At 38.1% G+C, this 60,540-nt stretch overlaps 3 protein-coding genes and 1 long non-coding RNA gene across 4 annotated transcripts; 2 read left to right on the forward strand and 2 right to left on the reverse strand.

Moving 5' to 3' along the window:
* The first annotated feature begins 3,555 nt into the window (after positions 1–3,555).
* Positions 3,556–6,167, forward strand: LOC112182891 (proline transporter 2). The gene is made up of 7 exons (XM_024321448.2): positions 3,556–3,924; positions 4,120–4,344; positions 4,450–4,544; positions 4,688–4,877; positions 5,033–5,157; positions 5,364–5,579; positions 5,679–6,167. Exons 1-7 carry the CDS (start codon positions 3,825–3,827, stop codon positions 6,054–6,056), a joined length of 1,329 nt encoding a protein of 442 aa, XP_024177216.1. The 5' UTR covers positions 3,556–3,824; the 3' UTR covers positions 6,057–6,167.
* A 184-nt stretch (positions 6,168–6,351) lies between these two features.
* Positions 6,352–8,933, reverse strand: LOC112182892 (immediate early response 3-interacting protein 1). Its single transcript, XM_024321449.2, has 3 exons — positions 8,808–8,933; positions 7,571–7,819; positions 6,352–6,826 (listed from the first exon to the last, which is right to left on the reverse strand). The coding sequence occupies exon 2, from the start codon at positions 7,813–7,815 to the stop codon at positions 7,582–7,584; it is 234 nt and encodes a 77-aa protein (XP_024177217.1). The 5' UTR covers positions 7,816–7,819; positions 8,808–8,933; the 3' UTR covers positions 6,352–6,826; positions 7,571–7,581.
* A 12,791-nt stretch (positions 8,934–21,724) lies between these two features.
* Positions 21,725–26,348, reverse strand: LOC112185063 (cucumisin). Its single transcript, XM_024323272.2, has 9 exons — positions 26,074–26,348; positions 25,728–25,926; positions 24,261–24,504; positions 23,644–24,160; positions 23,442–23,545; positions 23,000–23,227; positions 22,814–22,925; positions 22,495–22,687; positions 21,725–22,358 (listed from the first exon to the last, which is right to left on the reverse strand). The coding sequence occupies exons 1-9, from the start codon at positions 26,167–26,169 to the stop codon at positions 21,829–21,831; spliced, it is 2,223 nt and encodes a 740-aa protein (XP_024179040.1). The 5' UTR covers positions 26,170–26,348; the 3' UTR covers positions 21,725–21,828.
* A 19,153-nt stretch (positions 26,349–45,501) lies between these two features.
* Positions 45,502–46,580, forward strand: LOC121050872. Its single transcript, XR_005804269.1, has 2 exons — positions 45,502–45,912; positions 46,074–46,580. It is a non-coding gene; the product is annotated as an uncharacterized LOC121050872 (long non-coding RNA).
* The last annotated feature ends 13,960 nt before the right edge of the window (positions 46,581–60,540 follow it).

Consider the following 60,540-nt stretch of genomic DNA (forward strand, 5'->3'; position numbering starts at 1 on the left):
AGTTTGAGCATCCTGGGGAGAGTTTGATCTCCTTTGACGCTAATTTCGGTATAGCTATCACATGCGTAGTGGCATGGAGACTTAAAACGATAAGAACTGAGCACTTATTATAGATGTTCACTTTCTTTCTTTCTTTCTTATCTAATACGAGGATTCTCTATGAGTTTCAGTCCAATTCTGTTTAGAACGATTGCTCAAAATGAGTGTTGTTGTTATGAGTTTCAATCGATCCTTTGCTCTCTGGATGCATGTTATCGTTAGTAAGTTGATAATGGAATTAGCATCAGCGCACTTGATAATTGATATGATGCTACCGACTTTACTTTTACAAAGCTTTAAGAAAAAAATGTTGGAGTAGACAGCAAAGTAGAACAACACCATCTATAATTTCTTGTAACAATTCAAAAATTTGATGGCCTGCAAGCAATGGAATCATCACCGTATCAAACTATCAATCATCGAAACCTAAATAAATGGAAAATGAAAGGAGCCGGATCAATGCAAACAAATTGTTGTGGGATCGAGCACATGATAAAGATCAAAGATTGATGCCCTATATTGTTTCTTTCACTATCAAAAGCAGCCTAGTGGGTTTTAGTGCGAGAGCTCTTTACGTTTCCCAATCCTATTCAGGTTCTGGGAATCCATGATTGTTGATTTGTTATGAAAAATATTCTTATGTATGCCACACTTCTTCTTAATAAAGAAATCCGATGAAGAAACCCACCATTGTTTTCAGTCAAAAAGAAGATTGATAAAGAAACGCACCATTGTTTTGGTTTTTGATATTATAAGAAACGGTATAGAATTTATTATCAGTCAATCATTGCTCTAATATTGCTGCGAATATATGTGACGACTTGATTCGGGACTTGACCTTGATCAGTTACTTTTTCTCTTGTGTTCATCTTGAAATATTAATTGCAACTCTGCATAAAGATGCACAAGTGTAAGGTTTGCAAAAGATCATTGAAATGTGATTTCCATATCAATATTGTAACTCAGACGATTCTTCAATGAAGTAATATTCTATCAATTGAAATGGTCAATCACAGGAATACCTCTTCAATTAGTATAAGTGATTTAACACTTTATAAGATTCCATATGTAAAATGAGTGAATAAGTTATCTTTTATAAAATTAGTCGCATGTGAAATGCAAGATGCTATTTCAAATTCAAGGACATGAGATCTTAGATAAAGACCTCGGACTTTCAATATTTTTCATAAAATTCAAAAGAATGACAAGCAGTCACGTTAAGCTATTTTCTTCTCTTTGACGAGAATAGTCGGACATCAGATCCTGTGAAAGAGTTTCTTACTTCACTTGCTTGCCCCCCTATAGGCCAGTCATACAATTATTGGTAGGTGCTTTGAATTATGGCTCTATTTTTTTTTCTTATTATAACTCATGTTTCTTAACGCAGCACAAGACTTTACTGCATTCTCACGGTGAAAACGATGTTCAACCATTCCATTTCACATGGAAACAAACTTGAATTAGTGGGCTGGTGACCCATCAATTTTGAAAGATAAATAACAATAATACTAAGATCTCTCTCTCTCTCTCTCTCTCTCTCTCTGTTTTTTTTTTCTTTCCTTTAAAAAATCTTTAATTTTAACTTAAATTATTATTAGCCTCTAATCACTGTGTCAATTGGTCTTTTAAAAAAAATTATAATTCTGCTATCGGTTTTTTTCTTTCTTTTTCATTTTATAAACATATTCGTTGTTTACTTTTTAAATTGATTGGTTATCTATTTATTTATTTTTTTTGAAATTGGTTATCTATTTTTTTTGTTGAAATTATCTATTTATTTTTTATACCATATTTAGATACTCTGGCGGATCCAATCATAGACTAGGACGGGCCCGAGATTTTGAAGCCAAAAAAAAAAAAAAATAGATGTATGTTTTTTTTTTTTTTTTTAAATTGGGGTTTGTCTAGAGTCTCCACACAATAGAAGCCCAGACTCAAGTAGGCCAGTCTGCCAGTAGCCGACCCGAAGTCGCGAACTAACTCCCCACTCCCAAGTCCCGACTCCACTCATCGACTACGGACTCTCACTCAGTCACTCTCTCCCACTTCTCTCCTCCTCTCACCACCTCCGGCTCAGCCGGCTGTCCCGACTCTACTAGTCCACTCATCGACTACGGATCTACCGATCTACGGCCTATTCGAAGTTTCGAGCTGGTCAACTGGAGAATCGTCTCTCCCAGTCTCACTCTCTCCCACTTCCTCCTCCTCTCGCCGACTGTGGCTCAGCCGGTTCTCCCTTCTCCACTTCTCTCAGAGAGTCAAAGATCAACTGATGAACTGATCAAGTTCAATTTTGTTTAATTTTTTAAGTTCAATTTTGCTTAATTGAATCAATCCAATTTGGGGCAATTTATAGGGTTAAGGATTGATGTGAAATTCAATTTCGTAGGTTGTATTGGATATTTGGATTGAAGCTTTCGTGGATTGAAGAATGATTGAATGAAGGTTGCAGACTGGAAATCAGGTAGGCTGTAGGCATTTGAGTTAGATTTGTGATTCGTCTTCGATTTCAATTTCTTGGAATTTGCGTTAGATTTGTGGGCTGATTCGGTGACTTGAAGATTTGCACCTTTTCTACTTCAAGATTCGCTGCTTTCTTGGGGTTTCTTTGTTTTAATTTCTTGTTCATGTGTGCATCTATGTTCAAAGAAAGCTCATCTTGTTATTCTTGCTGTTAATGTATGGTTTTCAAAAGACTTCGTTAGAAAGAAGAAAACCCAGAAGTGAGTATCCAACTTCATTAGCCCTCTGTAGAATTTGACATACAACACTCTATAAGTTAGTTATTTCTAGCTGAATTTGAGAAAGTCAAAGACCCTAGAATTTTGATCTGGGTTTGTGTTTGGTGCTTTTATGAAAGATAGGAATTGGGTTTTGATCAGAAGAGAATGAGCTGGTGGAATTGGTGTTGTTTGGTGAATGGAAAAATGGATTTTTGGCCGGAATTTCTTGTAAGCAGTTGGGGCAAAGAATTAATGGTAGGAGGATGTGGAGGCATTGCTAGTATATATATATATATATATATATATATATATTTGTTTTTTTGTTTAAGAAATCCTAGCCTGCCCAAGACTTCAATCATGAATCCGCCACTGTTTAGATATCTGAATATAATTATCATTTTACTTTTCGCTCTTGGAAGTATAATAACATATTATAAGTTGAAGCAATTTAATAAACGAATGGTAGTTATGGAATTAATTAAAATTTTAATCATAAACTTTATTTGACTTAATTAATAGTGATGATAAAAAAAATAAAAAAACCTCGCGAGATTTCTGAAGTTAGTTACTACCGATCAGGAACCGCGCCAATTATTACGAGGTAAACGGATCCAATTCGGTGCCGCCAACGTGGCGCGTCCCTATTCGTCACCCTAATCAATGCCCAAAATCGTCACGTAATTCCAAAAAGGTAAATCTGAAAAACCAATCACACGGGGGCAGAGAATTTAAAGAATTTTATTTATCGAACTCGGAACTCGCGCTAGTGACGGCCACGCGCCTCCAGCGATTCAAATTCTCATTCTCATACGGGTGGTATAGAAAAGAAAAGAAAAGAAAAGGTTGAAACTTGAGGGACCAAAAGTTATAATCTTTATTGTTGGTTTAAATTGAATGGTCTTCCTTTTCCGGGTGGTATGAGATTCCATGCTTGGATTCAGCTGAGTCGGGTATATAACAGAGAGCAGAGCATTGCTTAGGGCTACGCTGGCTTTTTCTTCACATATTTCTGAAGAGGAGGAGGAAGGTACGACTCATTGCCTCTTGCACAATCATCCCGAGATGAACACCATTGAAGTCGATTCTGGGCCCAATACCAAAGTTTTCGATGAAGAGACATTGGGCCTGGACGTCCCAGAAACCGCCCATCAGATTAGCACAGGTTCGATTTGCTGATAATTCATTTAAGATTGTAGTCATTGTATGTACTTACTGAATTTGGAAGAGAATGGTAACAATATTTATTGAATTGGGAAATTGGGTTCATTGGTTTTTTTGGGTTTCGAATGGCAAAGTGAGAATGTTGATATTGCTCTATTTATGAGTTGATTGCATTTGTTTTTTTGGTGTGTAATAGATTCATGGTTTCAAGCGGGGTTTGTGCTGACAACTGGAATCAACAGTGCATATGTGCTGGGATATTCTGGAACTGTGATGGTTCCTCTGAGTTGGATAGGCGGTGTAATCGGTTTGCTTTTAGCCACTGCAATATCACTCTATGCGAATACTCTGATTGCCAAGCTTCATTTATTTGGGGGGAAGAGGCATATCAGATACAGGGATCTTGCAGGGTTTATATACGGTACGAGGAAATCTTGAAGAATTGATTGAATTCATTCATTCTTGAATTTATCATTTTTAGTTACTGTTGGGCGGTTCTAGTTCTAATGGGGATATTGGATTGCAGGAAAGAAAGCTTATGCTCTTACATGGGGATTGCAGTATGTTAATCTTTTCATGATCAACACTGGATATATCATTTTGGCTGGCCAGGCCCTCAAGGTGAGACTAAATTATGAAATAGTTATATGTTAAAATTTGAGTCCAAGTCTAAGCGTTGTTCGTCAGCTTTAAGTTCTCTACAAATATGAATTGGCGTTTGAATTATGTTCCTAAACTTTGTAGCCATAATGTTTGTCATGCAGGCTGCCTATGTTCTGTTCAGGGATGATGATGTTATGAAGCTACCTTACTTTATTGCTATTGGTGGTTTTGTTTGTGCATTATTTGCCATTGGGATACCACACTTGTCAGCTCTAAGGGTTTGGCTGGGGGTTTCAACAGTCCTGAGCTTGGTCTATATTATTGTAGCACTGGTCCTGTCGCTTAAAGATGGTAAGGATCATACAATTTCTCTTTTGCTAGGGTACGGGTCATCTTAACAGAAAATGTTTTATTTTCTTTGCTGGAAGTTCTTTTCAAGTGTCATCTTCTTATCTAGCTAATTCGGATTAAGAATGTATCCAGTAACAGTAGTTATGTTGTTGTAGGAATCAAAGCACCACCCAGGGATTATAGTATCCCAGGGACACATATAAGCAAAATATTTACAACAATTGGAGCAGCTGCTAACCTTGTTTTCGCATTCAATACCGGAATGCTTCCAGAGATACAGGTACCTTGAGTTTTCAATTCACATCACATTGTCTACATCAATTTGAACAAAAACAAAGTAGTGCAGAAGTTGAATACATGGATGCTATGTATTGTAGTGACAGTCATTGGACCCTTTTAAGTTTAAGCACTTTTTGTTCCTATCCTCAGCTGGATCTGCCTGTTTGTGTCTTATTCACTCTATTTTTCGCTGTGTTTATGTGCCAGGCTACAGTGAGGAAGCCAGTGGTTGAAAACATGTTAAAAGCTCTGTACTTTCAGTTCACAGCTGGTGTTTTGCCAATGTATGCAGTAACTTTTGTAGGGTATTGGGCATATGGAAACTCAACATCAGCTTACTTGCTCAACAATGTAAACGGACCGGTTTGGGTGAAGGCATTTGCCAATATCTGTGCCTTCCTGCAATCAGTCATTGCTTTGCATGTATATCTTTTGTATCCCACTTTTACTCTCTGAATTCTCATTTATTGTGAATACTGCCGCACCTTTAATGACCCAATATTCATTCACTGATTCTTGTAGATATTTGCAAGTCCAATGTATGAGTATCTGGACACAAGGTTTGGGATTAAAGGAAGTGCATTCAAAATCCAGAACTTGACATTCAGAATTACGGTTAGAGGCGGCTATCTAGCTGTAAACACATTGGTTGCAGCTCTTTTGCCATTCCTAGGAGATTTCATGAGTCTCACAGGAGCCATCAGCACATTCCCTCTTACATTCATTCTCGCAAACCACATGTACCTGGTGGCGAAGAAGGACAAGCTCACTTCATCACAAAAGCTCTGGCATTGGCTAAATATTTGCGTCTTTGGCTTTTTGGCAGTTGCAGCCCTAATATCAGCCTTGAGGCTCATTGCAGTAGATTCCAAAACTTACCATGTCTTTGCTGATCTATGATACTTTTTTTTTTTTTTTTCCTTTTCCTTTTCAATATTGATCCCTCAATTGTATTTAGTATGCATTTAGGCTGTACTTCGTTTATAGCTTAAGCATCAAATAATATCAGATCAAAAAACAAAAAAATAAATATAAATAATAGCATAGATTCTCTACATATTTGGTTCCTCAGGTTTATCACTTTATGGCCAGAGTAGCAGAAGACCATCTGTTGGGTTCGGAATGTCTACACATCCAAAGCAAATCTGAATTCCAGTGACATATGCTCAATTACCCAAAATAATGTGAACAAAACTAATAAAAGTACAGGGTGATAAATACAACCTTTCATGTACTTGACATTCACAATCATAGACAAATTTAATCATTATTCCTTGAATAACATTTGAATACTGAATTGTTTTGGGTAAACATTGTCAAATTGTACTAGATTTATGGGGTCACAAGTTCTTATAGGTGCCAGTAGAGCTGATCTTCACCAAGCCCAGACCCTGCCAATGTACCCAATCTTCATTTACAAGAATAAGGATCGCATAGACGCTTAAAACCAAGCAAGAAGACAGCTTTGTCATGATCATCAGAGACAGATATTTCCAAACAATTTACTATCTAAAGTCAAATAGTTTTCGAACAGTGATGTGAAAATCTACTTAGAGAAGGCAAAAGGCAAACACTATCTAACAACCTAATGCTTCTGCTTTCCAAGAAACAGAAGATGCAAGTGGCACTTGGCAGACTCCCCATAGAAATTTGATGAATCTGCACAAAACCTGCATTAAGAAACAGAAAGATTCAACAGCCAGCAGTAGCACAGAAAAGAACTAACCCAGGCTCAGGTGAAGACCACCATAAGCAAAAGACAGCATGACATATCCTACTATCATGGAATTCACAGCTAACATATCCTACTATCATGAACATGACATCTATGGTATTAACAATTTTCTGTGCAGCCAGATGGTAAACAAATTTAACAAGTTGTTCCTTACTTTGTAGGATACTTGAAATGAGTTGCAAACATTTTCAACCAACAAAACTCTCTTCCTCCATTACATTTTATTATTGTATAGTGAAGCTGCGTATGGCATTTTGATTTATTGTCAAAACACTATGGATTCACAAACTGCATACTACTCTGAACCAGCAGATATTAGATTAAAAGTCAGGGTTGTGCTAATAAAAGTGCTCAACCACATGCACCACCAGAGTCCAAACAAGAGATCAATATCCAAGAGTAAGTTTGTTTGGAACATATGATGCAAGGGAGAAAAGGAAGGGGAAGAAACAAAAAGTTCCGACTTTGAAATGCATTGAATCTCAACAACCTATTTACAATTTTAATCCACAAACCCCCTCTCTTCCAAATACCAGAAAATCCTAGGTGGTTAAATTTTACCCCAATGTCCAATTATAGAAACTCGTACTAATCTTATATTATTCAACAAAACATATCCAAACCAGTAAGGAAGAGATCATTGTCCCTTAGACATAGAAATCTAAATCTTAATTCTTACCTCATTTGGCATCATCCAGATATCAATTTTACAACAATGCAGATGGAATTGAGTAGCACAAGAGGAACTCTCAGGTACTGTGTTGCATAAATGAGACCTATAATCTGTCCCTTCAATGACTTTGTCCTGCCCACAGAGAATTCTGAGAAGCTCCATCCCCTAGGCGCAAGGAACCGGTCCTCATTTAATATTGCTAGAGCATTTGCAAGAAGCAGGAAGCCTTCAAGTAGCGTCCACAAACCCATTTACCTGTAAAATGAAAAATTCAATATATAATACATCACACTTTGAATTTGAGGCACTAGATCTCCCTTTACCTATCCCCTCTACAATATACAGAAAGAAGAGCTTCTCTGCAAGAATTCAAGATAGAATAGCATAAAATAAAAGCCAAGACTGTTTCTCTGAGAAAATTGACTTCACACTAATGAAGTTGCCATAGTCTCAAAGACACGCAATCTTATTTCGAAATGTGGAGACATAGAAATCCCACATCTGCAACTTCAGCAAAAACATGCACCACATTATCAAAGGAGCATCATTTCGATGCAACTAGCAAGAATAATCCCCTGGGAGCAATGCAAGACTATACCTTTATTTGTAAATAAAAATCCACACATTTTACAAACTAGATCTAGACCAAGAACCACATGGTGCACTCAGCAGAAGTATTAGCTGTGTGCTTGCTCAGTTCCCCACACTCGATGCAAGAAGTATATGAAAAATCTGGCGATAATCGCTTCCTAGTAGCTAAAACTAAACTAACATGAACTCTGCCCAATGTATGGAAGGAAAAAGTATTGCCATGAATAATCAATCTATACAAAGGTCGATCATTAATTAGATCTTAGATCGATCAGTTACATGAGTGCAGTTTGTGTACAAGATTGAACTATCTTTAGCTCCAGTGACCAGCCTAATAAGCCAAAACACAACACCGTCTTCTACAACAGCTCTAACATTTACAGTAAACCGAAATCTTCACTATTTCCACCACAGAAAAAATAAAAGCAACTAAGAGATGTAATGCATGAGAAATAGGTCGAAAAACAAGAAACCCATGTGATGTGAAAGCGTATATAGAACCCCAATAAGCTTAATCTCCAAGAACAGTCCCATTTTCCAGGTAATTTCACAGTGGAAGTCACAGAATTGTAAACGATGTGGGAAATTTGATAAAACCGAGGAGCTAAATGTAAGGGGTAGGGAAGAAAGATGAAAACCCACTGTTACTGACCTGACGGTAGCTCCTGATCTCGGAGAAAGAGAGAGACTTTGAAGATGCGAAAGGCTTCAAAGAAGGACGAAAGACGACGAGTCCTTGCTTGTAATTTCTTTCATTCCTTTTGTTGTTTTTTATTTTGTGTTGCAGGCAAAAGAAGAAAGAGACGTGGCACACCCATGGTCATGGGTGTAGAATATTGGGCTAAAAAGTCCACCAGGGAAAGTTAGCCCAAAACAGAACAGGCCTAGAAGATAAAAAAAAAAAATGCAAACAGTACCTGACATTTGGCCCATTAATAACTTTAGTACCTGACAAAAAAAAAACATCACTTTAGTACCTGGAGCCGTTAACTCAATAACGGCGTTAGTCAACTGTCAAACTTTGAGGGTATTCTCATCCTTTCACTAAATTTCTTCTTCTTCCTTAAGCTCTCTTCGTCTTCTTCTTCCTCCATACTCTCCCATCATCTTCTCCAGACCATTGCCAAAAGAATGAAACCCAGAATTGAGGCAAATTAACTTCATTTCTTGGATGCCTGAATAATGGCCTTGTTGCTATTATGTTTCAAATTCCCGCGAGAATTCGGAAATGGCTTCGAATACGAATCAATCTCTGTTGCAGGCATGAGTATATAAATTCATCATCATCTACTAGAGCTAGTGCTGCATCACCCATGTACGTGATCCAATCAGGCATCACTCACGCCGTTATTGAGTTAACGGCTCCAGGTACTAAAGTTGGGCAGGGGTCTGAATTTCAGGTACTAAAGTGATATTTTTTTTTGTCAGGTACTAAGTTACTAATGGGTCAAATGTCAGGTACTGTTTGCATCATTTTCCCAGAAGATAACGACCCAGAAAGGGAGAGCAGATTAGGAAGATAGTAGCAAATCATGGAGGCAAGGGAACACATTCTCAAAAAAAAAAAAAAAAAAAGAAGAAGGAAGGAGGCTAAGGGAACATTTCATACTTTTGTTTGTATTTCCGAGTAGCAACTAGTAATTTCATACTTTTGTTTGTATTTCCTAGTAGCAACTAGTAAGATTCAACTAGGTCTCATGCAATAAGCGCACTTTTTATATTATCGACTTATTACTCAAGTGTTAATATCATCAGTAGTATTCTTGAATTTAAAAATATGAAAAATTTAAATATCGAATGCAACGACATTACAACAGTATGCCTATAAAAATTGCATCAAACTTGAAGCTTTTTCCTATCATATCACATCATGTCTCCGCCCATGCATTTTTTGTGAGTTTCATGTATTTAAAAACTATACTACTATCAAGATGGGATCATTCTACGTTCAGTTTGCTTTCTGCATGATTTATGCTTATATTGCAATTAAGATAGGCAAATGTAGCAAGTTTGATAGATAGAGTCAATGATACAACATCTAAGGGCTGCAAAGTGCAAACGATAAACGTTAAAGTTGATTATAATGAGAAGCACCAAAAATTGGAAGAAATCAACAGTGTTTGGGATTTGGCTTTGGATGAGGCAATGAGAGGAAAATGGATGAGCATACCAACACTGCCACTGGTTTCATGTTGCCTCATACCGGAATGTTTTGATACCACTGGCTACAGTCTCTGACAATCTTCTTCTCTACACTAAACAGCCGCCGCATCGTCTCTTGCAACAATGGAGGAGAAAATAAAATAACCGCCTCAGTCCAGTGCTGTTAACAAAAGACTGGTGAGAGAATGCTCCTAAGACTGACAATAGGTGTATATACCTGTCTAGACTCTAATGTGAGATTTTGTGAACCGAACACAATCGGATGCGCTTATTTTCTATTAAAAAGTTTCTGATAATTTTGTTTTGATTTTGTTCTGATAATCCTGTTTGGTAGTTCTATTCAAGTCAAAATGTGTTTTCTGCACTTTGCTCCTGCACTGGCTTTAGTTTTTATTCATTTATCCATAATTGAAAACACATCAATAATAAAAAGATCCAGAGCAACGCGCCAACAATATTTCTTGGATTGTAACTGCTACTTTATTACGTATAAACGTAAGAAGAAAAAATCTGCAATATTATCGGGTATAAGCACTAGTAATAATAATAAGCAGAAGGCCAGAAAAGCTGATATTGCTGGGTTCATTCAAATGAGAGCAGCAGAAGTTGCTAGACACAACTTCCAGGTTATTTAATAATAATATTTAGGGTACTTGAGGAAGCATTGGCAAATAGTTCATACTTTTTTTTTGAGAAGAAATAGAATCCATTAATAACCAAAAAAATTACAAAGTATTGGAATAACCGGTTATGGTATCAACACCACGACACATAATCCTACCAAGATCCGTAGTTATAGGTCGGTCACTAATTAATAGTAACATCTATGAACCGAAAAGGTCCAACCCCTAACCAATTTTTACGCCTATCACCCCAGGCTACAAAGAAAGATAACCAATCCCGAGTGTCACGATACGACCTCGTCACCAACATCTAGACGAACCACTCCACCCTCTTCCACACCGTGTCCATAAACTGCCAAACCACGTGCAAGGAAAATCCACCTTTCCGTTGATAACCAAACAGCATCGAAATTCTAACATATTGTTCCCAGGAGTAACACCATATAGATGGCTCCACAACACGACCAAAACCTCCAAACCCTAGCTCAATTGAGTAGGGACGTTTTATTTGACATAACCAAAAACCTGAAACTAAAACCGTAATAAAAAACTAACCAAACACAACGGCCCGGCCCAACCTCCACTTCTCGCAAGGAACCATCGCCGCCCTCCTCCAAACTTGCTGCCAGCGCTCTCCATCGTCACCACACCGCCGCCTTGCACCACCACGTTGCAGCAACGCATTTCTACGCCACCTCACCGCCGCACTACAAAGCCGGCCACCCCCAAACCTGGTCGATGTTCGAGATTGAAACCCAGAAAGGGGCGAACCATCTCAGAGCTCGTCCCTGCCCTGGGATCTAAGACCCAGACATCGCCGTACACCCTGAACCATCCATGACGCCAGGAACTGCAGCCGGCAATCACCCCTTCGCTGTTCCTTGTCAGATCTCACCCATGACCCAAGAGGAGGAGATCTCACCCGATCTGCCCCATCTGGCGTCAAACCACCTTTCACCATCCGTGAACCAAGCCTCTCCCAGAGATCCATGCAGCTAGCCCGGGAAAACTTCCTCTCCCGGACCGGAACGCAGCGGTAGGGAGCCGGAGGCGTTTGTCCTAGAGTGGTCGCACTCGAAGACTCTCTCTCTCTCTCTCTCTCTCTCTCTCTCCTTTTTCTCCACGCGTGAGGCGCGTTCTATTCTCTCTCCCCTTTTTCTCCACGCGTGAAGCGCGTTCTGTTCTCCTCTGTTATGGTTGGAAACTTGGAATATATTTAAAAGGCACACCGCAAATTCATACTTAATACAAGTCACTTAGCAAAATAATTTTGTTTGGATCCAAGTCCATCAAAACGTTAAAAAACCTCAACACTTATGCTTATGCGTTATTGTAGACTTCGCACTTCTGAACTGATATACCCTTTGGCAAGCGCTTGCTATGGATCTGTCACAGTCAATAACAAAATGAGTTTAGCAAATGCTTAGAAATCGTTACACAGCATCACTCAAATGTAAAATAAACGAAACACCACTAGTACAAAATTTGCATTACACAACGGTGGTTAACCGTTGTCCAAAGAGGAAAGTTCTGTCGTTTATCTCGGTGTTGTGTGATCACAGCACTCAGACAACTATGAAACACCGTTGTGTGTCGATCATAGGGTCGACGGCTATCTTAGAACCGTTGTACCAATTTTGGCCATGCTAATGCCAGAAGTTGGATGGCAGGCACATATGCCGCATGTATTTGTTGTTTCAATGGCTGCTCACACAACAGACTTAAGAAACAAGATGATGCTGGTTACCTAATCAGACAACAGAAATACTCTAAACTGTTCTTGGACTATCTTTACCACTACAGATATTTCAAAATATCTGTAGTGTGATAGTTGTAATCGTATTTGTGAGCAAGCTATGACTGTTGTATGTGGGAGAGATTATTTGCATTTGTACAACACATCTTTTCAATATCGTTGTGTGATTTAGCAATTGGACAACTGGTTTTTGTTTCTTATGTTGTGTGAATTCAAATCTGAGGACAAAGTGCTTTTGCAACCGTTATGTGATTTATACCAAATTTGTTGTGTGATTCACAAACATACAACTACTCATACAACGTAATTTATGAACTGTTGTTTCTTTATTATCTAATTCATAAATCCAACAATGAATGCATTATATTCTAGCAAAAGCTGACCATATATATATTGAAAACAGCATGCAAAAGCTTAAACTTGTCCCAAAAATATACATATATATATATATATATATATATATATCCAGCTGCATGCTGCAAGTAAAGAAACCACATTCTAGCTGCACCATTGAAAACAGCAGAAGACAATATACTTGTTCCAAAACCATCTATATGCATCTATGTGCATGCACCTACTGCTAGCAACATTCATATATATGCATCTATCAGCAGAAGCACTAAACAAAATGATCTGCAGTTTCCTTCAGCCTACCACTAAATGGCTCCTACATATATGACTTGACGAAAAACTTTGCCCACTCGCACCGCATCACATCAATGTCCTCTTGGCTATACATAAGGTTGCTTCTCCTTTCCCACTGAAATGATTTCAAGTAACAAAGCGAAGTTATATAAAGTGTCGGTCAACAGTTCCAAACATATCATCATTCAAACACATATAGCTAGAAGACCAAACAGATCTTAATTATGAGTGTATACCTTGTTGGCAAATGTTAAATCCTTATCCTCAATTATATCTCTCATGTAGCGCATCACAAAGTACCCACAGTCCTTAGCATTAGGTTGGGGAGAAATACCCTAAGAATTGAACATTAATGATAAATTCAACAACAAACAGAACCTAGTCAAAATATGCACCATGTAAACAGAAGCATAATTTCAAGTTCCAAACTAGTGTAGACATGCATGCGTACCGATAAATTTTTCCACAAAACTAAACTCTGGCTTTTCCTTCCCTTGTGTGCATTATACATAGCAATGGCACTAAAATAGAACTACCACAATATCAGTTTTTACAAATAAAGAAATTTACACTTAAAGTTGGATGTTACAGTCAGTTTCTTCTTTCCATCAGTTTTAGTATTCGATAACTTATCATCTACTAACTTCCACCAAGCTGCATCTGCCGGATGACGCATCAAGCCATCACGTTTTCTGTCCATAGCATGCCAAATCAGACTCTTACATGTTTCACTTGACTAAAACATTTTTCAAAATCTAGGAATAGGGGGAAAGTACCATAGTACCTTTGCAGGTACACCTTCCCTCTCTTTGGAGTTTTTACCTACTTTCCACCTTGAAAGACCACATGTAGGACACTTTATTTCATTAGCATACTCTTTTCGATACAAAATGCAATCGTTAGGGCAGGCATGAATTTTAGTGTAATCCATTCCTAGAGCACTCAGGGTCTTCTTCGCCTCATACATAGAGGCATGTATCTCATTGCCTGCTGGAAGAAACTCTGCAAAGGCAATCAGCCAATTAGAGTAAGCAACATCACTTATATGTGATTTGGACGATCATTGTTCTTGGTGGCATTACCACCATGGTCGGAGGCTCTGCCTCTCTCTCTCTTCACACGTTGACCTCCACGGTTCCGTACACGCCTCTCTAGGTGATTTCATTCCTCTTTAGGGCGAGAATATGCACCAGAACATCCAGAATTGTCCCTACTCTTAGGGTTTCACTCCTTGCGTCCTCCCTTGGGGTGCGACTATAGTTAAACTCCGGAATAGACTTAGTTCCCACGGGTCTAGCATTATAGTTCTTCAAAAGAATATTGTCGTGCTTTTCAGCTACGTTCATGGCTCCAATGAGCTCATGAAACCTTGTGATACGTCCTGCATTCACATCAATCCGATAATTCTTTGAAATCATCAGGGCAGAGAAGGGGAAGGTAGATAGAGTCTTCTCGATCAACATCGTATCAGTTATGGCTTGGCCACAAAACTCGATCAGAGACTTGATACAAAGAGCTTCAGAGTTATAGTCAAGCACAGACTTGAAATCACAAAAGCAGAGGCTATGCCATCGTACTTCTAAATCAAGAAGTAGCGAGTCACGAACGTTGCCAAATCGCTGCTCAAGTTCTACCGATAGCTTTCTTGGGTCTTCCTCATTGAGGTATTCACTTTAGAGCGCGTCATTCATGTGCCTTGTTAAGAGAATTATGGCTTTAGATTGATTTGCTCCAAAAGCAGTAGCTTGCTCAATAGAGAGCACGTTCTGACTAAGCTCTTAGATGGTTTCCAGAAGTCTATCAGCCTTAAGATGTTGGCGCACATCTCGAACCCACCTATGGTATCCTGTGCCAGTTGTCTCCAGTGGAACAAAGTTCAACTTGTTCAGGTAACTCATCCTGAAAAACAATACAAGATTAGGGTTAGTTTCGGAGCGAAAAAGGCTACCACGAAAGACTATAAAATTTCTGAGCTTAGTCGCTTCCAAGAAATTAGGGATTTTCTGAGCGTAGTCACTTCCAAGAAAAATCCGATTCCAAGAGGGGTTTTGGATTAGATCGAAACAAAGATGTATGTGGCCGATCGTTTTCTTTTCAACAAACTCTAAGTTTGGAGGACTCTACAAGCTCCAAGCTTGGAGTGAGCACAAACCCTCACAGTTCGGCTATTGGTCTCCCCTATGAAGAAGAAAGGGGGGGGGGGTAAGAGAAGGGAGATTGCAAGTCCCTGAGAAAAGAAGAAAAGAATGAAAAACTTCAAAAACGGGAACTTTTAGAAAAGTTTACCTCGTTGGATTGCAGAGCGAGCTTCAGTCTTAGGCGAACAGACTAGAGAGATGGTCGCATGGTCGTAGGCTTGTCGGCGAAAAGTTTGCGGGCGCGTCGTGGGAGTGTCGCGGGGGTGCGGAGTAGCGGGGATGCCTCAAGGGTGCTGCAGGGATGTCGCGATGCCGCGAGGATGCTGCAGGAATGCAGCGATGCCCCGAGGTCGCTGGGTCGAGGGGTTGCAGGGTCGCGGGTGAGTTGCGGTGACACTGGGATCGCAGGGTTGCGGTGTCGCTGGTGAGTCGCGGTAACGAAGGCAGAAGGCAATCAGGGCTTGTTGGCGCTGCAGGGGAAGTGAATCTAACCTGGTAGGGTTAACATTGAGTTGCGACGCGGGGGCTGTGGGGGCAGTAGTAGTGCAGGCAAGGATAATCCGGTGGAGCTTGATCAATTTTTGGGGTTTTGGTTTCTAAAGCTAGGGTTAGGGCTCGTATTGATAACGTGTTTTAGGGAATCAAAATTTGAGAGGAAATTGCTGTGTGTTCTCATTGATAATAGGGGTCTCTTTATATAGAGGATTATAATGCATAAACTCTCAATCATACAAGGAAAGTAATCGTACATTGAATAGGAATCTAGATCCTTCTAATTTAACCCTATTACCACTAGGGCAAGTAACCTAGAGTTTGGGTCAAACACAAATTAGGGTTTACTTAAACAATTATTAAATTTTGGACTAAATTCAGTCTCTATGGTTTTGCTTCAATCAAGATTCAAGATTACCCTCAAACTTTCCAATTTCATCACCTGTGTCCAGTCTTGCTTGCTCCATTCAATTTTGACATTAACTGCTGTCTTGGTGGTGATCTCTGCAGATTTGATGGTTAATACAAGCTTGCGTTCTTAGCATATCGCATCAGCTAAAGGTAAGAGTATTGTAATAGATATATGATTGAAAACTCTAGTGATAAACTTTTTAATGAACTAGAAATGCTGATGTGAATTAAGCATGATGATAATAAATGATTACCAAATTGGAATTGCTGATTTGATGAATGATGAATTATGCATGCAAGTGATATATGATTAATGAGCTTTGAATGATGAATGTTAGAGATATATTGATGCTGTTTTGGAAATTGTTGATGAAAACTGCAAATCTGAAATTATACGTTAAGACCTGCTTTTGTTGATGAGTTTTTATTTTGGTTATTGCTTCTGTTCAAGAATTATTAAAGACCTGAATTGATGTTCTTGTGAAACTGAACATAAACCAAATGTCTAAATGAGAAACTGCAGCTTATGCTAAAACTGAAAATAATTCCTAAATTGATTGTGTACTGAAATTACATGCCTATTCATGTGTGCCTATTATGTGATTGTGTACTGAATTGATTAAAGTTGGGCAGAATATTCACACAAATGACATTTTTGCCTCTCATTAGTAACAATTATCTTATGTTTAATCAGGTTTTCTATAGGGCTAAAAAATGGATGCAATTGATATTTCAAGACGTTTAAGTCAAGAAGCATCCGTTTGTTTGCATACATTAAAAATTCCTTTCCACATTTCAACCTTGGATACCGGGGATAAGGATATTTGTTATGGGATATTTGAACATATCCAAAAACAATATACCTTGGGAGTGATAAGGAGCTTTGAGACTCTGGAGAAATTAAGCTCTCATTTTAGGAGTTTGAATGAAGATAACCCAGACTTTGGATACATCATCAAGCCAGATGGTTTTTTCACTTCGGTTGATATTGAAGGATGTTTGCATGGTGAAGTACCATCGGGTTTTTGAGATCGCTGAACATTGGTATGAAAACTTCCAAGAAAAAAAAGGTCATATGATGACTTCTATAGAATTTTAAATAAAATCGGACCAGCGTTGGAGTCTCGGTACAAGAGGACTAAATCTATTGGTGATATAAAGAAGGACATAGTTATTATAGATGATGAGCAAATATTCTTTTGGAATTGGGTTCCAAAAAGTAAGGATTTTAAGACGGAAGTTAAGGTCCTTGAACAGTTTCTCATGGATATAAAGACGCTCGTCATTAATCATAGCCGTCTTGATGCATTAGTGAATTTCATCAAAACTAATGTAGTTTTTAATATGTTTTCCTGAACTAATTCATCTCTCAGTACAAACACTTTTCAAAGTTTGAGTAAAGCAACAAAATACAACACTTGATGATTCCTCCTATACTTCCTTCCAGTACACCACCGCATACTTAGTTTTGATGAAATTCACCAATGCATCAAGACGGCTATGATTATATCCATGAGAAACTGTTCAAGGGCCTTAACTTCCGTCTTAAAATCCTTACTTTTTGGAACCCAATTCCAAAAGAATATTTGCTCATCATCTGTAATAACTATGTCCTTCTTTATATCACCAATAGATTTACTCCTCTTGTATCGAGACTCCAACGTTGGTTCGATTTTATTTAAAATTCTATAGAAGTCATCATCTGACCTTTTTTTTTTTCTCGGAAGTTTTCATACCAATGTTCAGCAGTCTCAAAAACCTGATGGTACTTCACCATGCAAACATCCCCTTCAATATCAATCGGAGTGAAAAATCCATCTGGCTTGATGATGTATCCAAAGTCAGGGTTATCTTCATTCAAACTCCTAAAGAACTTAATTTCTCCAGAGTCTCAAAGCTCCTTATCACTCCAAAGGTATATTGTTTTGGGATATGTTCAAATATCTCATAACAAATATCCTTATCTCCGGTATCCAAGGTTGAAATGTGGAAAGGAATTTTTAACGTATGCAAACAAACGGATGCTTCTTGACTTAAACGTCTTGAAATATCAATTGCATCCATTTTTTAGCTCTATAGAAAACCCGATTAAACATAAGATAATTGTTACTAATGAGAGGCAAAAATGTCATTTGTGTGAATATTCTCCCCAACTTTAATCAATTCAGTACACAATCACATAATAGGCACACATAAATAGGCATGTAATTTCAGTACACAATCAATTTAGGGATTATTTTCAGTTTTAGCATAAGCTGCAGTTTCTCATTTAGACATTTGGTTTTTTTTCAGTTTCACAAGAACATCAATTCAGGTCTTTAATAATTCTTGAACATAAGCAATAACCAAAATAAAAACTCATCAACAAAAACAGGTCTTAACGTATAATTTCAGATTTACAGTTTTCATCAACAATTTCCAAAACAGCATCAATATATCTCTAACATTCATCATTCAAAGCTCATTAATCATATATCACTTGCATGCATAATTCATCATTCATCAAATCAGCAATTCCAATTTGGTAATCATTTATTATCATCATGCGTAATTCACATCAGCATTTCTAGTTCATTATTGTCTAAAGTAGGTAAAAAAGTGTTCACTGACAAAAAAACCCTAGCCGCAAGAGTTTCTCTCAAATTTCTTCTCACTCGTCCGGTGACGCGTCCTACGGACGTTGTTGCAGAACGGGTAGGCCTAGTGTCGCCTTTCATCGTCAAGTAGTGGCGTCGATCTTTGGTCAGTAGGCTTTGGGCTTCGATCATCGGGGTTCGCGGGGTTTTTCTGCCGGCGGAGGATGGACAGATGAATCGGAATGGGAGCGACTCATCGGGACAAGATGGAAAAGACGTATGGGGACGTCGTGGAGGGGGTGGCTGGATCGATCCGGGCTTGGATGGTCGGGTGGCTGGCTGGGGACGGGAAACCCCAGATCGAGGGTGATGGTTCGTTCCTGATATGGTTTAGGGGGGATGGGTGGGGTTCGGAGCGGGCTTGTTTGGGTGCACTACTGCTTGGATCCGAACTTCTTGGTGGTTTGGAGTCAGATTGATCTCCGGCCGGGTTCCGGAGGGGTGTTACAGGGGTGGTGCTAATGGGTGGAGTGGTGAGGTCGCGATCCTGGTAGATGTAAAGACAAGTGAGGTGTCTCGGTCTGCAACCAAGGTTTGGATGGCGAAGGAGCGAGGGAACTGTGGTCACGGCGGTCAATGGGAGTCGGGATGATGGAGCTGCAGTTAGGCCGGGTCTATGGTTTTGGGCACAATCTGGACCCAATCTGGGAAATAGTGTTTTGATGTTTTTTCTTTCATTCTGGTTTTGGTTTGTGGTTTTTTTAGCTGGTTTGTATTAGGTCGGGTGCACTGTAGGTGGTGGCAGAGACAATCATCACTTTGGCCTTCCTGAGGGTCGTTCTTGCCTAGTTTAGAGTCAGCACAAAGTCTGCCTGTGGCATAGACGAGCATTAATGGCTTTCTAGGAGGTATTTCCTATCAGGATTTGGGTTGGAAGTGATGGCGCTTTGGAGTAGTGATGGGATGACGGTGTTGGGTTTTCTTTAGTCCTAGGTCTGACTGTCCAGAAATCCCTTTGATCGGGTTCGAAGCAACGACGAGTGTTGGTTTGGTCGATCAATTGCTGGCCAGGTGGATTCTGGGTGGGAGTTGGTGTTCTTGGCTGAGTCTGCTCCAATACGTTTTGTTGTTTCTGCCACTTTGTCTGGTGCCAGTTTAGTGTTTTAGTTAAGTTTTTTAGTATGTTTGGAGTCGGAGCCTAGTTTGGCTTCAACAGTGCGTCAGTATAGATGTCCATTTTGACATCTAAAGTGGGAAAGGTTTCGGTTGAAGCTTTTATCTCCCATTCTCATTGTAATCTTTGTTTTTATTAATGAAGTTCTTATTTGATAAAAAAAAAAAACAAAAATACCAGTAAATCAATCAGAGTCCATATAAAATTTAAACAATCTGTGGATTAAGTAAATCCATGGATTATAAAAACTCAAACAAAATCTTTTAAAATCTGAATTGAATACACCCCCCATAGTGTGTGGGGCCATCTAGTATATATTAAGAGATGAGGCGATATTAGCTCCTCAGAAGTAGACGATTTAAAGACCAAGTCCTACCCTCAAACCCGAAGGAAAGGGTCTACTACATTCTGGGAGCCCAAGGCCCGACCCCTTATTTATGTTTATTATTGAAAAAAAATAGCAATACATAACGGGGAGGACATAGAAACCAAAACCATGTGGAGAAACACATTTGAAATGAAGTAAAGAAAAAAATACAGGAAAAATTCCAAAATCATGATCCACGGTAAGAAATTCTTGATGAAGCATCAAAGCTAAGAGACTGCAATGAAAAGCAAGGTGAATCATCCCACCAAAAATGGCCAACATGGTTTGCTCCATAATTAGCAAGAGCATCTGCAGGAGTGTTCCCTCATAAGTGGTGTCTAGGGGTGTGCAAAACATGGTACAAACTGGCCAAAACCGACCGATAAATATGGTTTGGTTAAGGTTTTTTAACTTTAAAAATTGAAAATTGGTTCAATACCGAACCAAACCATTTATGAACTGGATTGGTTTGGTTTCTCCTACACTTAAACCCCAGAATCCGAACCGACCGGTATGTTTGAAATATAAGAGAAAAAGTTATATATATATATATATATATATATATTCATTTGTCCGGTTTGTTCTAAGTAAGTTTTAAATCTCCAGTTATAACTTTATTCTCAAATGATATACTATCATATTGAATTCAAGGTCCAAAGGCCTAAAACCTTAGTATATAATCGCTACAATTTTTTTGATCATTTCATATCACATCTCTGATCTCTCAATCTCTCATTTTTTTACCTTTAATACTATCATATTAAGCTAGTATTGATGGCTAAGTCGTTAAATAAGTGAATCACTTTGAATCTAATTTAGGTTTTATTTTTGGACTATATGTTTTGGATTTTAATTATTGAACTTTAAATTTAGATAATTTAACATAATTTCAATTCTTGAGATTTAATTTTTACTAGGAATTTTTTTCATAAATATCATGTTAATATTATATAGGTGAAAACCGCCTAAACCGACCAAACCAAACCATCTTTAATTGGATAGGATTGGGTCGGATTGAGCTTATTTTTTTTGAGGACCGGTTGTCCAAAATGTCTAAACCGCTCACTTTGGCATAGAGACGGTTTGGAGTCAAAACCGATCCAACCCAATCCGTGTGCAGCCCTAGTGGTGTCCCATATGTGTTCAACCAAATATAAAATTATGTAAATAAGTTAGTTTTTCATGGCAAGCTGAAACAAGTAAGCAAATAAGAAATAGATCATAGATGAAATATTGGAGACATATATTATTATAATTGTGCCCATAGACTTGGACATTTCCAATATTTTTGCTTTCACTTATATTTTATTACATGACACACCTCTTAACTAAACAGCAACATAGACAACAATGGGGCTCCTGACTTGGAAAGCACCATCATCCCACACCAAAGACGCAGAGACTAGATTTGATTTCTCAATCGGCCCTTTTATAGTGACAACAAAAGATTTCTTTTGCTCGAGAGATGTGAACGATAGCACACTTGGATTCACATTGATTTTGAGTCCCAATGGAGCCACTATGTTAGCTCTGTATGTGGACTTTGACGATCCAACATTAGTGACAGTCCTATGGAAGACCCCATTGACAAATTTCGGATCCTTGATGGAAAGTGCAAAAGAAGGATAGTTCAGGTCATTAGCTGTTCCATTATTAGATTTTGATGAGCAACTAGTCTTGTCCCTGGTTATGGCTTGCAATAGTTTACCACTGTATCCTTGTGAACACAAAAAATTTATGTAGTCTTGTTCATCAAGATCGTACACCAAACCAGGATATGGTGCCCTAGAAGGGTTTATTAGGCCAGCTCCATATGCAAATTCAGCATCAGGGCTAGTTTTGGCACTCATGGGTTTAGCTGCAAAAGAATGGAAATACATAAGAATTTATATATCTTTTTATAATTGGTTTGATAACTAGTCCAATATTCTGCAACATAACACTACTTTCCCACAAGAGATGAAAACTCTTCTTTACAAAGTATAAAAACAAACCAGTAGTGATGAGAGCTGATTGGATAGCAGCCGGTGACCATTTAGGGTGAAATGATTTGACATATGCAGCTGTGGCCGTAGCATGGGGGCATGCCATTGATGTCCCGGTATCTATATAGTATCCAGCTCTACCGCCACCACCACTTGGGGGATATGCTGCCAGAATGTAAGTTCCTGGAGCCGCTAAATCTGGCTGCAAGGCCATATATTGATATGTAACTGTTAAACATGCATGTTCTACTTCATCGATCACTTGTAATATCATTCCTATAGTTTGAGCCTAAATATACAATTAATATTTCATTATGAATCAAGTCACCTTGAGAATGTTGGGATTGATCGGATTTGGGCCCCTCGATGAGTAGGAGGGCACGTATGGAGCCAATACATCACTAATCTCTTCACTTTTCCATATAGTTGCAGTTGCGTTCCTATAAAAATCAAGATTAATTAACATGCATATCCTTATACCAACTGTTAAGCTTCTTAGTTCCTTAATAGTTACCTTGTTGAATTTATGTATTTGTAAATGTCGCTATTTTCTTCCAACCCGACGAAAGAAGCAGGCACGGGATAAGGGCCAAGCTGTTCATCGTCGACTTTTTTTCCCGTCAGAACAATTCCGGCTGCACCACCCAATATGGCCCCATCCCCAGCCCCATCCATAGGGCCATCACACAACACAATTTTACCTTTGATCAAATCTTCTTCTAAGGCATCTTTTACACAAAACCTGTAATTAATTTAGTAACATGATATATCATATCCAGGTTTGGGAATGGTCACATTTTGGGATGATAATTAGTGTAAGATTCAACAGATTGAACAACAAGAACCAATTAAGTTTGAAACAATATTTACCGAATTTTTTTTTTTTTCGAGTAAAAAATTTTAACCCGAGCTTAATAAGTCATTAATGGATGAAGTCCTAATTGAAAGATCAATACCTAGAGATACTCCCGTCAGCACCTGCTTTTGTATTGGGCGCGTCTCCACCATAAATTAAAGGATAGAATTTACCCCGGAGGCCATATATGTTCGGTAAAAGTCCCTGGTAGTTAATATACAAACAAAAGTTACTAGTTAGAAATGTAGAGAAGTACTAATTAATCGTAAGTAGCAGTTGCGAAGCTAGATTTAATTAATTACCTCATAGATTTTACCATTACCCAATTGAACCTTGGTGATGAATTGGCGGTTTATGGTGGTAGCAGCCACAGAAAGTTGCCATGGTGCAAAGTTTGTCACAGTTTTTCCGCCCGGACCTTCGTTACCAGCGGCCATGGAAACTAATATCCCATTTCCAATAGCGTGAAATGACCCAATTGCAAATGGATCATTCAAATAATCAAGTGGAATAGTGCCCCCAACGGAAACAGAGAGAATGTCTACACCGTCAGCAATGGCATCATCGAATGCGGCTAGAACATCAGCATCGTCACAACTGCCACTGCTGCCCCAACATGCTTTGTATACAGCAATACGCGCTGATGGCACCCCTCCTCTTGCTGTTCCCGACCCTAAATCATTAAAGCTCGCCTTGATCACTGTGTTCCCAGCTGCTGTTGATGCGGTGTGAGTTCCATGACCGTTTGAGTCTCTTGGAGACTCAACATCTTCTTTGAATGATTGAGAAGCACGATAATATTTTGCTCCGATGATTTTACTGTTGAGATTTCAGTAAATAAATCCATATTAGCTAGTACAAAAAGTCATTAATTTATTTAGTGACATGCTAGAACGGATCGATTAGTTAGCATTTATACTTGTTACAAGTAAGATTTCCATTGCCTTGACATTTGCCTTTCCATTTCTTGGGTGGGGGGCCAAAACCAGCATCACTAAAGCTGTCCGACTCTGGCCAAACTCCACTGTCTATCACACCAACAATGATATCCCTTTCAAGGGCGCCTCTTTTAACTGTTTCTGGAAACCCAAGAAAGTTCCATGACTTTGTTGTTTTGACGCTCCTCTGTTTGCTTGGAAAGACAGACACTACACCATCCATTCCTGTATACATACATTTGATCATATATATATGTATATATTAATTATTGTTAAGAGTATACGTCGAGGTCAACACACAGATGGTCAAGATAAAAGTATGATCAAAATTATCAAACCCTCAATAAAAAAGGGTCGTCTCTACATCAACACGTGTTGATCAGCTATGGGAGCAGTTAGCAGTATCAGTTACCATGGCTTAGTAATGGAGTCGGTATAAAAAGGAAGATCGCAATTCATCATTTTACTGAGTGAGAGTTAGCAATATATTGTACAATTACCTAGAAAAATTACCAATACCGGTTCTTCATCGTCTTCATCTTTCTTCTTCTTCCTTCTTTAATTTGTTTAGCTAGTTCTTTCATTTTCATCATCAATTCTAGAATTTCAGAAAGAGGCTTTTTCAGGACTTCAGGTGAGGGAGAGAAGGATGATAGAGAAATTACGAAGCACCATGAGAGAGAAAAGGAGAGCTCTTCAGGCTTCGGAAAATGAAAATCGGCTTATTCCAGTCCCCTTCCTCCCTCACTCGGTGGAGAAGACAAAGAAAAGCACCCTCCCCCCCCACCCCAAGATTAAAAATAAAAACAAGAAAAATGGATTGCTTGCCTATTGTCAAAATACACCACCGAATCATGAAGTGTGGCACATTGATTATGGAGCAACAAACCATATGACCTCCAACAGCAATCACTCACCACAGCAGAAAATCTTGATGACACATCACTATGTAGCAATTCTTATATCTGCAGTTCCACATTTACTTATCCCTGTTGGTACCCCTGAGTAGTCAAATACTAGTTTGTGGGGGGATGTTAAGAGTTTATGTCGAAGTCAATAGAGATGGTCAAGATAAAAAGAATGATCAAAGCCTCAGTAAAAAAAGGGGTCATCTCTACAGCAACACGTGTTGATCAACTATAGCCTATAGGAGCAGTTAGCAAGACCAGTTGTCATGGGCTTAATAATCGAGTCCGTATGAAAAGGGTGATTCATCATTTGACTGAGTGAGAGTTAACAATTGTACAATTGCCCAGAAAAATTACCAATACCCCTTCTTCACGGTCTTCATCCTTCTTCTTCTTCTTCCGTTATCGTTTAGCCAGTTCTTTCATTTTCATCATCAATACAAGAATTTAGCTATTATAATATTTATACGTACACTACTCCATCTATTCCCGTACGAATAGTAAGATTTATTCAATGCAAAGGTAGGGTTGCAGCAGTACCAATCATTTTTTGTGCTTCTTGCTCTGTGAGAACTGCAGCAAATCCATTGAAACTTCTCTTGTAGCTGTGAAGAAGCAGATCTTCATGTGCAATATCAATGTTGCTATTGTCAACTACGTCTTGTAGCATATTCACATGAAGACCAGGTAATATGGGTGCCCCGTTCTTTGGCTTGTTGCCCATATACACAATATAAGCCTGCATCAAATTGCAAAATCCACGTTAAGTGAGATGGAACTTTCAAAATCAATGCAAAGTGATATGATCTAAAGTTTCAATATCAAATGCATAAGCTAATGTAAGTTAAGTTAGATTATTAGGACTAATAGAACTTGAGAGATATACCTTTCGGGCATCCTGAACTGCTGAGTGAGTAACATCGACAACAAGCAGTAAAATACTGCAAATGAGGCTAAGAAAGGGAAACCACCGAAGAGCCATACTATTACTATGTATGGTTCTACTAGCTAGAGCCTGTAACTCTCATAGTCTCATCCAAGAACTTCAAACATGTATTTATAGCTGGAATTGTTCGAGCAAATATAAGGTGAAAGGTAAAGCTTCAAAGCTCTACTTTTTCATGTAAGCTAGTCAAAAGTTTAAGGCTTCTACGTGTTAGCACAATGAGTATGCCTATTGCTAGTGCCTGTGATGTGCCTAATACTGATGGCAGTCCTAGTATGGTATCTACTGTGCCTAGTGTACTTGGTGATGATAGCAAACCTGTCACAACAGAAAGCGAAGGCTCAACTAGCTACGCATACTTCACATGTTCTCCTGGCCTAACTCTTGCAAACAATGCCTAATGATGAAGCTAGTGAGCTCAGCATGAGTGCCAGTACAGTTGCGTGCCTTGCATGTGATGCTAGCCAGCTCATTAACAGCTTGTGCTACAGGAATGCTCTTGAGCCTCACCGTGTGCAACTAACTTGCATTAAGATCAAATCTGGACCGTTATGATGGCCACGTTGCATCATCTACATGCTAATCTAGAATAATTCTCGAGCTTAATTAGCTTTCAGTCAATTAGTATAAATAGCTGGTCTCTCTTAATTTCATTTTGTAAGCTGCTACCATTTTGTAAATTACCGAGCATCAATATCAGTCTATTCTCTCTCCCATTTTGCTTCGTCGTCTTCATCAGGTTAGGGTTTCTGCCATTGTAGCTTAGTTTCTAAGCTTACGACTCTATGAACGCGATTTCTAGCACTACGTACGTACAGTTCTGGATGCATGTGATTTTATTCAAAACAATAGCAAATATCGCGGATTTCATTAAAAATAGATTAAACCCAAAAACGGTTCTTAATAAAATGGAGGTGCTGCAACATAAAATTATGGGATAATTGACCATTTTCCATCCACATTTAGCAAAGACGATTGAGTATCAAAGGATAAAAGCTCATACAAGATAATATAAATTTGCATTTATGGAAATTTAATAATAATTTTTGGAACTAAGTCAACCAACAATTATATATATGATTCACTCAAGAGAAGTTTTATATATAAATACTTAATACACATCCCTCTTTTTCATAAATTTAAAAATCTCTATTATACCCATTTTCACAACCAAGCAAACAAAAAACAAGTTTTATATATGATCTTACCTCATTTTTTTCTGTTCTAAGCTTCCTCAAATGTTACACAGTAGAAAAAACATGATATAAATCATTGTTCTTCAACCTTCTATACAAGAAGAATTAATCAAACTTTTAGTATCTATTCAGAGATCAGAACAAGGTACTCCTATCAATATTTTGTAGATCACCCAAATCAAATCTAGGTAATAACTGATGATTTAGCTCGAGTTGATATGTATGGTTTGAAGCCATGACTATTGGGTATTGACTGTCTATCTTCAAGCTTCCGTTTTATTATTTTTTTTTTTCTGCAAAAAGGAGTTGAACCATGAAGCGGGCAAAGATTCAAGAGGTGGGAATTAAGGGTTGATATTTGCCCAAAAGAATAGGATATGGGTAGAACAAGAAGTTTAAAGGAAAAAATGAAGAAAAAAAATGCAAGGGTGTGTATTAATAAAGTGGGGGTGTGTGTTTGTACCAAAAAAAAAAGTGGGGGTGTGTGTATATAATTCCTCTTTACTCAAAAAAAGAAGGAAAAACTCGTAATAGGTGTGGTTATTGTCATGTTTGTCATATTTATATACGTACTGATTTTATAACTAATTGAATCAAACTTACTACACTAGAAAAAAAAATTACTACAATCCAAAAAAGTTACACATTGTTTTACACTTTTTAAGTATAATAAAACCAAAATTACAAATTATAAAAAAAAATGTGTTCATAATCTTGTAACAAAAAAAATTATGAATTATAGTCTCAAATAGAACTAAAATTACATAAAAAGAACTCATATAACCAAAACAACAACAATTTATATCATATATGTAAATGAACATATATAAGTAGAGAAAGTAGCTTTATCACAGTAGCCATACTACATGAGTCCATTTAAAGGACCCAATTAATCTCCTAAGAGGCGTTTCCATGCGATTGCGAGTCCCTCCCGTCGAGCTTCTTCCACGGCACTAGTCTACATCACAGTACTATAGAATTTTTTGACTGAATTCTTACGCATTTTAAATATGGCTAATTAATTTCCAACCCGGTGACAGATGAAATGCAAAGCAATATTGAGGTTGTACGTCTACGTCATAGTTGCATAATTTTGGCTAATTATTTCCATCCTCGTGACTTGTATGGATGACATGAAGGCAAATGAATTATTGTACGCATTCACGGGTGCTTCTGTTTTGTTCTCTTTCGTTGGTGGGGACCTCGGCCTCACTAGGTTCACAAACACGTGTAGTATCAAAGCAGAAGCGTTTGAGTTGGAGAAGATATGTACTTTCGGACTTTCCTATATATGTTTCTTTTGCCATGCCCAAGTGGAAGCATAATTAGCAAACAAGTCAACAGACATGATTATAGGAATGAAAATCCCATTTTAAAGCTTAGAATAGATACGACGGTTAACCTCATCGCCGGAGATTCAATAATTTTGTACGATATTCGCTCGCTTCAAGATTCCGAGGGGTGGCACTCCCCACACTGGAGGGACATGAGGCAATTTTCTCCATTCAAGCAGAGGGTCATCAAACTCTTGGTTTCGTACATATGATCTTGGGCATATGTACGATGACATAATCCATCATCTTTCTTTCCTTTCGGTTCTTCATTCGGGCACATATATCGCCAAGTGAACACGGTGTCACATTAGTTGGCTCATTATGCTCTCCTTCATGGACAGTAAGCATCTAGTACGTGGTGTTGTTCCCCTAATGTTTCATTTTAGATGTAATCGACCTGAATTGTAATCCTTCTAATACTTCAGCTTAATATAGTTTGACATTCTTTCTAAAAAAAGAAGCGAACCTATATATTTAATGGACGTACATCAATTTTTAAACTAGCTTATATATTTAAACTATTACAAATGTAAATGGATTAAAACAAAACATTACAACACTGTAGAATTTTTTCATTCTAGCTATGGCTTATTTCCAATGGAAGCTTTTATTCATACCTCCAAAATTTGCATTTGGACCTCTCTATTTTTTTAAGTAATAGTTGACTTTGTCAACTCATGTCAAATTACTAATAAAGACATTAATAAAGAGAAAAAAAATCTCTTCTTATCGCTACGAACAGTAATAGTCTTTAATTTGGGGAAAACTTTCTCCTCCAATGTAAACCCTAAAATATATATTGCCAAACGTTATGTAACGCTGTAGTCAAAATTTTCAGAATTTGACTTTCCTCGTAAAATGAAGGATGAACTTCCCAAAAAAAAAAAAAAAAAACCTTTATCCAAGAACCCGTAACTCCACGGAAGTCGTCCATCACCCATAATCCCCAGGATTCATGAGAAGTTATACCATGATCTAGGCCAAAAATAGCTACAGATTCATTCCACGCCATAAGACGCAAAACATAACTCCACATATAGGTCTCATATACAAAATTTGGAAGCAACATATTGTGAAATACCTCATCACCCATATCAAATTAACTAAATGATCACTAACCTAATATGATGCTCCTTTTGAAGATCATAAAAATTTTGGAATTCCTTCAATTGCTCGCACCCATTCCTCTGTTACTCGTACATAAAGGATGAACTTAAAAAAAAAACAAAAAACTTGTTGCAATTCTAAATCTTTAAAAACTGAAGGAGGTTTAACTATTGATTTTTGAAAGTATAAATATAATCTAAAAAAAAGGTTTTTCTTGATTTTATTAGACGATGAGCATTATAGGAAAATTAGAGAGGTGTAGATAACAAATTGGTTATTTGTAAAAGTAAGTTGGAGGTCTATTAAGTTGGGAGGTCCAAATGTCAAATTTAGAGGTATGAATAGAAGCTCCCATTTCCAATCTCGTGATGAAATGCAAAGAAATATTAGCATTGTACGTCTATGTCATAATGATATCCACGATATTTCATATTTGATATTTTAGTCTATATCTAACTTCATGAATGACACAATTACTGTCTACGTCAATAATTGCACTTAGCTATCTTTTCTTTTTTTGTTCTCTTTCTAATTTTCCACAATATCACGATTCTCACCCACTCGGCCATCTATAGTGGTTTATTTTCATATAGATTTTGAGCACAACAAAGTCTAATAATTTAACCCTCATAAATATATTTACAAAGTTGTTAACCAAGTCTAACCCAACCTGCTACCTACTAATCTTTATTTTCAACAAGAATGTTCTCTCTCCCAAACCCTAGCAGCTTAGGCTTCTACCTGTAGTAGCGGTTTTACTTTTGGCAATCCGAGTTTAGGATGCAAACTACACCTCCCTAATTTTTCAAAGGTATCCTCAAAGAACTTCACATTCAGAACAATTCATTTACCCATTCACCACCAATAAAGCAAACTTCTATTTTTTTTTTTTTTTTAAATAACCCTTAGCCCACCTCACCCTTACATATGTCAGTGAGAATCGTACCCATGACTTTTACAATGTTGGAATTATAACTTACCAACATGTCACAGCTCGAACCCATGACCTTTAGCATGCTTCTAAAACTTGAGAAAACTCTCCTCAAGAACAGTTTAATTTGTATATATGCGATTCCTTCTTGTATAATATGATCTCTATCACAATGAAAAATCTAAGAGAGTTCCATTTCTCAAGAAAGTTGAACTGTAATTCCAATAATTGCAATACACTAAACTAAAGTCTAGAAAGCAACTAATAGATCTGGACAATTGCTGAATAGCTTTAATGCTTTCCCCGTTTAAGATGTCAATTTTGCCTGTTGATGATAGATTGATAGCACCAAATTACAAGCTTATTATGAAAAAAAAAAAAAAAAAACTCTTGATACACTATTGATAGAGGAATAAAAAAAGAAAACCGTAGAAAATGAAACTGAATAGTTTTTAAGCATTAACTGGTGCAAAGATTTCATAACGACGATTGTTCCCAATTACTAATTTTTTTTTTTGTAAATTTTGATGCATAAATTAGGGTTAAATGTTCGAGAGATGGAGAAAGAAAAATTGTTATCTCTTTGGGATTATCATTAGAGAGACTTGGATTAAAAGTTTTAAACCAATAATATGAGGGAGATGTTTTATTGAACAAATTGGAGGTACCATCTCTTGGCCAATCATGAAGATTAAGAAGACTTGAGTTTGAAGATGCAAAAGAAACGCTGGGTTGTCGAACAAGAAAATGAATTTATTTATTTAATTATTTATTTTTATTTATGCTCTCTCTCTTTTGTGTCTTGTTTAGTCATTTTGAATAAGTTTTTTTTTTTTTTTTGGTTGAGAATAAAGAACCATTTATTGGATAGAATCATGATACATCAGGATGACAATTAGCAACTAGTACAAGCAAAAAACTAGGCGACCAAGTCAGCCTCTACAAGTTCAAGTAACCAGCTTGGGTAGTTTCCTGTCCAATACAAGTCTGCATGTTTTTCACTGCATATTTGGAGAGCTCATGTGCCACCCTATTACAATCTCCCTCGGTGTATACGAACATTCCAATGAGGAGAAACATCGCAACAATAATCTAATCTCATCCAAAAGGTGGCCATTAGGTTCTAAACTATCACTCTAAAGGGAGGTCTAAATGTTACTTATTGAGGCAATAGCCATTTATGTTTTGACCATTCTAGATAAAATTTCTAGATACTCCACATGGCAGGAGAGTATATGAATGATCGACTGGTGAGTGGTGAGTGGACGTGCATTGGAAAATCAAAGCTGCACTTCATGCGAGTAGAAAAAAATACTTCAATTCAGGGTTAATTTTATGATTCTATTCATCCCACAATGAGGGTATATATACAAGTACAAAGGAGTAGTCTAACTCTAATAGAAAACAATTTTTCCATAATTACAGGATATCCTAATTAAATAAAATGCTAATTACATACAGATTTACAGTGATTCTACACTCCCCCTCAAGTTGGTGCATAGATATATATCATGCCCAACTTGTCAACTGAGCTGTCAAATACCTTCCTGGACACTCCTTTAGTAAGAACATCAACTAATTGCTCATCTGAGTTTACAAATGGAAAGCGAATAACCTTTCTGTCAAGATTTTCTTTAATAAAATGATGGTCAACCTCCACATGCTTTGTTCTATCATGCTGAACTGGATTATGTGCAATCTCAATGGCAGCTGTATTATCACAATGCAAATCCATAGGCTTTTTAAGCTTGTATCTCAGGTCTTTCAAGACATTATGAATCCACAACATTTCATAGACTCCGTGTGCCATACCTCAGAACTCAGCTTCTGCACTTGATCTGGCAACAACTTTCTGCTTTTTGCTACGCCAAGTGACAAGGTTCCCTCCAACCAAAGTGAAGTACCCAAATGTAGAACGTCTGTCAGATTTATCACCAGCCCAATCTGCATCTGTGTACCCAACAACTTCCAATTTATCTTTTTTCTGAAACAGTAACCCTTTACCTAGCGCCATCTTCAAGTACTTCAAACTATGAAAGACTGCATCCATATGCTCTTCACTAGGACAATGCATAAATTGACTAACAACACTTACAGCATAAGCAATATCAGGTCTAGTATGTGAAAGATAAATCAACCTTCCTACAAGATGTTGATACCTCTCCTTATCAGTTGGAACTTGATCAGGATAGATAGCAAGTCCGTGATTCATCTCAATGGGTGTCTCGATGGGTTTGCAGTCCAGCATCCCCGTTTCAGCAAGTAAATCAAGAACATATTTCCTCTGTGAAAGTGAAATCCCCTTCTTAGACCTTGCAACTTCAATACCCAAAAAATACTTCAGTTGTCCCAGATCCTTCATTTCAAACTCCTTTGACAAATATTTTTGCAATTCATTTATCTCTTTCAGATCATCCCCTGTAACAATCATGTCATCAACATACACAATAAGAGCTGTAATCTTACCACTCTTGTGCTTGATAAACAAGGTATGGTCAGAATTGCTCTGTCTGTATCCAAAGGCTTTCACAGACTTTGAAAATCTTCCAAACCAAGCTCTTGGAGATTGCTTCAGGCCATACAAAGACTTCTTCAATTTACACACCTTGCCAACGTCACTTGAGTAATTCTTAACACCTGGGGGCACATCTATGTACACTTCTTCCTCCAAATTCCCATTAAGAAAAGCATTCTTCACATCAAATTGGTGCAAGGGCCAATCTTTGTTTGCTGCAAGTGAGATTAGAATCCGGACAGTATTAATCTTTGCCACAGGTGCAAAAGTCTCCTCATAATCAATCCCATAGCGTTGTGTATATCATTTGGCAACCAACCTGGCCTTGTATCTATTAATAATTCCATCTGCATTAAGCTTCACAGTAAATACCCAACGACATCCTACAGTCTTCTTTCCAACCGGCATAGGTACTAGCTCCCATGTTGCATTCTTTTGAAGAGCTTCCAATTCTTCATTCATCGCCTTTGTCCATTTTGGATCAGTCAATGCATCATGCACGTTACTAGGAATAGATACAGTAAATAATTGATCGACAACAAGTGCATGTGACCCTGAAATCCTATGGTTAGACATAAAATTAGCTATAGGGTATTTAGCTTTGTCTTTTATATATGGTTCATATTGTTTCTTAGGAATTCCCTTGGTAACCCTTTGTGATTTCCTAGGTTCGACACTTTCTAACCCAGAAGACTCATTACAGTTTAGGGGTACCTGAGGTGGATCATTCTGACCTGGATCTTCAGTTGGTGATGCAGAAGGGGAAATATCTTGTGTGTGAGCTTCAGATATGTCTTGATTTTGATTCAAACTATCCAGAAAAGTTGTCTCTTCTGTCTCGGAATTCACAACACTCTGTTCGGCAGTTACATTTTCTATTTCGGAATTCGCGATACTTCATTCGGCAGTCCCATTCTGTTCGGCAGTAGCATTTTCTGTTTCGGAATTCGCAACACTTCGTTCGGCAGTCGCATTGTCTATTTCAGAATTTACAATGCTCTGTTCGGCAACTGCATTTTCTGTTTCCGAATTTCTACCTTCAAATATATCCTATAAATTTTCCAAGTCTTCAAAAACATCAAAATCAATAATAGAATGATGATTCCCTTCACAACCTCTCTCCCCCTGAAGGGAAGATTGAAAAGCTCCCCCTGAGTAATAAGGCTCGGATTCATGAAAAGCAACATCAAGAGAGACATGTATAGTGCCAGTAAGAGGATCATAACATCGATAACCCTTCTAGAAGTCAGCATAACCAACAAAGATACACTTACGGGCAGGGGGATCAATCTTGCTGCGTTGAGGCTTGGGAATATGAACATAGGTTGTGCACCCAAACACCCGGGGCTCCAAATTAGGCATAAAAGGGATGGTCAAAAGTGTATGAAGCTTCTGATGAGGATTCTGAAACTCAATCACCCGTGAAGGAGTACGGTTGATAAGATATGCTGCTGATTTTACTGCTTCTCCCCAATAGGACCGAGGTACATTCATGCCAAACAAGGAAGCACGAACAACTTCCATCAATTGCCTGTTCTTCCGTTCTGCTAAACCATTCTGTTGAGGAGTATAAGAATTGGAGGTTTGATGACGAATTCCATGTGACCGGCAAAACTCAATCATAGGGCCATTCACAAACTCTTCACCATTGTCAGACTGAAACACTCTAATGGATTTTTGATACTGAGTTGCCACAATTTTGTGAAATTCGGTAAACATCCCAAATACATCACTCTTATTCTTCAGTAATGATACCCATGTCATGCGAGTACAATCATCAATAAACGTTACATAATATCGAGCTCCAGAAAGAGAAGGAATTTTCGCAGGACCCCAGACATCAGAGTGAATTTTCATAAAAGGAACAAGACTTTTATTAAGACTTGGTGAATATGAAACACGATGGCTCTTAGCTAGTTCACAAATGTCACAATGGAAATCCAAATCACTGACAACAGAAAACAAATGAGGTTGCAGCTTCTTAAGATAACTAAAAGATAGATGACCTAAACGGCGATGCCATAATCATACAGCTTCCTTCGCATTCTCTACCCCGTTGATCTGATTAGCTTGCCCCAAAAGATGTTTCTGGTTGTCTCCAGTCTCTGTCAGATCCAGGTAGTACAATTTCTCCCTTCTAACACCATAACTAAGGATCTGCCGAGTCAGAATGTCCTGAAACACACAGAAAGATGGATAGAAGGTCACAATACATGCAAGAGCTAAAATAATTTGACCAACAGACAGGAGATTATAAGCTAGTGATGGAACAACTAAGACAGATTCAAGGGTTAATGTATCAGATAAAACAATAGAACCTTCTCCTGTGACCGGAGTTGGAGTACCATCAGCAGTAGAGACAACAACTTGAGGAGAATGTCTAAGGTTTTTCACAAGATTAGGGTCATTGGTCATATGATCAGATGTACCTATATTAATTATCCATGTATTATTCAAAGTAACCTTATCCTTCATACCTGATTGCGCTACATTAGTGGAGGCATTGTCTAGACGCTCTTCCTCTGTAGTAGCAATGGCGGCCTTGCCCAGATTCTTTCTTGGTTTCTTGGTGAAGTCCCACCAATCAGGGTAACCAATCACTTCATAGCACCGCTCTTTGCTATGACCTAGTTCCCCACACACAATGCACTTTCTATTTGCATATGGATTTGGTTTACCTAGAGGACGATGTGAGAAGCCTGGAGGAGGACTTGGTTTGCGTTGGACAGCCATAACAGAAGATTCGGTAGGTATCGAATGCCCCATAGCCTGTTTCTCTGATTGCACCTTGCGAATGCAAGCATAGCTCTGCTCCAAAGAGAATTTAGATTCCTTGCGCAGGATTTCTCCACGTACCTGATCATACTCGAGGTCAAGTCCACTCAAAAACATGTGAACACGCATCCGGGACATCGTTGAGGTCTCTTGAACTACAGCTGCAACATTATCATTCTAAGAGGCCACCCTTTGATCAATCTCCTAGAACATCGCCACTAACTTATTATAGTAGGTAGGAATAGGCCGTCCATTTTGCTTTGCTTCAAAACACTTCTTGTTCAATTCAAAGATCTGGGTTTCATCAGAATCATCATAAAAAGTTTTCTCTACAGCTTCCCAAATATCTTTTGCAGTAGGGAGACTAATATACCAGTTCATAAGAGAGGACTCCATGGAGTCAATGAGCCAACTTTTCACCTTTCCATTGTCCGTGGCCCAAGCTTCATACTCTGCAGAATTTATGGTGGGTTCAGCCTTCACTCCGGTCAGATAACCAACATTCCCTCGTGCTCCAATGCGCATCCGCATGAGAGGAGCCCATATGGTGTAGTTGGATTCATTCAAGACAACACTTGTTGGGAACGCAGAGTTGTCTTGTTGGGTGGTGTAGTGGTGATGGATGACTTGTGAGGATGGCACCATTGCCTTATCGGGATTTGACTGTTCGCCTTCAATTACAGGTCCGGCCATTGAAGAATTCGAGATTTTTGCAGGATTGGGTTTTCTAGGGTTTCAAGATGGATTTGAATTTTTTTTTTCTTCGAAAAAAGATAGGGTGATGGTGGTTTGGAATTCAATGGTGGTGGTACGCAGCGGTTTGTGGTGTTCTTCAAGATTCAGGATTCAAAGGATGCAGCGCAAGTTCAAAGGATTGAACCTGCTATAATACCAAGTAGAAAAGAATACTTCAATTCAGGGTTAATTTTATGATTCTATTCATCCCACAATGATGGTATATATACAAGTACAAAGGAGTAGTCTAACTCTAATAGGAAACAATCTTTCCATAATTGCAGGATATCCTAATTAAATAAAATCCTAATTACATACAAATTTACAGCGATTATACAATGCGCAAATGGAGGTAAGTGATGATCCCTTTGAATATTATGACTGAAATTATGCCGGCCATATGCATGCTTGTGATATAAGAAATGGAGACATGTGGCGCAAGGCAGTAATAAGAGACATTTTGGGCTCGAGAAATTTTAAATACACACCCCTAATCACTTAATACACATCCCTATTATTTTATATTTCAAATTAGATTTTGTAGGTAGGTTGAATGACCAAAACAGACATCTATGCATTAGAAAGAAAGAAAAAATAGTTATATTTTCCTTAGATAGAATAATTTATGTATAAATAGTTAGATAAACACAACAAATTTCTATACATGGCCTCCTAATTTAGTACATGAATAAAGTTAGAAACTATCTAATTTAATTTGCAAAATCAATGGTATTAAATGTTTTTAAAACAGATCGTTTTACTCCCATTTTTTAGTTAATTTCCTTTTCTTTCTTTTTTTCTAAGAGATACAATTAATCCATTTATTTCTAATATAAAACATCACGGGTGAAAAAACTTTATAATTGTTAATTTGTTTGGCCCCTATAATGACAACTTTGTAGTTCCACCATTGGAGAGAAACTAGTGATATAGTTGTGTTTAAATGTTCAACTCATAATTTTATACTTGATCAACATGGTGTTTGGTGGATGAGAACTCAAATAATATAAAACCTATTTATATGCATTTATTTAAAGGGAACAATAATAAATCTTTATGGATTTCTGAATAAGTAACACAAATAATCAATATGGTCATTTAAAAACATCAATATACTAGCATATACTAATCATATTAAATAGTAGCCTTAATATAGTCAAATAATAGGATATTTCATGATTTTTGAGATTAAGGATATTTTAGGTACTTTTGGTTGTGTATTTAGTAGAATATTAGAATGAGAAATTAAATGGGTGGTGTATTAAGTATGGAGTGTGTATTAAGTAATTAGGGGTGTGTACCACAGTTTTTTTTAGGATAGAAAAGAAAATTAATTCGTAAGAAAAAAATGCTTAACCTTCTGTTAATTTGCTAGAGAAAAGTTGAAAGTTCTAATTAATAGTTCGTACAAGATATGATTGACAGCATATATGGCTTGCAAAACCACCAGAGACTTCCAGATATGGTCTTGCACCAGCATTATATGGAATGCTTTAGTGGAAGAACTTAATCATAATGGGGCCGGGGTACAATTTATGAACAAACAGACAATAGGAAACAAAAAGACAAGAATGTTCCATATATTACTTTAGATTTCATCCATATAATTTGCATGTATAGTGCTGTGAAGCAATTAGCCAAAGTGATATTGTGGAAAATAAAAGAGTTAAAAGAAAGAAAAGAGGTGAAGCAAGTGGAGAAAGTGATCACTTTAAATTTTATCATCCACATTATGCCGCATGCTTGTAATACTTGCACATGGCCGGAGATGTCTTTTTCGTTATCTCTCGCAATATCATGTCGATTTTGAAAAGCATGTGACCAAATAAGTCGGCTTTCACTCGGTTGCAGATAGACTAGCTAGCGACGGTGCCATCGTGGAGAATTATGTTTGGTGGGATTTTCTACCACTGTTTCTGCTATCCTCTTTTGGTCATGACCTTAATTACAGGTTTTCTTAGTCTCAGTTTTCTTGGGCTCCTTTATGGGGTTCCAGCTTGCATTTTGTTATATCCGTTGCGTGATTCATTTAGGCTGCGGCTGCGCTCTTGTACTAGAACTCGGGGTAAAGGTTTTATATTCCTCTGGCAATACATGCAATCTTTATTTTATTTTTAATAAAATTCGGACATGAGACTAAACCTCTCAAGTTGGGGAAAAAAAAAGTTGACTTTCACACAAAGATTTTAAGAAAGTAGTCTCTGACATTTGGGAAAAGAACTTGGATACATATCCACTTAAAATTTTCTGAGCAGTAAGAAACCACTTTTCTGGTTTTATTAAGATCTGGAATAAGAATGTGTTTGGGGATATCTTTAAGAAAATGTCTCTTTTGCAGGATAAGAGCTATGACATTCAGCAACAGCTCATGCTTTTCCCAGACCCTACCTCTCTGAAGGATCAAGATGCTCTAGCTCAATTATACAAAGATGAAGACACTACACCAAAAAATGAAACACACAACGGGTAAAAATCATTGTCTGATTTGGCTGAGAACCGTTGTGTATCGGCGCGTTGTGTGATTAAAATTTGCACAACGGTGTTGCACCGTTGTATGATATACAAACACACGACATCTTTTTGTTATCACCGTTGTGCCTTCTTTCGGCAGATGCCAGGCATAGCTGCCGCACAACATGGTAGGTGCATCCTTCATATAACAGAACTTGTTTCCAAGCTGTTATTGGAAAGCCTAGTCAGACAATGTGTTCTATAATTTCACCGTCGTCTGATATATCATCACACTTCAGTTGTACACAATGGTTGTTGTGTGAATTGATTTTGGACAACATTGTTCAGTTCTTATCGTTGTGTAATTGTAAATCAGAAGACAATTTTTTTTTAAAAACCATTGTATGATATGTAAAGAATGCATTGAGTGAATGACCCAATTTTTGTATTCAGACAACGTTGGGTTGCTACACTATAAAACTGTTGTATGATCATTTTCATTTGCTCTATTTTGTGCATATATAGCTCCATTGTACCTAATGAATAGTAATTAATTGGGAACAAAACTGATTGCAAACCATCAAATGAGTAATCAAACCCATACTATAAACTTCAAATGTAAAAAGGGAGCATTCCCCAATCATCCAAGCCAACATTAAAAGAAGAAAAGCATTCTATAATACATGTCCATCTACTTGGGACTTCAAAAGTTGATACAAATACATATTGTTCCAAAACAAGATAGCATTCTACTGCAATGCCATTATAAATATCCATAGACCATCAAAAAATAAAATGATTAATGAAAAAAACATGAGCAGCTGCTGCATGTGATTATTATATGCCAGCAGAAGCAAAAAATGGTGCGCCCATAGGATTAATATTTTCTCTCTCTTGTGACTCGACCCTATATAGAAAAAGAAAAATTATTATTAGTCACAACTATCCAATGTTTTACTTGCTGCTGGTATTCCCTGGAAAAACCACAGGTCATTGAATTTATGAGATGAAGATGATCATATGTGTGAAAGGAATGAAAATAGACAAGAGGAACAGTCTGTACACATACGACCATCAGACCAGTTGAATTGTTGAAAACAATCAAACTGTCCAATTTGTAATCTTTGAAACTAATACATTCTCTTCCTAGTTTAGTAAAAGAAGCTAGACTCACAAGATGGAAAATACAGAAGCTAAACTGTGTCTTCAGTCTTCACTCTTCACCGAAACAAACTATTCAGTCAACAACGCTATTCCAAATACATAATCATATAAGATAACCAAACTCGGGCTAACAAAACCCATATAACTTGTTCAAACAAGCAATATGGCAAAGCTCAACAATAAACCCTTGCTTCATTTAAGTTTGGGTAAACAATGTTACTGGGTTGAACATATGTGGTATTATAATTATAGTTCTGAGTTAAATCATATAACTAACATATGTATCAAACGTGGTTCAATTCAATCCATGAACCCTTGCAAGGGATTCTCAACAATTTCTCAACATCTTAATCAATCCTACATTCCCAATCCTTGCTAGTTTTAGCTATGAATTTGCAGCAGTGCTGTAGATAATTCTTATCCCTAATATTAAGCTTGCAAACGTATAACTTCTACTACTAAACTACTTTCAAGAACATATCACCATTTTCAACCCACCATAAAAGAGAGAAAGGTATGAAAATCAATAAGATCAATGAATAATCAAAACACAAAGAAAAGAAGAAAGAGTGCCTGACTCACCAGTTTGTCCTAATAGAACACTTCCGCCATTTTTAGAATTGTAACGAAGTATTCTTGTTGCATTGAAATCCATCAACAACGTAATTGCATGCATAGCTTTCCATGTTTACCAGAGTATCATAACCCAATGATGGTTTGGCTACACACTAAGTGTACAAGAGGGCACAAGGACATATACACACAGGTCAGTAATGAGGATATTGGCACATATAGTAGCATTTTATAAGTTCATATAGGCATGTACTAGGGCATTACTTGTGCAAATGCCTTCAAAGGTGAAATATGAAAATGTCTTGTAAAAATTTGTTCAAACTCATATGAAGAAACAAATTAAATGAAACCATCAGAAACTCATTAAGATGCATTCACAAACGAACTAATATGGTAAAATTGATAAGCAATTCATCAACACAAAACGGACAGCAACAATACAATGACCATGGACAGCAACAACACGTTGACCATATAACTATTTGATCAGTAAGTCAAAGAAAGAAAAAAAATTCAGAAGCTGAGAACATAAATCTGGAATTTCATTCAATTTTGCTTCAAACCCAATCAAACCTATAGTAAAAGATATCATCTTACTTCCAATTGGTAAGCAAAATATGAACCGAGAACTGAAAAAGCACAAACTAGAATGAATCGAATTTCAACTAGCTCAATCGAATTTACATACTTAGGCTCTCTGCTTCACAAAGTAAACCAATAAACTTGGTTTAAGTAGGTAACGATCTTAAAATGAATCAGGAACCATAAAGCGACTGGTTAAAATGAATCTAATTTGAACCAGCTCAATCAGAACCATAGTCAAACCAATCGCATTAATAAAGCAAGAAATAAAATTTTACCCAAACAAATGATAACTCCGAGGATGCACAACTGGGAACTCGACATCGCAAGCACCTGAGCTGTGAATCTTCTATGTTCCCAGCAAGTATTGGGGTTGAGGACCTTCGAACAGCGGCACTTGAGGCTTCATCCTCTAGGGTTAATGACAACTAGCTTCATCAATCCACCATGCTAATAATCTCTGTACAGTTTCAATATTTGTTCCCACAAGTTGATCCCTTCTTCCATGGCATCACTCAAGCTCTTTTTATTGCCTTCATTCATACACAACTACAATTAGTTGCATACATTACTATGTAATAAAGATCTCACTTGAGCAAAAAGAAAAGAAAAGATAGAAGTAAAACGTACACAAAGAATATTCTACTAAATGAGTGTTTAGACTATTACTGAAATAGAAATGTAAACAGAGAAAAAAATGAAAAGTTATGTTAGAGGGAAATATATTGCTACCATAACATATGCAAAAAAATATATTCTACTAAATGAGTGTTTAGACTATTACATATTTGATTAGAATTCATTGAAATGATATTAATCTTGAGATGCTGAGGGACCACAAAGAACACAATTGGTTCTTAGATTTGCAATTTTCTAATTTAAATTATGAAGTGGCAAAACAAAAGGGGAAATCTCAATGCTCAACTTTGTGTAAAAACAGAGATTATATGCTGATAACTCATATCAATAAAATCAAACCAAGAATTAAACAGATGTCAATCCAATAATATAAGAAAATCCCATAAAAGAAATAGACCTGCTCGAGTTCCAGAAAACACCTGCTTGAGTTCCAGAAAAAGACCTGCTAATTGATTTCCAGAAAAGTCAATCCAATAATTAAAAAAATCCCAGCACAATATACACCTAGATAAAATGAAGAACTACCATTGTGAAAACAAGCAATAATCGGCAATCACCTAAAATAAAAACTGAAAAAAAAATTAAGAACACCTAGTCTTGAAACCCAAATGCAATCATATAAACTCTAAGCAAACTAAATTGAAAACAAATCAAATTATGCCCAGAAATCAAGGTAAAACAACCAGATCTATTAATGAACTAGAATATGAAGCAGAGATGGAGGCCGTCAAGTTTGGTGTCAAGGCCGATTCGGAAATCAAATTATCATAAAATCAAACACAGATTAAACCCCCTTTTTGAAACCCCAAAACCCGATACAGATTTATAGATTTGAAAATGAACAGATCGAAGAGAGAGCTTACCAGTGAGTGTTACGCCCAGACCCAAATTCGAGCGAAGACTTCCACCGAGTGCTCCGACGAAGACTCTTTTAGGGTTAAGTTGGGGTTTGAAGATGCATGGGCTTTTAAGAACTACAGTCGATGGGGGGGGGATTATGGGGTTTTGGCTAGGGTTTTGATTGGATTTGGTGGAAGAAGGTGTCAGAGCCATTAAGTGGAGTTAAAGATTGAAGATTTAGGGTTGATTTGTAGAGAGAGGAGCAAATTGGGGATGCTGAGAGCTTGAGAGAGAGAGAGAGAGAGAGAGAGAGCGATGTTTAGGGGAAGTCGAGGTTTTTGGGAAGGGACTGTGAAGTGTGAAGAAAGTGACGGAGAAGTCTCTGATGGAAACGATTAGAAGAAAAACCCTTATTCTGTCTAAGTGGGAGTGAGAGGAGACAAATAGCTATGGTGTTTTCATGAGAGATTGATGGTTTTTGAGGATATTGAGAAGAGAGCTGCTCGATGAGTTCAGGAAACGGCTGTTTTGACAAAGTGTTGACGGGGAGACAACTCCAATAAACCTAGCTACCTGATTAATTTGTCAAAGGCGGGCTTTTAATTTTTTCTTTAAGAATCAGACAACACAAAGACGAAGTTTTGTTGTCTGATTTTGAAAATTAAACCTCAGCTAAGGTTCCAAAGAGGGAAAAGTTCCTGCTATAATATGCAACCAAAGTAACATGCTAGGCAATGCTCATTTACACAACGAAAACAACTCATTTGGTTGTGGGATCATCAATCTGGTGCTATATTTCAATCAAAACATGGAGGTTTTTGGGGGGCTTCAGTGCCATTTTGGGCCAAATAAAGGCTCATCCAAATATTTCCCACTTTATCACACAACAAAAAGTAAAAAACCGTTGTATCATGTTTTGCATGCTACTCTCATACAACATATATAACTATACTGTTGTATGATGTAGTACCAATTTGGAGCCAAATTTGAGTCGATCTAGGAGGGAAATCTGCCGCTATTTTTTTTATGATTCACACAACAGATTATTCTTGTAACTGTTGTACAATGGCCTTCTAAACAAAAACTTCATAATTTTAACCACTTTATACAACGTAAGTTTACTAAACATGTTGTCTGATTCACTTTTCTTCATCACACAACACATTTTTTTTTTCGTTGTGCAAAAAGTGTTGTATGTTAATGTTTTTGGTGTAGTGATAGCTGTTCTAGGTCCCAAAAGGCTAAAGCTAACTGGTTAACTCTGGGGGACAAGAACACTAAGTTCTTTCAAACCCAAGTTTAATTTGAGAAGAAAACAAAACCATATTGCAAGTATTAAAGATAATGATGGGATATGGCTGGATGAACATATCCTTTTTATTCCTACTTCAAAAAACGTTTCACTCGTAACACTAGTCAACCAAGAGACAGTGACATGCATTAATATATTCCTGATCCATCAACAACCATGCATATCTGATGAGGACAATACCTCCCTGATGAGACAGGTTACTAAGGAAGAAATAAGAGATGCTCTGTTTTCAATAGGCCCCCTTAAGGCCCCTGGACCAGACGGGCTCCACGCCATGTTCTATCTGAATTGCTGGAATGAAGTAAACTCTAATCCCTATGATAAAAGATTTTTTTGAAAATAATTTTCCTTTAAATGATCTGAACCATACCAATATACCCCTAATCCATAAAGTAGAAAAACCTGAGTTAGTCTCTCAGCTTAGACCAATTAGGCTATGTAATGTTAGTTATAAGGTAATAGCCAAGATTCTGGTCAATATACTTTGACGGTTAGACCTCTATTGGAAAAGTGTATCTTCAAAAACCAGGGTGCGCCTTTACCCCTGAAAGGACAATCCAAGACAATATTCTTATTGCCCATGAGTTGTCTTCAGATTTCCAAAAGAATAAAAAGAATTCAACTGCCATGGCAGTGAAACTAGATTTAGAAAAAGCCTATGAGTTTATGACCTTCTAAACTGGAAGTTTATTAGGGCTTCCCTCTCCAAATTTGGTTTCCACATTGATTGGATAAACAAAATTATGAACTGCATCTCAAATGTCTCCTTCTCTCTTTACTCCTAAATGGGAAACCTGAAGGTTGGTTCAGACCAACTACAGGAATCAGATAAGGGGATCCTTTATTCCCATATATCTTCATCCTTTGCATGGAACCTTTGATTAGGCATATAAACAATTTGGCTGAAAAACCAAAAAAGTATTTTGGCATGTCCTCACCTCTGGGTTACAGAGTCTCAAACCTAGTGTTTGCTGATGAATGTTTGCTCTTTGCAAAAGCTTCTACTAAAGGAGCTAGGAACATTCTAAAAATCGTAGATGTTTTTACTCTTGTTTCAGGACAGAAAATAAATTTCAATAAATTATCCCTATATTTATATCCGAATGTACCCAATAGTCCCGGCCCTGAGACTAGGCAAAGCAGGCCCAGGCCTAGGGCCTCAGATTTTAGGGGCCTAAAAAAAACAATTATGTAGGCCTGCAGATATTAAAAAAAAAAAGAGAGAGAAGAAGTTAACGAAACAATCTAAGAGGAGGAGTTTGAGACGAGATTTTTATTAGATCATATCCCTTCTTTTGATTCCACCTCTTTAGGCGTAACCTTGAAATTCTCCGGGACGGTGCGAACCTCGCGATTTCCTTATGGCTCTCGTCTTCCTCCCTAGCTAATCTCTATGTTCTCTCTCCTCTATGGGCTTTCGTTTTCTGTTTCCATTATAGGGTTTTGTCCCAGATTCACTCCCAATTCGGTTTTTGTCTATGAGCTATCAACTTCTTCATCGTCTTCACCAAAGAGAACAATACCCATAGGGTTGAAGAATTTCACTAACACATTGTTCCTCTGTCTCGGATTTGATGGCAAGCAAATTGGGTTTTGCAAAATTGAAGGAAAATCTTCCAATCAAGGTACATGATTTCTTATGATTTTAGATTTGGAATTATATACACCAAGCTTGTGATGAGTTGCATCCCAGAAATTTGGATTGTCTTGATGATATTGCATAACTCTGTGACTGAATTTGATAGTGGATATGATTAGACTAATTTATGGAGAATGGTTTATGTAGCAAAATGGTGTTGCCCACTTCGACTAGCTCTGTGAAGCCGTGGTTGAAGAAATCTTGTATTCCTTATGTCCCATAGGGTAGGAGGTTATTAGAGCAATATTGGATAGGACAGCCTATTGTGAATTTGTACTAGTGATTTTGGGGAGAATGTGGTCGATTCATCAGGACATAGGTTGAATTCGAATCCGGGTTTGGAGGTCCAGAGCAATGGGAATCCAGAGAGCTATATGGGTTTGCAAAGTGGTGATTCAAGCTGTTGGAATGGGAGCAATGGGTGGCCTGACCTTGCCATTTACACCTCACGTTCAGGTTTTCAGTAGATAATTAGATAATGCTTTTCATATATATTAGTCTATGATATAATGTTTCACACTGGAAACTATGATTGCGTAGAGAAATGGAGCATGAATGACTCTTTAGGCTTAATGCTAAGCAGCTTTAAGCTTTTAATTTTAGAATTTTCTGAGGTTATAGAGAGGGTGAGAAACACCAAAGTCCACAGAGCCATACCAAAGTGTTCTGTATGTAATGGCTTGTTTTGTTCTCTTTTGTGCGGTTTTTGGTTGTATATGATGTAACTTAAATATGAATGACCTTTTGTTCTTCTCTTTTACCTTTTGAGGTCCCCCTTTTATTGAGCGATATGACATCCGAGCAGCAAAAGTTGTATCATGGCTTGATGGTATTGGATTGCAGAGTGAGAAACAATGAAGATCCTTGCTGCATTTCACCTTATGGAACCAACCTGATGAACTTGCCATTGTCCAAGGCATGCAGCAGTTGAATTTTGGGGCCTCAAATTTTTTCTCGCCTTGAGCCTCCAAACTCACAGGGCCGGCCCTGGTACCCAATAGGTCAAAACAAGAAATAGTTAACATTTTGAACATTCAACAGAAAAATACTATAGGAAAATACCTTGGCATTCATAATGTAATTTTCTGGAAAGTTCCTGTTAATGCTAAAGAGCTAGCTTTTGCTCAGAATTACCAACAAATTAGCAAGTTGGAAAAAAAGGAACTCTATCCAGAATGCCTAACCATAGATCGGGCCTTAACGCAACTAGACTTTCTACAATATTGTGAGTCCAAAATAGCATCCAATTGATGGGACAAATTCCACCGACATTGACTATAACTACCCAAAAATTTTTGTTATGCTTTGCTCGGCAAGAGCCATAAGGATAATGAAGCCAATATGGTCAAAGCGGAGAAAAGCCACACTAACAACCGTTCGTCAACAGTAATAAAGTGTCATTTTTGTTTTATAATATATGTTTTAGGGAATCAGAAATTGAGAGAAATTTGCTGTGTATTCTTATTGATAATAGGGGCCTCTTTATATAGAGGATTACAATGCATAGAGTTAGAATCATACAAGGAAAGAGAATCTCTAGATTTTTCTAATTGAACCCTATTATCACTAGGTCAAGTAACCTAGAGTTTGGATTAAACACAAATAGAGATATCCTTAAACACTCCCCCTTGTCCAAATGCTGTGCTTCTCTCGTTGCCTCTTTAAAAACCTTGCCGAGTAACAAAAACCCAGTGCGACAAAAATAATCTCGGTTGAAGGGGAAAAAGAGCACAACACACCCTTCACGATTCGAGACGAACATGTAGACATCTCCCCCTGATGTCTGTGCCTCCCCTTGATGACTACGATCATGGGAGTTCAGATAATTTCCGCAAGCCAATTCTTACCACATGTTTCTCGAACGTGGATTTGGGCAATGACTTAGTAAACAAGTCTGCCGCATTGTCCTAAGATCTAACCTGGTTTACTTTGATCTTGAGGTACTTCTGTTGTTGCTGATTGTAGAAGAATTTGGGCGATATATGCTTGGTGTTGTCGCCTTTGATGTAGCCTTGCTTCATTTGTTCAATGCAAGCAGCATTATCCTCATAAATGCTCGTTGGCTCATCTGTGGTATATTTCAAACCACAATTGCTTTGAACATGCGTAACTATGGATCAAAGCCATATACATTCACGAACTGCTTCGTGAAGAGCAATAATCTCTGCATGATTTGAAGAGGTAACGACTAAGGTCTTCTTTGTAGACCTCCAAGATATCGCGGTCTTTCCCATGGTGAAAATATAACCAGTTTGGGAGCGACCTTTGTGTGGGTCAGAAAGATACCCAGCATCAGCAAAACATTCCAAAACACTTATATCGTTTTGGGTTGGGGAGAGGGAACGCAGTCCACCATGTGTAGCGACCCTGGCACTTGATGGGTCCGAATCCATCATCTCTCTATAGGAATAGAACAAGCCCATATCAATCGTACCACTTAGGTATCGAAAGATATCTTTAACACCAGTCCAATGGCGTCATGTTGGCGCAGAGCTATATCTAGCTAGCAAGTTCACTGCGAATGAGATATCCGGTCTTGTGCATTGTGCTAAGTACAACAATGCACCTATTGCACTTAGATAGGGCACTTCTGCCTCTAGCACTTCTTCGTCGTCATCTTTTGGATGTAATGGATCCTTCTTCGGATCAAGACTACAGACGACCATTGGGGTGCTTGAAGGCTTAATATTATCAGCGTTGAAACGCCTAAGCATCTTTTGGGTATAAGTTGATTGATGAATCAAGATACCATCTCTATGGTGCTCGAGTTCTAAACCGAGCCAAAACCGTGTTTTCCCAATATCTTTCATCTTAAACTCGGATTTCAAGTGTTCAGCGGTTTCCCTTAACTCTTTAAGGGTGCCAATTATGTTCATGTCATCAACATAAACCGCTACTATTGCAAATTCGGAACTTGTCCTTTTTATGAACACACATGGGCATAGTTCATTGTTGACATATCCCTTCCCAATCAAGTAGTCACTTAGACGGTTATACCACATCCGTTCGGATTGTTTCAATCCATATAGTGAGCGTTTTAATCTAATCGCAAACGCGCCCCGTGGTCTAGAGCCACTTGATTTGGGTAATTGAATTCCATCTGGAATCTTCATGTTTATTTCCGTATCTAGATCCCTATATAGATACGCAGTAACCACATCCATAAGCTGCATGTTCAGTTTTTCGGAAACTACCAAATTGACAAGGTAGCGGAACGTAATGACGTCCATTACGGGAGAATAGGTCTCCTCGTAGTCGATTCCAGGGCGTTGTGAGAAGCCTTGCGCCACAAGGCGAGCTTTATATCTTACAATCTCGTTTTTGTCATTACGCTTTCTAACGAATACCCATTTGTGACCAACTGGTTTGGTGTTGGGCGGTATTGGTACAATTTTGCCAAATACCTTTCTTTTTGCTAGAGAATCAAGTTCTGCCTGGATCGCATCTTTCCATTTTGGCCAATTAGCTCTACGTTGGCATTCATCAACGGAGCGTGGTTCTATGTCATCGGTCTCAATAATCTCACGCGCCACTGAATACGTGAATACATCATCAATGATGATGGAGTTTCTTTCCTACGTTCCATGTACACTAGTGTAATTTACAGAGATCTCTACGTTCTCATGGATAGGTTCTGACATTGAGGCGTCCCCCAATGATGTCTCTTGGACATAACCGTAATCCGGAACATTCTCATGGGACTGATTTTGAGTATCGATGATCAAAGGATTTATTTGTGCCTCATTCGCTTTCTTTCTAGGGCGAGTATCCTTCGAACCAACTGGTCTACCGCACTTCCTTGCGGAACCTGCTGCCATAGATGCCACATCATTGCCATGTTGGGCAATGACGCCATCCCCTGATGTCGCAGGAGTGGCGTGATGTCCAGTATTTCGAACATCGATCCTTGCAGGAACGTTTGCATCAGGTATGTGTGATCTTGTCACTTTGGCAACATCAGAAAACGCATCAGGCAGAGTGTCTGCTACGTTCTGGAGCTCGATTATTCTTCGCACTTCTTGTTCGGACTGTGCGGTACCGGGATCGAGATGAGACATAGTGGGGACAGACCACTACAATTCCTGTCGTTCCTGTTGAACATCTGTGTTCTTATCTCCCCCTAACGATGGGAAGACTGTCTCATCAAAGTGACAATCCGCAAATCTAGAGGTAAAGAGATCGCCTGTCAAGGGTTCAAGATAGCGGACAATAGTTGGAGATTCAAAGCCAACATAGATGCCCATTCGTCATTGTGGACCCATCTTAGTACGTTGTGGCGGCGTAATAGGCACATAGATGGTACACCAAAAAATGCGTAAATGCGAGATATCAGGCTCGTATCCAGTCACTAGCTGTAACGCAGAGTAAGATTGGGTTGCAGTGGGTCGTAGACGAATGAGTGTCGCTACATGCAATATTGCATATCCCCAAGCAGAAACAGGGAGATTGGTGCGCATAACCAATGTCCATGCTATCATTTGTAGTCGTTTGATATCGGCTTCTGCGAGACCATTTTGGGTATGAACATGGGGAACTGGATGTTCTATATCAATCCCCAGTGACATGCAATAGTCATCGAACGTTTTCGATGTAAACTCCCTAGCATTATCAAGTCGAATCGACTTAATAGGATGGTCAGGGTAGTGAGCCCTTAGACGGATAATCCGGGCGAGGAGTTTAGCATAAGCAGCATTTCGAGTGGACAATAGCACGACATGTGACCAGTGTGTCGACTCATCAACCAATACCATAAAGTATTTAAAAGGTCCGCATGATGGTTGAATTGGTCCACAGATATCCCCTTGGATTCTCTGTAAGAACGTAATGAGTATTTTTGGATCCTTTGCGTAGGACGGTCTCTGTCCTAATTTCCCGAAGGAACAGGCTTTGCAAAATGAGCGAGGGGCTTTAGAAGCAACCAATGAGAATTTTGGTTGGGCCTAAGCGTCTGTAGCGCTATTAGAAGCAAAGTGTGTGACTACATCTCCCATTATGGCGTTAGAGCCATGGAAATTGGTTTGTGTGGCGTCATGGCCACCAGGAGGAGCAACCATGGCGTCATGGGCATGGTTAGCGCCATTTATGGCATCATCACTAGGGATAGGGGCGGCCTTTCGACGGCCCAAGACAGCAGCAATGCTAGAAGCTGCAATTTTCGCAGTCTTGCTAAGTCCTGGAATCAATTTTTGATTCTTGCTTCTTCTCACTCTGAAAAAGGGATGCCCATGTGAAGTTTTAAGTATACGGAGTATCATATCACGACCAAAATGTCCTAGTCGGTCATGCCAAAGCCAATATGTATCTGAATCCAAGAGATCTTCTCTTATGACATTATTGGATTCAATTGGTCGAATTGTAGTGACATAAAGTCCACTAGATTGACACATAAGTTTCTCTAAGATGCGCTTCCGTCCGCAATCATTAGAGGTAATGCAAAGGAATTCTATTCCGTTCTCATTATGCTTTTCCGCATGGAATCCGTTGGCTCTAATATCTTTAAAGCTTAATAAAGTTCGATTTGCCTTAGGAGCATAGAGAGCTTCAGTGACTTTAATCAAGGTGACATTGGGCAAAAGGAATTGGGTCATTCCATGTCCTTGAACTAAACTTGATGGCCCAGCCATCGTAGTCACAGATGAATATGTAGGCAACATCTCTAAGAATATTGACCTATGTCGTAGAATGGTGTGCGTAGTCGCACTATCCGCAAGACATTGAAGTTCATCCATTCCTAAAAGAAAAGCTCGTAATTAAAAAGGAGTCATAAAGAAAAGAACTCAACTTTTATTAATAAGCCAAACAGAATTACATCATTGTTTCTCTTAACCAAAGAAAATCTAATCCAATAAACTAGTTAATGCAAAACAATGGTAGTCGTCTAACTTCTTTCGGTAATTCCAATGTAAATGTGACCAGGTAAGTAGAGAGATGTCAGTGGAGCAAAGCTCGCTTAAGTACCACTTGTCTCAAAACCTTTCTAGACATCACTTTTACATTGAGTACGCCTACTTTGAAGAAACACTAATATCATTGGCATCTACTACAAAAGTAATATGGCAATTGCCTATATCTCTTGGAAAATAAAAAGACTTAATCAAAATCGCCAGTTTCTGGGTCTTGATCCTTGAAGTCTTCCACCCTTAGATCGAGATCTCCATCTTGATCTTCTTGTTCCATGTAATTTGCCTCCCTTGCTTCACGATACATCTTGTATGCGTTGGCAACGTTCTGGGATGCAGTACACTTCCTTGCCCAATGTCCACTTGATCCACATCGAAGACAAACATCTTTATGGTCAGGCTCCCTTGATTGAGATGCTTTTGGTGCATGTGTTGGACGACTATTATTCTTGGTGGCGTCACCACCATATCCGGAGGCTTCGCCTATCTCTCTCTTCACACGTTGACCTCCACGGTTCCGTGCACGCCTCTCTTGGCGATTTCCTTCCACTTTAGGGCTAGAATATGGACCAGAATGTCCAGAATTGTCCCTACTCTTAGGGTTTCGCTCCTTGCGTCCTCCCTTGGGGACGTGACTATAGTTAGACTCCGGAATAGACTTAGTTCCCACGGGTCTAGCATTATAGTTCTTCACAAGTTTGTTGTCGTGCTTTTCAGCTACGTTCATGGCACCAATAAGCTCATGAAACCTCGTGATACGTCCTGCTTTCACATCAATCCGATAATTCTTTGAAATCATTAGGGCAGAGACGGGGAAGGTAGAGAGAGTCTTCTCGATCAACATCATATCAGTTATGGTTTAGCCACAAAACTCCATCAGAGACTTGATACGAAGAGCTTCCTAGTTATAATCAAGCATTGACTTGAAATCACAGAAGCGGAGGCTATGCCATCGTACTTCTAAATCAGGAAGCAGGGAGTCACGAACGTTGCCAAATCGCTGCTCAAGTTCAACCCATAGCTTTCTTGGGTCTTCCTCATTGAGGTATTCACTTTGGAGCGCATCATTCATGTGCCTTGTCATGAGAATGATGGCTTTAGCTTGATTTGCTTCAAAAGCAGTAGCTTGCTCAATGGAGAGCACGTTCTGACTAGGCTCTTGGATGGCTTCTAGAAGTCCATCAGCCTTAAGATGTTGGCGCACATCTCGGACCCACCTATGGTATCCTGCGCCAGTTGTCTCTAGTGGAACAAAGTTCAACTTGTTCAGGTAACTCATCCTGAAAAACAACACAAGATTAGGGTTAGTTTCGGAGAGAAAAAGGCTACAACGAAAAGCTATTAAATTCCTGAGCGTAGTCGCTTCCAAGAAATTAGGGATTTTCTGAGCGTAGTCGCTTCCAAGAAAATTAGATTCCAAGAGGGGTTTTGGATTAGATCGAAACAACGATGTATGTGGTCGATCGTTTTCTTCTCAACAAACTCTAAGTTTGGAGGACTCTACAAGCTCCAAGCTTGGAGTGAGCACGAACCCCCACAGTTCGGCTTTTGGTCTCCCCTATAAAGAAGAAAGGGGGGTAGAAGAAGGGATGTTGGAAGTCCTCGAGAAAAGAAGAAGAAATTAAAAAAAAATTCAAAAACGGGAACTTTTAGAAAAAATTACCTTAAAAAATGGTTGGAAAACTTGACCAAAAAGTTGGCCGGAAAAATGTCACAGGAAAAGTGGCCGAAAAAGCCGCAGGAAAGTGGCCGGAAAAGTGTTGACCGGGGTTGACCGGCCTTTGACAGGAGGGTTGACCGGAGTTGATTGACCGTTAAACGGGGGTGCTGACGTGGCGGCAGGTGCTGATGTGGCAGTCTGGATGATGACGTGGCAGGCTGACTGGACGCCTGCGTGTGTGCTGACGTGGCAGGGACGTTCTGCTGCTTGGCGGCTCTGTTGATTCACGTGGGCTCGACTGTGGGCTTCAGCAGTTGGGCTTGACTGTGGGCTGCACAGGTTTCCCTTTTTTTTTTGTTTTTGTTTTTTCTCTTTCGGCCGGTTCAGGTTAGGTGGACGCCGGTGGCCGGTTCGGTTGAATTTTGGCCAGTTCCGGTGGTGATTTTTCAGATTCCGGATTCTGGGGACGAGGTGCAGCTACTGACAAAAGGTGGTTGTGAAGGGTGGACGGGAAGATGGGGAATCGCACAGGAGATCTTTGGATTTTTCTTGGGTGGCCGGTTCAGGTTGATTCAGGCCGGTTTTGGGGGTGGTGCCGCCGGTTCTGGGTTCCTGGGATTGAGAGCTTCAAGGTAGGCGGCGGTGGTTTCTGATATTTGAAGGTTACAAATTTAGGGTTTCAGGGTTAGGGCTCGTGCTGATAACGTGTTTTAGGGAATCAGAAATTGAGAGAAATTTGCTGTGTATTCTCATTGATAATAGGGGCCTCTTTATATAGAGGATTACAATGCATAGAGTTAGAATCATACAAGGAAAGAGAATCTCTAGATTCTTCTAATTGAACCCTATTACCACTAAGTCAAGTAACCTAGAGTTTGGATTAAACACAAATAGAGATATCCTTAAACAATAATAACATTATTGGACAAAAGATCTTCTACGGCGCACAATAGACGCGTCATAAATGACACCTCTAATTTAGGGTGTGCATTTTGTACATCGTGAATAATTTAAATGCATGCCATAAATGATTATTTAGGGCACGTTGTAGATGAAAATCTATGACACACATTGCACGCAAATGTCATTCTAATTAAAAAAAATATATATTAATTAATTTCTGGTATGGCCGGAAATATGCATATCAAAACCAAGAGTACAAGTGAACAAAGAAAAGAACAAATCACTGAAAGTTAATAATGCACTTCAATTATAATATCATTTATATAATAACAATACCCATTGATGCTAATCTACAGAAAACTTCATTTCAACTTTCAACCTATTAACTAAAACAAACACATGATCTGTTGCCACTTACCAGAACCGATGGAGCCAAACCAACTCGATCCCTAGTAAAGCCTAGGTAGTAGAGAATGCTGAACTGTAGGTTAAAAAAGCAAAGCATTAGAGAATGCAAGTAAATCCAATCCCCAATTTCCACATTCTTTCTAGCCTGCATAGCAAGCCAAACTGCTACTGCATTTGCTTTCCTACGTACCAGACTCCTACCATAGTGCCTCAATCCAGATCTGCTCTAAGAATTCTATCCAAAATGATGGACAATACTACAAAATCAACTTTATATGAGAAAGGCAAGCCAAACCAAATTAGTCTGGTCCAAGGACATAAAAATAAAGCATGTTCAGTAGATTCAGGAAATACATTACACAACTTACATATAGGAGTAGGAAAGAATTATGATCTACCACTTTCTTTGATTCATGTACTAAAGAAGGCAGCCTACAAAAACAAAACATCCATATTGATAAAGTGAAACACATTGCACTACAAGATTAAATCATATTCAAATTCAGGACTCTGCTCAATACAAACAGAACACATAACACAAAAAAAAAAAGCTAGGCAAAGTTATACCAAGACTTACTGGTAAGAAGTTGAAAGAGGAAACCCAGATAGAAATGTAAAGAGGAAATAACAAAGCCTATACATTGATGACAGCCACGAAGGGTGCAAATGATTGGGGAACCATGAATTCCATCATTACATTACAAAGAAAGGGATGATTTTTTAACTATTCAATTCTAGAAAAGGAAACATTTGTCTGGATGGTACCACTTCATCCAACTAAAAATGCTATTTAATTACAGTTATCTGTACGTTTTCCCCGGCCATAGAAAGCAGCAATAGGCAGCACGTCCAGTGAGTCTAGATAGGCCTCATCATTTAGCCCTTCGACCTTAAGCCAGCCCTAAACCCGCCTGGCCCGTAGGGCCAAAGTCCTACCCGTCTCTTACATTAGGGCAGGCCGACCCTACCCTTTCTCAAATAGGATAGGGTAAGGGTCATGCAAATGAAGCCCGGTCCTATTCTATGGCCCGGCCCAATTGAGCCAGTAAGGGCCAAGCTCGGCCCGACCCTAAAAGCCCTACCCGGCCCAACCCTAAAATTTATATATTATTTTTATTATTTTCTATTACATAGGCTTTGTTTTCTTTAACTATTATTTTCCTTGTTACACAATAATTAATATTGATAGATTTAGAGAGATAGTTAATTGAATATAACCACCTTAACTAAATTAATAAATGTTATAAGTTAATTTATATATATGTGTGTGTGTGTGTGTGTATTAAATATGATCAACAAAAAACAATGAGTTGTGTATTACTTATATAATCATTGAGCCACATTTTGAGGAAAAAAAATAATGTATTTTTTTTTTGTTATACAAAATAAGGCCCATTTATGCCCTAGCGAATCGGGCTTTTCGGGCGGGTAAGGGTTAGCATATTTAAGCCCCGGCCCGACCCTACCCAACCTTAAATTTTGTTGACTTTGACTAGTCCTGACCCAGCCCGACCCTAAGCCCTAAAATTTAGGGTAGGGACGGGCTAGGTAGAGCAAACAAAATAAGCTGAAATTTACAAAAATCAGCATTAGTAAGACGATAAATTTTAGGGGAAGTCTAAGGTGTATTGATGTTTGTCATACATCAACTTTTTAATAAATAAATATTAAATTAAATTAGTTGGCGAAACCTATTGTACAAGTCAACAGGTTATCCACTTATAATTTGACATGTGTACTTTAAAAAAAATTACCATACTAAGTACTCATTTACTGTTTTATACGTAAATCGTTCAAAAACTTGTAATGAATATCGTAAATATAGTAATTACTTTGATTACAACTATAATTATCACTAAATAGGTCCAATGTGGTCGTTTGTTGTAAAATGTGTCATCAATAATATAATTTACAAAAGAAAGGACTCTAGTTACAAAAAGAACAACTAGATTACAAGAATAGGGACTTGAAAAGTTTTAGGTCTAATATGATTGTTTACCATATAAACAAAACATTTGTTGTAACATTGGTAAAGTGATCCTTTTTTTTGTAAATGGAATCATATTTCAAGTAATTATCATCAAAACAACCATAATTACCACTTTATACCTCAATTGTTGTAATTTATAGTAAAATGCATTGTCAAACGAGTAATTCTCTCATGGATAATGAGATTTACACAAGAAAAGTATTAGTTACAAAATAGAGAACCTTAATACACAATTAAGGACTCGCGCCTCATTTACAATATATACATAAAGTTTTACCACTTTGACAGCAATTCATTGTCACATTAGTAAATTGGTTCTCAGACTTGTAATATAAAAAATTACCACAAATAAGAGCTTGATTACTACTTCTACAACAATTCGTTGTCTCATCGATCAAATGGTTCTCGGACTTGTAATATTGAAGAATTACCACAAATACAACCCTGGTCACTACTTTGGACCTTAATTGCCGTAAAATCTAGAAAACACATTGTCAAATAAGTAAATAACTCCTAAAGGAAAGTAGTTACAAAATAGACAACTTTATTACACAATAAAGGACTCACCGCAAATTTACTTAAATATATGAAGTTTTACCATTATAGCAACACATTCGTTGTTTTATTAGTAAAATAGTTCTGAAAACTTGTAATAGTGAAGTACTAACACTTATTACAACTAGATTACCACTTTTTACCACAATTTGTTGTTTTATTGGTAAAATATCGAAGCATTATCAAAATTTCAACCTTAATTACTACTTTTATCCTCTATTATCGTAAAATCAAAAGAGAATATGGTTAATTAAGTTTTTTTTTTTTTTTTTTTCGAAGTGAGGACGGTTCTTTTCTATTTGCCTTTCTTTTCCTTTTTCTTTCTTCTTTCTTCTTCCTCCTTCCTTCTTCCTTCTTGGCCCGTAGTTGAAATTCTAGCTTGTCAGTCCAAGAACGATTTTTGCTGGTTCATAGCTTCTTGGGCCGACCAAGATTGCTCTTGTCAACGACAATTCGAATCCGGTGATAACCACAGTGAGTCGGAGATTGCTGGGTTCTTGGAGGCCAACAATGGGAATGGGAGTGGTAATGAGAGTGAAATTGAGATTGAGGGTGATGTGGTGGAAGAAATGGGTCAACTGAGAATTGTGCAAAATGGTAGCAGCAGTGGTGTGAGTCATGTGGAGGAGTCAAAGGGGGCGAGGATTCCGTTACCATGGGAGCTTTTGCAGCCATTCACACTTGAAAGTTGAAACTGGGTAAGTTTACTTTAGTTGCTGTACTGAGTTGTTCTGTTGTTTATTGCAAGAGTTTCTCCACTTTGTGTGCAAAAAAAGCAAGTTAGAATTTGAATATAATCATTCTGCTTGTCTGCTTATACACATTGACAACCACATGACATTAGACTCATTATACTGAAAAATCCCGTGAAGTAAAGATTAAATGGTAACAATAGGAATTTATATTAAAAACATGAGCATCAGACATCCAAGGAAGGTTAAACAAGGCTTAGAGTTTGTCATCATCCATAGCAGTTTAAGGTTTTTTTGTAGCTTTTCATACTGAACTCCCTTGTATTGCATTTCATTACTGTCAGTTCCATTAGACATTCATACGATTCATCCATGCCTGAAATAAAGAAAAAATTACACAAACTAAGATTACAAACTAATATCCAACATATAGTTCAAGGTATTTGTAGATGGATTATCTATATCAAATTGAAACCTGGAGGATTCTTTATTCAAACAAAATTACTGTACTGAGAACAATATGTATGTACGTACATAGTAGACCAATTTACTTCTTGTTAGGAATAGAGAACACAGATACAAAATATATACAAAGTCTACCACCTAAACATTCAACTAAGATTAATAACTAAGGTAAGATTTGAACAATAGAAGGTAATGTACAAATCAGTGAACCATGCTAGATAAGTACAAAACAGTAATCAAGTCGTGCTAGTCATGCTGCAGCCCATGCTGCTTCCATACTGCCATGAAACCATACTCAACCCCATACTATCACTATTTCCAATACTCCCCCTCAAGCTGGATCAAGAGGATTCATTGAGCCAACCTTGCCCAAAATTCTGAGAAACTGAGCAGTTGGGAGAGATTTGGTAAAAATATCAGCCAATTGATCACGACTTTGAGTATAATGTGTATCAATGACCTTGGATTGAACTTGAGGTCGAATGTAATGACAATCAACCTCAATGTGTTTGGTTCTTTCATGAAATACAGGATTAGAGACAATATGCATTGCAGCTTGATTGTCACAGAAGAGAGACATTGGTTGACAGCTTGGAAATCCCAAATCAGATAGGAGACCTTTTAACCAAATAAGCTCACATGCAGTGGAAGCCATAGCTCTATATTCAGCCTCTGCACTAGAACGAGCAACAACAGTTTGTTTCTTGCTCTTCCAAGTAACCAGATTTCCACCAACAAATGTACATAAGCTAGTTGTAGATTTTCGATCAAGTGAGTTGTCTGCCCAATCAACATCAGTGTATCCCATGATGTGAACGAAGAATTCTCTTCACAATTTGAAGATGAGCTAAAGTTGGGGCATGCATAAATTGACTGACAATGCTTACAGCATAAGAGATGTCAGGTCGAGTGATTGTGAGATAGATAAGCTTACCAACTAACCATTGATACGAAGTTAGATTGACGAAAGGCTCACTTGATACATTAAGTTGTAGCTTGCTGTCAAGAGGAGTGCGAGCTGGTTTGCAATCCTCCATATCTGCATCTTGCAGCGAATCAAGTATGTACTTTCTCTGATTGAGAAAGAGGCCTTTATGAGAAGTAGCCATTTCTATGCCAAGAAAATACTTGAGAATTCCCAAATCCTTAATAGCAAACTTGTTTCGAAGAGATTGCTTGAGAGACTGAATCTCCTCAATATTATCACCAGTCACTATCAAATCATTAACATAGATGAGCACCACAAGCTTACTGGTTAAACCTATCCGAACAAACAAAGAAGAATCTGCATTGAACTTCCTCAAGTACTGAATTGAGCTAAGCATACCAGGCACGTGGAGATTGCTTTAAACCATAAATAGATTTGTGTAGCTTGCATACTATTTCAGGATCATGAGATTGAGGATGACCAGGAGGTAATTTCATATAGACCTCCTTTCAAGATCACCATGTAAAAAGGCGTTTTTTACATCCATCTGGTACAATGGCCAAGAATGGTTAACTGCAACTGATAACAAAACTCTTACTGTACTCATTTTAGCAACAGGAGCAAAAGTCTCCTTGTAGTCTACTCCATATGTTTGAGTAAAACCACGAGCTACTAAACGAGCCTTATATCTCTCCACAGATCCATCAGAATGAAGCTTTGTTTTGTAAACCCAACGACTGCCAACAGCCTTCTTTCCTTTAGGAATCCGAACAACACTCCATGTATTATTGTCATGGAGAGCTTGAAGTTCATCAACCATAGTTTTCTTCCATACATCAATTTGATTAGCTACCTCAAAACTTTGAGGTTCATGAGTACCATCAAGAACATTTAGAAAAGCAGAATGAGCTGAAGAGGATTTCTTATAGGATATGAAGTGTGTCATTGGATACCTTGCAGTGTAAGTTTTGTACTCACTTAGCTTGGATGGAGGACCTCGATCTCGTGGAGGATTCCTTCGAAGAACAACTGCAGCAGGAGAAACCAACGGATTTCTATGAAAAACAACTTCAGGTGGAGAAGGAGATTCAACAACTGGTTGAGTATCGGTTT

This window comes from Rosa chinensis, chromosome 1, assembly GCF_002994745.2.
Source record: "Rosa chinensis cultivar Old Blush chromosome 1, RchiOBHm-V2, whole genome shotgun sequence".
In the NCBI taxonomy this organism is placed as follows: domain Eukaryota; kingdom Viridiplantae; phylum Streptophyta; class Magnoliopsida; order Rosales; family Rosaceae; genus Rosa; species Rosa chinensis.

Bases quoted from the DNA above. Each gene is read 5' to 3' on its own strand.
- LOC112182892 (XM_024321449.2), bottom strand. From the start codon at position 7,815: ATGGGTTTGTGGACGCTACTTGAAGGCTTCCTGCTTCTTGCAAATGCT.
- LOC112182891 (XM_024321448.2), top strand. From the start codon at position 3,825: ATGAACACCATTGAAGTCGATTCTGGGCCCAATACCAAAGTTTTCGAT. The intron at 4,545-4,687 runs GTGAGACTAAAT...TTTGTCATGCAG, and splicing joins TGGCTGGCCAGGCCCTCAAG to GCTGCCTATGTTCTGTTCAG. The intron at 5,158-5,363 runs GTACCTTGAGTT...TTTATGTGCCAG, and splicing joins GAATGCTTCCAGAGATACAG to GCTACAGTGAGGAAGCCAGT.
- LOC112185063 (XM_024323272.2), bottom strand. From the start codon at position 26,169: ATGGCTCTTCGGTGGTTTCCCTTTCTTAGCCTCATTTGCAGTATTTTA. The intron at 24,505-25,727 runs GTACTGCTGCAA...GTATGTATACAG, and splicing joins AGAAGCACAAAAAATGATTG to GAATGGATGGTGTAGTGTCT. The intron at 22,359-22,494 runs GTTTGTTTTTAT...ATTCTTTTGCAG, and splicing joins ATCAGCTCTCATCACTACTG to CTAAACCCATGAGTGCCAAA.